Source organism: Benincasa hispida, chromosome 11, assembly GCF_027475165.1.
Source record: "Benincasa hispida cultivar pf3 chromosome 11, pf3_genome.v1.1, whole genome shotgun sequence".
NCBI lineage: Eukaryota > Viridiplantae > Streptophyta > Magnoliopsida > Cucurbitales > Cucurbitaceae > Benincasa > Benincasa hispida.
This window is the reverse complement of record NC_143488.1, coordinates 76,857,318-76,929,406: the sequence shown is the minus strand read 5'-3', so window position 1 is coordinate 76,929,406 and position 72,089 is coordinate 76,857,318. Positions and strand designations below refer to the sequence as shown.

The 72,089-nt window shown below is 35.5% G+C and overlaps 3 protein-coding genes across 6 annotated transcripts; 2 read left to right on the top strand and 1 right to left on the bottom strand.

The window, feature by feature from the left end:
- The first annotated feature begins 20,472 nt into the window (after nt 1-20,472).
- On the top strand, nt 20,473-41,413 carry PIE1 (SNF2 domain-containing protein / helicase domain-containing protein). 4 transcript variants are annotated; one of them, XM_039048117.2, is made up of 22 exons: nt 20,473-20,856; nt 20,948-21,067; nt 21,707-21,812; nt 22,053-22,133; nt 22,315-22,422; nt 22,785-22,865; nt 22,979-23,067; nt 23,212-23,348; nt 23,441-23,502; nt 24,278-24,413; nt 25,245-25,310; nt 25,391-25,464; nt 25,548-25,679; nt 27,040-27,078; nt 33,642-33,710; nt 33,857-33,919; nt 34,052-37,373; nt 37,826-37,890; nt 38,045-38,115; nt 38,407-39,187; nt 39,443-39,963; nt 40,577-41,413. In XM_039048117.2, the coding sequence occupies exons 3-22, from the start codon at nt 21,753-21,755 to the stop codon at nt 40,989-40,991; spliced, it is 6,372 nt and encodes a 2,123-aa protein (XP_038904045.1). In that variant the 5' UTR covers nt 20,473-20,856; nt 20,948-21,067; nt 21,707-21,752; the 3' UTR covers nt 40,992-41,413. The 4 variants fall into 4 exon arrangements, with proteins under 4 accessions (XP_038904045.1, XP_038904049.1, XP_038904046.1 ...); XM_039048118.2 differs by having other exon boundaries at nt 20,521-20,856; nt 20,934-21,067; XM_039048121.2 differs by lacking the exon at nt 20,948-21,067 and having other exon boundaries at nt 20,504-20,856.
- A 12,497-nt stretch (nt 41,414-53,910) lies between these two features.
- Nucleotides 53,911-57,234, top strand: LOC120092012 (zinc finger CCCH domain-containing protein 14-like). The gene is made up of 3 exons (XM_039050202.2): nt 53,911-54,203; nt 54,942-55,002; nt 56,237-57,234. The coding sequence occupies exons 1-3, from the start codon at nt 54,131-54,133 to the stop codon at nt 56,988-56,990; spliced, it is 888 nt and encodes a 295-aa protein (XP_038906130.1). The 5' UTR covers nt 53,911-54,130; the 3' UTR covers nt 56,991-57,234.
- Nucleotides 57,235-58,693: 1,459 nt separating this feature from the next.
- On the bottom strand, nt 58,694-60,416 carry LOC120091855 (protein LE25-like). Its single transcript, XM_039050004.2, has 2 exons — nt 60,240-60,416; nt 58,694-59,074 (listed from the first exon to the last, which is right to left on the bottom strand). Exons 1-2 carry the CDS (start codon nt 60,345-60,347, stop codon nt 58,844-58,846), a joined length of 339 nt encoding a protein of 112 aa, XP_038905932.2. The 5' UTR covers nt 60,348-60,416; the 3' UTR covers nt 58,694-58,843.
- Between the last annotated feature and the right edge of the window lie 11,673 nt (nt 60,417-72,089).

The window sequence follows — 72,089 nt, the reverse complement described above, 5'->3', positions numbered from 1 at the left end:
AGTATATGAATGAGGTTGGGTGCCTTATTCTGGTAACACTATTGGATGTGGCCCACCCTGTAGTTGTTACAAAGAGTTGTAAAGTGCTACAGACGAAGTGATCCTAATTCGTACATGTTATGATATGAGGAGTGGGGGTGTCTTGTGTAATGAGTTTGTACAAGATCGGACCACGGAATTAGTCATTCTTACTTTATAACATTGTTTACTATTTAAGACTGACTATTTCAAAGCGACGACCTAGGTAACTTAACCTTAATTCTAAGCTAACTATGAACTCATGTTTATTTGGGATTATCCTTAGATTTTCATAGGTGATAGTTGGCTCAACAGCGCCGGCTCAATAGACCTCCATTTCAAGGGTAAGACCGGGTAGATAGCTGAGAACATAGAGTGCAAGATGGAATTCACTCCTACCCGTTTTCAAGGATAGTAGAGAGGTTATTCCCTTAAGTGTTGACTCTGGGTCTTGAACAAGGGGCCCCACCCTCTCATTGGCCCAAGAGAGATTCGGTTTGTTTATTGGATCACAAATCAATTATTCATTAAAGGATTAGTGAGAGTTAAGGAACAAGAGGTAATCTCGGGGGTAAAACAGACATTTGACCCAGCCGTTATTACAAACAACCTGTGAATGGTTAACTTACTAATCATGGTTATATCGAGTGGACATAATATATCTACAGCGAGGGGAGTGCAACTATGGGCTTTAGTGGATTGACCCATTAGTTAACGAATTGGGGTTAATTTGGTGTAAAGAGTTTAGCAAATTAATCTCGGATCGTTGGAGCCCATGATCTGTAAGTCCATAAGGTCCCCTTACTAGCTTATAAATGGATTAGCTTTAGAGTAGCGTGATAAGTTAATTTGAAACTTTCTAATTAGAATTAAGAGAAATAGTAATTATATGAGATATAATTATGCCTTTAATTTTGGAATTAAATGGAATTGGAGAATTAATTAATATTTAAATATTTAGTATTAATTAAATTATTTATTATTAATTTTATTAAAAAATTAATTTATGAAATTAATTCTTTTAAAATTAATAAATTCTAAATTTTGAAAACAAAATTGGTTTTGGAAATCAATTTATAAAAAACAAAATTGGAAAATACAGATTTAAGAAATATTGGATTTCTCCACTCACAACCAAGTAGCTCACTTAACATCCACTTGACTCTAGCTTCAATACTCCAAGCATGAACTGCATCTCGTGCAGCCTTCTTCTTTGCATGAATGTCCTGTAATAAATAGAGAAGATGGAAGTGGAATTGAGGCATGCATTAGTTGAATTTTTATAGAAAAAATTGAGTTGAAGAAGTTGTTCTTCAAATGGATGCAGCAGTGAGTTCTTTTCCAAATTCCCTTCATTCAAGCATATTTTAAGTCCCACAACTCAATCTAAAGCTCCAAGAAAATAGTAGGGAAGGTCTTAAGGTGGTTCACTATAAGTTTTAGAGAATATTTGCAGTTGAATTCGTGATTCAAAGAGGTTCTACAAAGGTATTACTTGAAACCCTCTTATTATTGTATTAGCGTGCTTTATTTATAGCCAAAATTAATGAATTAGAATGCTTATTGATCCTTGTTACTTCCGTCGCATGTTGATATACTTCTATAGATAGAAGTCCCTAAAAAATGAGAAATCGTCCATAAATAATTCAACGGATTTCTTAAGGAAGTCAGAGAAAAATTCCATCATACACCTTTGGAAAGTTCCCAACGCATTACATAGGGCATGCATCAGAATGCAAATGTCCCAAAAGGGCATGTGAAAGTTATTTTCTCCTGGTCTTCTAGAGCGATAAGGATTTGGTTGTCCTAGGTATCCATCTAGGAAACAACAAAATTCTTTGTCAGTCAGTCGATCGAGAATTTAGTCAATAAAAGGAAGAGGAAAATGGTCTTTCTTGGTCACCGTATTAAGTTTTCTATAGTCCATACATATGTGCCATCCTGTGACAGTTCTGGATAGGATGAGTTCATTGTTGCTATTGACTATTACAGTAGTGCCTTCTTTCTTGGGGATGCATTGTATTGGGTTCACCCAGCTACTGCCAGAAATTGTATAAATTACCCCTACATCGAGCCACTTTATAATTTTATCTACAATTTCTTTCATAATAGGATTTAACCTGCATTGAGGCTCGGTTGATCTGGTTTTCCCTTCTTCCAATCGAATCTTGTGCATACAATATGAAGAGCTGATTCCTCGAATATCAGCCACTATCCAGCCAATTGCATGTGTATACTTCTTTACTATCTACAAAAGAGAGAGCTCGTTAGGTTGTGATAGCTCTAAAAAAGAGGTCTATTTTCTTGCTTAATTTGAGCTCATTGTTAGATTTTATGTGTTTATTGTCTTATTTGATAGGTACCAAGCAATCAAGAGGCAAAATTAGTGATTTAGAGCTTTATGGGGTTAATTTGAAGCAATTTGAAGGTGATTTGAGCGTCCGGGCTTCAAAAAAACAGAAATTATGAAAATGCCATTATCACAGAGTTGCAATGCTAGCCTGACGCTTACCTGACACTATAAGACAGAATGTGCAGCGTTGCAACACTCTGAAGTTTGCACAATGCCAGCATTGCAATGCTTTTTCTAGCGTTGCGCTGCTGTGATGATTTCTATAAATACCTCTCTTCATCTTTAGGTCAGAATATGTTAAATTTTGGGGCCAAAGTTAACCTTCATTCTTCTTCTCTCCCTTTAGAATTTAGTGTCTTTAGGTTATTTTTTTTATTTTTTTATAATCGATGAATTGGATGTGTATCTCAAATTTGTCTATGAATTAAGAGGTGACTTCTATCTAATTTTCTTTGAACAAGAGCCCTATATCTAATTTCTTGAGTTTTCTGTAATTAAACTGTGATTTTCTTCAATTTTATGTTTTTCTTTGAATCTCAATGAATTTAGATTTGCATTTGTGTGTTGGACTGACGGACATATCATGATTACATATCTCCGCTAGTTAATTTCAAGCTCACACGTTTCCTTGTAGTTTGTCTATGCTTGATTTTACCCGGTACAATGGTTGAATGTGAAGGAAATCGGATTCACGAGATTTCCATGAGCAGCAGAACAAGATTATTCCAAATCACAATCATAAATGAACATATATTTATAGCCGACTTCAAACAAACGGTTATACAATTAACAGACAAATTACAGCATGAATAAATACAAATGAACAATGAGAAAAACTCTACGCACATAGGCAGAAGCGTCTCCACGCTCTGTTGCGCGACCGCTCGAACAACAGCTACCACGAACGCTCGATCTACACGACCACAACACAGCAATGAACACAGCACGAACACTTCGCGCTCGTCCTCAACGATCGCCTCGGCACGAACTCTTCGCACTCGTCCTCAACGATCGCCTCGGCCACGAACTCCTCAACAACACGAACGACCTCCACAGCACCACAAACGACCTCCAGAAAACCTCAACGATATCGAGTTGACTCTGACACCATCAACAATGCGACCTTGGTATTCTCGGTGTGAAAATCCAAAGGGTGGACTCTGTTCGGACTTGGTATGAGGCAGACGAAGGAGGAAACATTGATCATGTACACGACTAGGCAAGTGGGAGATGGCGAAGACCTATTATATAGGTCAATGCCCAATCATTTAGATAAAACTATGTGATCGTCTAGCAAAAGCTATGCGATCGTTTAGCCTATTGTTTAGCTCTGTCTGTCGCCTACAGACACTACACGATCGTTTACTTTAGGCAAGCAATCGTCTAGCAAAACTATGTGATCATTTAGTAAACACTGCACGATCGTTTAGCTCTACTCTACACGATCGTTTAGTTCACCCAGCCGTCGTTTAGTAAATTCATATTTACTTGACAACTACGTGAGTTTCTTTTTCACGATGGAGAAAAATCAAAACCTTTTTAGCATTTATTAAAACTTCTTCTTAAAATAGGAAAACCATTTTCCTTTTAAATTCACGGTCACCATGATTCAATAACCACCCACTACTTTGGTTATTTAAAAGAAAAAGAATTAATTATCCAATAATTAATTTTATTATAAACATAAATGATAACCAACTTATCATACTATATTTATAACCTATAGTTTTAATATTTCATCTCATGAAACATATAAACCATAGTTCTTTTTCTATTCCGTGGTACTTAATGTAAATTTCATTTACATTAATCCTCCATTAGATATATCTGATACATCATACCAATTATATCATATATAATCAAAATACCTCTTGTCAATTTGAACATTTCAAATCAACACCAAAAACTGATCCTCAACTGAATCCATTGAGCTATCAAGGGGACCTCATGGACCTATAGCTCAAAGCTCCAACGGTACGTGAATAAATGACTAAACTCTTTAGTCACGGGATCTACCATCCGTTAACTACCAGGCACTCTATTAAAGATCGACAGCTGAATTCTCCTTACCACAGATATATTATGTGTCCATCTTAACCAATCAGCAGTGCAACAACCCTTCATAGATCGCTCGTAAGTACAGCTGGGCCAATAACAGTTATGCCCCTGTAGTTACATCTGTCTCCTTAAGTACCACTGATCCCTATAATGAACATAAGTCATAGTTCTACTATGACTGAGTCTTCTCTTCCAAAGAGAAGTTGTGGCCACTATGTTCGAGCCCCGGAATTAGCCCTTAAGGGAGCAATCTCTCTATTTATCCCTACTTCGGGAAATGAGTGAATTCCATGTTGTGGATTGAGTTTCCAGCTCCCAAATCAGATAAGTCCCCAAAAAGGTAGGCATGCTGAGTTGGCAATCTGGCCACTCTCACCCACACTAATCAAAGGACCACCCTCAAAGGTAGAAGTTTCCAAACACTGAGGATTGAGGTCGTGTCATCTATGGTCATTTAGGTGAGATGTAAGTCTCTAGTATCAACGGCGTTATATATAGAGTCTAGTCATCTCGTGGTCCAGGTCTTATACAAACTCTTTGTATAGGACACCCCTGCTCGCACGTCTCCACATGAATGGTTAGGATAAACCATCTGTAGTAGTTTACAACACTTACAAACCTCTACAAAGCGGGTCGTATCCGTAGTGTCACCAGGATCAGGTATCCCACCTTAATCCTTATACTACAGACCTACTAAGGTTATCATTTAAGGCATGATCCACTTGTACATCACATATACATGCTTAAGTTCACATAAGATAACCAAGGAGCTTTGTTTATTGGATATGAGTAAATGCCAGAAGTGAATAACACTTATTTTATTCATTGAACAATGTTTATCTTTACAAAACAACGAGACTTTGGGAGAATTAGGACACCAATCTCAACAGAATGTGTATGCTTAAGATTTATAGGTTGTCCTTGAATTTTGGCATTGCATGTTTAATCCAGATTTGAAGAATAAATTGGTTAATTGAATATGGATTTTCCTAACTTTTAATCAACACGATTGAATCCCTATTCTTAATGCATATGTTTTTCTAATTCTATATGATCATTAAGAACCCAGTAGAATTGAGAGCATATAGTTTAATTAAGGCATGGTCTTTCTGATCTTAATTAATATTAGGACACTTGATTGATTTCGATTTAATTGATTGTCGGCCTTTTAGAGATTAGTTAAGTCGAATCAATTTAGTAGTCGTGCATGTATAGAATGAAACGTTTGTTTAATTATTGATTTCCATGATAGAAATTGCATAAGATTCTCTCTCTTACTCTAGAAATTAGATAAACTCCTATTCTAGATTACATTTACCCTTTTATTTTAACTTCGCACGTTTTATCTCTTCCAACCAAAACCCTATTCGCCACTCTAGCTAGGAAATAAACTTAACGTAACAAATCGCGCTTCCCTGCGGATCGACTCGAACTTATCACTGTTGCTACGCTTCAGTAGTAATAAGAGTAGTTTGGAATATAAAAAAAAATGATTTTGTTTTGTAGTCCTTTTTGGGAATTAAATGACATCGTAAGAGGCTCGAACAGGCTGAGAAAGATTAGCTGAAATAATAACAAGTAAAGTACTATTTGGTCCAAAAAAAGCTTCTTTTAAATACTCAGGGAGAGTTTTTAATTCGACCGTTGGTGGCTCATCCAGGGAAGGGTAGGTCAGTTTCGTCTGCCACTCATCCAGACTTAGCGGCTCAAATCTTCTCATAGTTTTACTCAACGCATGGACCTCACAAACTTAGTCCATTTCTTCTTCTTCAGCCAGTTCGATTGAGTCGATAGATGGACATTGCTCTACATCATCTGGGAATCTTAATGCGTTTACCACATTGAATTTAACTTCCTGGTTGTCCACATGCATGGTCAATTCCCCTTTGTGCACGTCTATCAAAACATTTTTGGTAGCAAGGAATGGGCATCTCCTTTTGGAAGATACAGGATCGAAACAATCAACCTATTGATATTGGAAGAGCCAAAAGATTCTTCCAATGTATCATTTCTGGGTCCAATGAAATTCATAGGTATAGGAAGAAACCCTGTCAAATAGAGATTTTTTCTTTCGACCATCTTTCGATTGTTAATACGATATACCATTCAGCCATGGATGCTTAGCGAGGATCAGAAACATCCCAACTAGCCTCATAGTCTAAGATGATGAAGTTCGTCAGAAATATAAATTTGTCAACCTTTACCAAGACATCTTCAACCTTTCCTTCAGGGTACATGATAGACTTGTCAGCAAGTTGAAGCGTTACAAAAATAGATTGAGCTTTACCAATTCCAAGTTTCTTGAAGACTGAGAAGGGCATCAGATTAATACTTGCTCCAACACAAAATGCATTCCCCACATCTATTCCTCCAATTGAACAAGGAACGGTAAAACTGCCAGGATCCTTCTACTTTTCAGCAATGATGTTGTTGATCAACGCATTACACTCATGTGTTAGCGCTACTGTGTCCAATTTGTTGATCTTCTTTTCTTCATTAAGGCATCCTTCTGGAATTTTACGTAGCTTGGCATTTGTTCTAGCGCTTCTATGAGAGGAATGTTAATATGCAGATGCTCAAGGATTTCAAGGATATGCTTGAATTATTTTTCGTCATTCTTCTTTTGTAGGCATCGAGGGAATGGTGCCCTCAATTGCATCGCAGATGCTCCCACGTCAGACGTTTTCGGTTGTGAATGATTGACAGAGCCAGGTCCTCTTTCATCTTGTTGTCTTTCACATGCCATTGTTTGCATTGTGTTCTCAGCTGCTGAAGGACGATTGTCATTTCTTGGGCTCATATTCTTCTCAACTAAAGGTCTACCACTCCGCAATGTCACCGCATGACATTGTTCATTTCCAGTGTTACTTCCTAGAGCCTCAATGTTGCTAGGTAATACTCTGTGCAGTCAATTCTTCAGCTCGTTTGCAATTTTTCCTACTTGTATCTCCAAGTTTCGAATTGATGACGTCTGACTCTTCAGTTACCCATCAATCTAGGTTATGTATTCTTTCAATAGGTTCTCAAGCGAAGATGTTGAACTCAATGCCTGACCCCCTCTATTAAAGGTCTGATGCTAAGGTTGTTGCAACCGCTGGAATCCAAGTGGCGGCCTCTACCTAGGTAGTTGATGCATCCCAATATGTTGTTGCTCTTGTTAGTGACCTTACCAAGAAAAATTTGGATGGTTCCTCCATCCAGGGTTATATATGTTTGAGAATGGGTTATTTTTTTTATAAAATAGGCTGACTGTGGGTTTTGTGGGCAGTCATTATAGGAGTGTGGTTCTCCACAACCCACACAGCTAGCCATGGGCTACGCGAATGTGTACACCTGGTGCACCTTTTGAGTCTGTGTTCCGCTTCCCATTGATAAATTTTGCAATAGGTTTGTCATTGCAGCCACCTGTGCAGAGAGAGTGGTTATTGCGTTAGGGTCAATTGCATTCGCGTTCTGAGAATGCCTTATACTATTTGTCCTAGAATCATAAGTATCATCAACCTATTCCATATTGTGCTTTGGGATGCTGTCTAAAATTTCCTTAGCCTCATTGTATAATTTGTCCATTATGCCACTAATTGCGGCTGAATCTGCTGCCATTTAGGAAGGTCTATTCAACCCCCTATAAAAAGTTTCCATCTAGACAATCAAGGGTAGGCCATGTTTGGGACAATTCTTGACCAATCTCTTGAATCTTTCCCATGTCGCGCTCAAGGTTTCAAAATCTGCTTGTTCAAAGTTCATAATCTTCTGATGCCTTCTTGCGTTGACAGTGTGAAGAAAGTACTTTTGCATGAACTTTTCCACCAACTTTTCCCTTGTTGTTATCTCACCAGGTTCTAAAGAACTCGCCCACTACTTGGCATCATCATAGAGAGAGTAGGAAAATAAGGATAATCTGATAGTTTCCGGTGTGATTCCAAGAATCACAAACGAGTTGCATGTTTCCAGGAAACATTTCATATGGCCATGTGGATCTTTGCCGCAGGTGCCTCCAAACCGTCCTACTGTTTGCAGCATCTGAAGCATCGCAAACTTCATCTCAAATCTTGTCCTGTCAGACGTTGGATGTATGATCCCTGGCGAAAAGTCATACAATATAGGCAACGCGTACTCTCGCATTTGATGTGTGCTATTATTTGCCTTTAGGATCGGGTTTATGGCAGCATTGGCTAATTGCTGAGCTAAGTTCTGCTTCCTCTGATCATCCGCCATTTGTTGTTGTTGTTGTTGTCTTTGTTGTCTTTGTTGTCTCTATTGTTTCCTTAACCTTCAACGATGATTAGATCAGTTCCTTTGTCTAAAGTCCTTTCAACTTTAGGGTTGTAAATGAGTTTAGAAGCATTCTCCCTTCTTATAAAACGTTTACAAGCTTAGGCTTGACTTGTAATACTCCTTTAGCTGAAAATTCTCTACAAAAGAGACAAGCGAAATTCCGATTAGTTTTGTTGCTAAAATTCCTAGCAATAGCGCCAAAAGCTTATTCACCTCTTAATTTGTATTTAAAAGTGCTTATGAATGAAGATGAAAGATGAAAACTTAGGTGAATGGTGATGACTGACGAATTGCTTCTCTATGTGAGAAGAATAGGTAATGTGTTGAGGTGGTTGTAGTTCACATATAATGTGTACAAGCTTTCCTGAATCAAACCCAAGTATAAATCTAACTCAGGCTTCTTGGTAAGTCCAAGATCGAACACAGGGATTTTTTATAGTCTAACGCAGTCCTTACATTGTTTCAATTGTAGATGGTTCCCAGATTAATGACTCAAGATTATTTATACTAACCTCAAAGCACGCATGCAAGAAAACATAGGAGTTCAAGGGGGAAAAGGAAATCTATGGGTGAATGGTGCTAAGTGTTTAGGGTTATGTGTTAATTCCAAACTAGATGAACAAGTGCATGAAGGCATGAGAGTGGAATGAAGATGATATGGATGCTTGTTAACAAACCAAGTGTATGTGTATGTGTTAGGTCTCTGTTTCTTAAGTCGTGTTGTTTAACATTTCTTAATGCGAATGTCACATGTATTCCTATCTCTAGGGTGCATGCATTAGAGAAAAAGAATGGTAAAAGAAATTGCAAGCATTTTTATCTTTAAACCTACTATGCATTCTGACTCAATGCGCTATTTAGTTAACCTACTCTCTCGAATGGTTTAACTAAGTAGTAACTTCGATCAAGTGATCAAGATGATTAAAGCATGGAACTCAAGTATACAATGACTTAGAAAAATGGCAGTCAGACACAAATTTGAATGTACACAGAGGAATAAGAGTGGATTGATCAACTGTAAAATTGAATTTAAAAATAGCAAATATGTTTACAATAATCTCAACTTAATTGATTGGGCTGGTGAATGAAAGTGAGAAGTAAAAGAATGGAAAGAAGAAAGCTACAGAGTTCAATCTCTTGTCTTCTTTGTCTTGATTTAAATGCTTGTTGCAACCAACTTGGTGAAGGGGTAATGAAGAATTCTCTCTTGAGCTTAGTCTCCGACAACTCTTCTTGATCAACGATGGCAATGGACCTTTTCGTCCTATGTTCTTTTTGCAATGACAGTGTTTCTAACTATCTGAATTCAATAGAGTTTTTAATGAGTCTAACTTTTTTCTCTTGGCAGCAAGCTTCCTATTTATAGGTTTTTCCTTAAGGAAATCAGATTTTGAGATTTCCATGAGCAGCGGAACAAGACTATTCCAAATTACAATCATGAATGAACATATATTTACAGTCTACTTCAAACAAGCGGTTATACAATTCATACAGAAATTACGGCATGAAATAACTACAAATGCTTAAAGGGAAAACAGTACGAACATTTGCAGATGCGTCTCCATGCTCCGTTGCACGAATGCTCGAACAATCAGCAACCTCGAACGCTCGATCTACATGACCGCAACACTACAATGAACACAGCACGAACACATCGTGCTCGTCCTCAACGATCTCCTCGATCATAAACTCCTCCGCAACACGAACGGCCTCTACAGCACCAAGAATAACCTCCAAAAAACCTCGACAGTGTCGAGTTGAGTCTAACACCACCAACAAGGCTACCTTGGTATTCTCGGTGTGAGAATCCAAAGGGTGAGCTCTGTTCGAACTTGGTATGAGGCAGACGAAGGAAGAAACAATGATCGCGTACACGACTGAACAAGTGGGAGATGGCGAAGACCTATCGTATAGGTCGTATAGGTCGATGCCCAATCGTTTAGATAAAGCTATACAATCGTCTAGCAAAAACTATGCGATTGTTTAGCTCGGTCTGTCGCCTAAGGACACTACAAGATCGTTTACCTTGGGTCAGCGATCGTCTAACAAAACTATGCGATCATTTAATAAATATTGCATGATCGTTTAGCTCTATTCTGCACGATCGTTTAGCTCACCCAGCCGTCGTTTATTAAATTCGAATTTACTCGACGACTTCATGAGTTTCTTTTGCGTGGAGAGAAAACTCAAAACTTTTTCAATCTTTTGTAAAAAAAAAAACTCTTTCAAAATATGAAGACCATTTTCCTTTTAAACTCACGATTACCATGATTCAATAACCACCTACTACTTTGGTTATTTAAAAGAAAAAGAATTAATTATCCAATAATTAATATTATAAACATAAATGATAACCAACTTATCATACTATATTTATAACCTATAGTTTTAATATTTCATCTCATGAAACATATAAACCATAGTTCTTTTTCTATTCCGTGGTGCTTAATGTAAATCTCATTTACATCAATCCTCCACTAGATATATCTGATACATCATACCGATTATATCATATATAATCAAAATACTTCTTGTCAATTTGAACATTTCAAATCAACACCAAGAACTGATCCTTAACTGAATCCATTGAGCTACCAAGGGGACCTTATGGACCTATAGCTCGAAGCTCCAACGGTACGTGAATAACTGACTAAACTCTTTAGTCACGGGATCTACCATCCGTTAATTACCAGGCACTCCATTAAAGACCGACAGCTGAATTCTCCTTACCACAGATATATTATATGTCCATCTTAACCAATCAGCAGTGCGACAACCCTTCACAGATCGCTCGTAAGTACAGCTAGGCCAATAACCGTTATGCCACTGTAGTTACATTTGTCTCCTTAAGTACCACTAATTCCTCTAATGAACATAAGTCATAGTCCTACTATGACTGAGTCTTCTCTTCCAAAGAGAAGCTTTAACCACTATGTTCAAGCCCCAGAATTAGCCCTTAAGGGAGTAATCTCTCTACTTATCCCTGCTTCAGGAAAGGAGTGAATTCCATCTTGTGGATTGAGTTCCTAGCTCCCAGATCAGATAAGTTCCCAAAAAGGTAGGCATGTTGAGTTGGCAATCTGGCCACTTTCACCCATACTAATTAAAGGATCGCCCTCAAAGGTAGGAGTTCCCAAAACACTCAGGATTGAGGTCGTGTCACCTATGGTCGTTTAGATGAGATGTAAGTCTCTAGTATCAACGGCGTTATATACATAGTCTAATCATCTTGTGGTCTAGGTCTTATACAAACTCTTTGTATAGGACACCCCCATTCCACGTCTCCACGTGAATGGTCAGGATCTACCATCTGTGGTAGTTTACAACACTTGCAAACCTCTACAAAGCGGGCCGTATCCGTAGTGTCACCAGGATCAGGTATCCCACCTTAATCCTTATACTACAGACCTACTAAGGTTATCACTTAAGGCATGATCCACTTGTACATCACATATACATGCTTAAGTTTACATAAGATAACCAAGGAGCTTTGTTTATTGGATATGAATAAATGCCAGAATTGAATAACACTTATTTTATTCATTGAACAATGTTTATCTTTACAAAACAACGAGACTCCGGGAGAATTAGGACACCAATCCCAACAATCTCCCACTTGTCCTAATGACTCGGGAGACTAATGTACAATATACAATAAACTAGGGCATACCCCAATATCATCTCCCACTTGCCTTAAACAAGATGTCGCATGTCCCGCAGACCCAGACTTTCCAGGTGACCCTCGAACACTTTAGCCGAGAGGATCTTTGTAAAAGGATGAACAACGTTGTATTCTGTAAGGGTCAGATCCTTAGCTCCATACACAAGCACGTAAACCCTTGTTCTCCAAAGATACTGGAGGATCGTCTTGACCGCCGTCCAGTGATCAAATCCTAGATTGGACTGATACCAATTGACGATCCCTACTGCATAGCAAATGTCGGGTCGAGTACACAACATTGCATACATTAAGCTTCCTATAGCAGAAGCATAGGGAATCCGTCTCATTTTCTCAACTTCTTGAGGTGTCTTAGGATATTGATCCTTAGACAGAACGATTCCATTCCTGAAGGGTAACAAAACCCCTCTTGGAATCCTGCATCCTGTACTTGATCAACATTTGATCAATATATGATGCCTGAGACAGGGTTAACCATTTGTTCTTCCGATCCCAAGTAATCTGGATCCCGAGAACATACTATGCCTCACCCAAATCTTTCATTTGGAACTGGGCAGCTAGCCAACTCTTAATGTCAGTCAGATACCCTACATCATTCCCAATGAGTAGGATATCATCCACATACAGTATCAGGAAAGCTACTAAGCTGTTGATGATCTTCTTATAAACACAAGGCTCATCAACGTTCTGGTCAAAGCCAAACGACTTGACACCAGTGTCAAATATGATGTTCCAAGATCTAGATGCTTGTTTCAGCCCATAAATGGACCTATTAAGCTTGCAAACTTTTTGCTTTTGATCTGGAACTATGAACCCCTCTGGTTGAGTCATATAGATGGTCTCCTCAAGATTACCACTAAGAAAGGCAATTTTGATATCCATTTGTCATATTTCATAATCATAAAATGTGGCTATGGACAGGAGAATCCCGATAGACTTCAGCATGACAACAAGTGAGAAAGTTTCCTCATAGCTAACTCCCTCAACCTGGGTATAACCTTTTGCCACGAGTCTAGCCTTAAAGGTTTGCACCTTTCCATCTATACCTCTTTTTCGCTTAAAGATCCACTTACACCCAATAGGTCTTACCCCATCAAGTGGATCAACAAGCTCCCAGACGTTATTGAAGTACATAGACTCCATTTCCTGGTTCATGGCCTTAACCCATTCATCTTTGTCAACATCCTCCATTGTTTTCTTAAAAGATAACGAATCCTCGACTCCATCATTCGTAATGATGTTTTGGGCTTCAGTAAAACCATTTAACGATCCGGTAGGCCCATAACCCACAGGTCCTAGGATCAAAACCTAGCTTTGATACCAATTGAAGGAAATCAGAACTGAGATTTCCATAAGCAGCGGAACAAGATTATTCCAAATTACAATCATGAATTAACACAACATTTACAGTCAACTTCAAACAAGCGGTTATACAATTCAAATGCAGAAATTACAGCATGAATAACTACAAATGCAGTAAAGGAAAACTATACACATATTTGCAGATGCGTCTCCACGCTCCGTTGCGCACGAACGCTCGAACAACAGGAACCTCGAATGCTCGATCTACATGACCACAACACCGCATGAACACAGTACGAACACTTTACGCTCGTCCTCAACGATCTCCTCGGTCAAGAACTCTTCTGCAACACAAACGGCCTCTAGAAAACCTTGATGATGTCGAGTTGAGTCTGACACCACCAACAAGGCGACCTTAGTATTCTCAGTGTGAGAATCCAGAGGGTGGGCTCTATTCGGACTTGGTATGAGGCAGACGAAGGAGGAAACAACGATCGCGTACATGACTGGGTAAGTGGGAGATGGCGGAGACCTATTATATAATTTGATGCCCAATCATTTAGATAAAGCTAAGTGATCGTCTAGTTAAAACTATGCGATCGTTTAGTCTATCGCTTAGCTCGGTCTGTCGTCTATAGACTCTACATGATCATTTACCTTGGGCCAGCGATCATCTAGCAAAACTATGCGATCGTCTAGTAAATATTGCACGATCATTTAGCTCGCCCAGCCGTCGTTTAGTAAATTCGAATTTACTTGAAAACTTTGTGAGTTTCTTTTTCGTGGAGAGAAAACTCAAAGAAAACTTTTTAGCGTTTTTAAAACCTTTTTTCAAAATAGGAAAACCAATTTTCCTTTTATACTCACGGTTACCATGATCCAATAACCACCCACTACTTTGGTTATTTAAAAGAAAAAGAATTAATTATCCAATAATAATATTATTATAAACATAAATGATAACCAACTTATCATATATTTCATCTCATGAAACATATAAACCATAGTTCTTTTTCTATTCCATGGTATTTAATGTAAATCTCATTTACATCAATCCTCCATTAGATGTATCCGATACATCATACCGATTATACCATATATAATCAAAATACCTCTTGTCAATTTGAACATTTCAAATCAACACCAAGAACCGATCCTCAACTGAAATCATTGAACTATCAAGGGGACCTCATGGACCTGTAGCTCGAAGCTCTAACAGTATGTGAATAACTGACTAAACTTTTTAGTCACGAGATCCACCCTTCGTTAACTACCAGGCACTCCACTAAAGACCGACAGTTGAACTCTCCTTACCACATATATATTATGTGTCCATCTTAATCAATCAGCAGTGCGACAACCCTTCACAGATTGCTCATAAGTACAGCTGGGCCAATAACTGTTATGCCCCTGTAGTTACATCTGTCTCCTTAAGTACCACTGATTCTTATAATGAACATAAGTTATAGTTCTACTATGACTGAGTCTTCTCTTCCAAAGAGAAGTTGTGGCCACTATGTTCGAGCCCCAGAATTAGCCTTTAAGGGAGCAATCTCTCTATTTATCCCTACTTCGGGAAATGAGTGAATTCTATGTTGTGGATTGAGTTTCCAGCTCCCAAATCAGATAAGTCCCCAAAAAGGTAGGCATGCTGAGTTGGCAATCTGGCCACTCTCACCCATACTAATCAAAGGACTACCCTCAAAGGTAGGAGTTTCCAAACACTCAGGATTGAGGTCGTGTCATCTATGGTCATTTAGGTGAGATGTAAGTCTCTAGTATCAACGGTGTTATATATAGAGTCTAGTCATCTCGTGGTCCAGGTCTTATACAAACTCTTTGTATAGGACACCCTCGCTTCACGTCTCCACATGAATGGTCAGGATCTATCATCTGTAGTAGTTTACAACACTTTCATACCTCTACAAAGCGGGCCGTATCCGTAGTATCACCAAGATTAGGTATCCCACCTTAATTCTTATACTACAAACCTATTTAGGTTATCACTTAAGGCATAATCTACTTGTATATCACATATACATGCTTAAGTTCACATAAGATAACCAAGGAGCTTTGTTTATTGGATATGAGTAAATGTCAGAATTAAATAACACTTATTTTATTCATTGAACAATGTGTATCTTTACAAAACAATGAGATTCCAAGAGAATTAGGATACCAATCCCAACAGTTTCTTTGAAAATTTTGGTTTCTGAATTAACTAGAGGTTTGAAGAATGCTTGGCCTCAAATTGGACAACTTGCTTCTTCTGAGTTAAGTGTTAAATATGTTGTGTTGTTTCGCATTGGGATTGCCAATTAGTGCCCTTCTTCTCACCACTTTGGTCTTTCGATTGCTCTGACTACTTTGTTATATCAAATTGGAAAATGTGCTGTTTTTACTATGGGGCTTTTGTCATCGGTCAACTTCGACGGTACATTGGTTTTTAGGCTTTGTGTTTACCTATTCCCTATCCATGCCAAATTTGTGGAATTCTGTTGTCTCAGAAGCCTAATTTACTCTCAGTGAGTAGTTTATTGGTGCCATTCTAGGTCTGCTAAATTTTAACTATAAGCTATTTTAAGGCCATCACATTCCAGATATTGCTCAGCCTTCTCCCAAGCTCAAAGTGTTGAGTTTGTCAAGTTCTCCTTTGGCCTCCATCTTATGCACTCTCTGGCTGAGGAGCTTAAGATGCTTAATGTTGTCATTGATCGTGCCTCAGACTGGAAGCATGAGCTTACTACATTGATGGCTTTGATGAGACAGATTGTTAATGATCCAGATCAGGCTGGGCTTTCTTCTTGATATTTTCTTTAAGCCAAAAGCGGAGTTTTGTTGTTATTGTTGATTGTTTTCTTCTTGTTACTCTATTAAGTGGTTGGTTGGATGAAAACAGCTGTGAACGTTGGTTTGGTGTTTGGGTTGTTGTTGTTTCTGCTTAATGTTTGTCTTGTTGATGGGTTGTTTTGTTATTTGGTTGGTAACTGCTTCATTTAGGTTTCAATCTTGTTCTTATGAACATTTATTTTCTTTTATGGATGCTCTATTTATGCCTTTTATACCTTCCCTTGTGAATGATTGTGTTAATTATGTCCTGTCTTAAAAAATATATATATCTCAGACAAATGGGGAGTTTGTTATAAATAATGATATTGGCTAAATATATTTGTTTAAGATTTCTGGCATTATCTTTTTAGGCTTTCTAGAGTTGTCTATGCTTTTGTCTCTATGGATCTTGTTCAAAGATTGCTTTTCCTGTTGCCAAATCTCTAGAATATTTCCTTCCTTATTTATCATATTATGCATAATATTTTATTTAGAATTTTTCGTTTTTGGTGAACTGATGATTTTATGTGGAAATATTTTTCATATTTTCGTTGTGCTTTTTAAGCTAAAGAAGTTCTTCTGTTAGAGTTGCTGCTTCGATTATTGTGTGAGCTTTACGGACTTTTTACAAGATCTACATTGTTTCTCAAGAAGAAGTTCTTTGTGCTATTTGTGGCATTGTGTTCATTGCTTGTTCTTATTACAATTCATGAAGGTTGATTTGTCTTAGAGGGAACCGAAAACTTTGTTAATCGATAAGGATTTCTCTTACCTTAAGAGGAGCCTAAGACCTTATTCTTTGAGAAGAGAGTTCTCAAGACTTAGGGGAAACCTAAATTCTCATTTGAAGGAAGTTCACAAGTAGAAGGAAAGATATCATCAAGTGTGAAGGGAGTCTCACACTCTTAGAGGGAGCCTAAGTGTTTCAACACTAATATACACACACTTAAAGGGAGCCTAAGTTCAAGAGAGAGGGAGTCTCACATCTAGGGGAGAGCCTATGTGTTCAAAAAAGCTGGGTTGTACGAGTGTCATTGTAATCATTTTTATTTTATAGATAAGTACACCGTTGTAATCGGTTGACTTTTACATATTAGTAGATTATCTTTCACGGGCACTCTACCCCCCAAACGTAGGTGGTTTATCACCGAACTAGGTAACCAATATTGGTGTGTTTATCTTGGTTTTACTTCTTTTTGTTTTACTGTTGTCTCTGAATGTTTTAGGACGTTGTGTGAGACAATCATATAGATTGCGAATAACCACTTTCCAAAATTTCAAATGATGAAGGTAAAGTTACTTCCTTACATTGAAAAAAAAAACATTTTTAATAATATTTTGATTACTCAATGGAAGTTCTCTTAGTCCGTTTGATTCTTTTTTTTTTTCTTTTATAGTTGATGTTGTTTTACATATTCTTATATTGCGTATAGATTTGATCATGCGAAAGTTTTTCTACAATGTCCTAAATGTTTACAAGAAATGGGAAAAGAAAATGAGTACTCTACTTCTACTTCAAAGGTTTGCGTCAACGTGACCTGAACTCCTTTTACAATTTCCCCGTCTTTATTGATGCATGGTAGAAAGTCCTCCATGTGATGGAACAAAACAAGTGCTCGACGGACTAAAAATTGCAAAGGTTAGTCCACCAATTTCTCACATATTGTTTGTTGTTGACAAAATGTTATTTTTTGATGCAATAAAAAGGGAATTTCAAAATGATAGTGTTACTTATTTTTATTGATGAGCTAAGTGGAAATTTTCTATACATCAATCGATTGCTTTGGTCGTAATACAGTGAATAATGGAGAGGGGTGATAATGTGATTTTCCAAGTACAAGATTCATAACCTAATGACCCTGACATTCCCCTAAGATTTGATCATGCTACTTAATTGTATTGAATTGCGTATAAAGGCGACAACTATCCTCGTAGACTGACAAATGTCATTTCGGCATACTCTGTTTCATTCACATACTTCTTCAGAAAAATCTTAGGAGGTCATTCAACATATAATTTGCTCAAAGTCAAACACATTTTAAAACTTAAAAAGTTCTGATGATAAAGCCATAAGAAATGAATTTGTATATTGTTTGTATAGGTAGTGTAATGATAAATTCTTTCAAGAATTTTCTCAGTAATGTACCCTTTCATCTACTCAATGCCACATGTCCCTCAGCTTATAATTTGGTTTATCTTTGAGACACATCCTGTTTAGGGAGTCCACTTTGATACACACTCATAAGGTATCAATTAATCCCAGTATTTGAATAAGAATTCAGAATCTGAATTCAACACCTAAAAACTTTGATATTTCATTGCATGCATTGGAATCTGGACATGTTACTTACTCATCTTTTAAATTGTCCTATGAGATATTATTTATTTAGTTAGACGTGTTACTTGCCATGAAAAAAACTTTGGACCCTTTCTTGCTACAAGACTGTTCTATTTGCTTACATAAGAGATCAAAGTATAGAAATACCTTTCAAGCATGGTACGAGGGTTCTTTTCCACATGCGATCATGCCCAATATGGTAATCATGTGAGGTTGTAGTTAAGTCATTTCTACCAATTCAATGCACAATTTGGGATTCAGACTGGTAAGATATATCTCAACAACAAAGAAATGCTTTTTGGAATGCTATGAAATTGTACAAAGTAAATTTAACTAAGTAAACAACGATAGAAGAATAATACATTTCATTATGATCGCTATAATGAAATAAAGCCACATCCTTATTATTTTTCTTGTTCTCTTCGAGTGAAACCATAAAACATAACTTTGATTATTATATCTATCAAATTGTTTTTTATTTGTTATATTTAGAGTTTGTAAACTAAAATAATTCATGGAACAAAGGATTACAAAGATGTTCATCATTCTATATTTACCAACTCGAACATAACTAAATGGTTGAGATTAGAGATGGGCGAGGCGGGGCCAGGGATGCCATTCCCCATCCCCGTGAAATTCTCTGCGGGAATTCGCGGGGATCGGGTTCCCCGGGAATTTTTACCCGTTACCTATTTTTTAAAATTTAAATCACTAATGTGAGCAAATTTTAATTAAATAATTAACTTGATCACTAAATTGTTTATTATGGTAGTTTTATATGACAATTTGAATTTAAAAATAAATTACTCAAATTTTGGCCTAAAAAGACTAATTAATTTTTTTAGCAGAAAGAAATAAATATAAATCAAATTATTCACATATATAATCTAAATTTAAACATTCAATTTAAACATATTCATTATCTTTCCCAATAAATAATCAAATTTGAAATTTAAATGTAATATTTATATAATAATAATAATACCATAACATTAGATAACTATACTAAATAGATATGTAAAAACTAATCGGGGCGGGGTCGGGGTCGAGGGTAGGAACGGGGAATGCATTCCCCGTCCCCGTCCCCGTTTAGCTCACGGGGATTTTTTTCCCCACTCCCTCCTCCATTCCCCATCTAATCGGGGAATCCCCACCTCATTCGGGACGGGCCCCGTCCCCGTGGGGAAATTGGATATCTCTAGTTGAGATACTATTCATCTTAAATGTCAAATCTAAAAATACTTTTGCATAATTTTTTTTGGGGCTAAAATATTCACGCGCCAATTGAGAGCTATGTTCACTTTTGGCTATAAAGATAACTTTTAAATATAAAAATAAGAAGTGAAAAAAATCATTTTTTCTTTTCAACTGAAAAAATATATTTTTAATGACAAAATTGCTGATAATATTTATAAATAGCCAAATATCACAGTCTATATGTGATAGACTACTATTTGTATCTATTATGATACAAATGGACACAAATAATAGTCTATTATAAATAGACAGTAAAATTTTATTATTTCTCGTTCATTTCTCTATATTTAAAAAAAGTTTCATTATGTATTTAAAAGAAAGAAAATCCTATATATAAAATATATAGTTATGTTATACAATACTATACATAGGGAAAAGGATAAAAGCGTTGGTCGGTCTTTATTATATTATTTGGGGGGTTAAAAATTTATGGTTTCTATACTGAAGAAAACAAAAAATTTCAGAATTCCGAATTCTGCCTCTCACATGTTCCTCTCACTTTCCTGCCGTCGGATTATACTTCGGTAGATCACTGACCGTTGATCGAGGGTTTTATCCACAACTACCGCCGTCGCCGCCGGCGGAGACGATTTAAGTGGAGTCGCCGAACAAGGAACAATTTGTGATCCTCTGAACTCTGGAGAGAATTCACTCATTTGGATCTGGGAGTCACGTTCATCGGATCTTCGTTACGTTGATTGTTGTCTGCAACAACCCTACTCTTCCCGTCGAAAACGACCGCGTCAGGTCCCTCCATCTTCTACTTCGTTATTTACTCTGGAACTTGCATTTTCTTGTTCTTGGTGTCTGATTTTCGTTTGTAGTTTCGGACATTTAGTACATTCTCGGTGAAGAAGCAGGTTCTACGGACATGGTAGATTCTTTGTTTTGGTTTTCATGTGATTGGAGCTTTGTCTGGTTGCGAAGAAATAGTGGGAGTAGAGCTAAAGAAATGAACGTACGCAATTCTGGTCCTTTTTCTTTTTCTTTTTCTTTTTCTTCTTTTTGATTTGAACGTGGAGGAAAAAAAAGATTCTTTAGCTTGAGCTGAAAAATTCTTTTTCTCTGTTTTTTTTATCTTTTGGGAACAAAATGAAGTGGGTTTTAGAGACAAACGAACTTACAGTTATCCACTATGGCGGGTAGAGAGGTGCAGAGAAAATCGTTAGGTTTGGAACTATTTTGGTTGCTTCCCTATATGGAACATGCTAAGTCTTTTAGTCATCTAGACTCGAAGTGATATCAGAGCATGTCGTCACTTCTCATTAACATGCACTAGAACAATTGATGAGTTGATAATATTGAGCCCGAGGTTCAAGCAATATTTAAGATTCATCCCATATGATTTTAAAATATCAATGCTGCCATAATGGGTCGAATCATAACCAGTGCATTGTTCAGCATTGGATTTTTTTTGTTCCCTTCAGGAAAGATTTATTGAAATGTGTATATATCTGTTTTGTGCTCTGAGGTTTTTGGATTGGATGAATTATTTTGCTAAGCAATTGAAGAACTAAATCTTTTCATCTTTTTGGCTACAATAAATAATTTCAGCCAATTTTGAATTGATATTCACATGTTGTCATATAATTTGCAGGGTTCTTTAGTTGTGTAGCCAGCATATTATAAATATAGAAAAAGCCATGGCATCTAAAGGTCCCAGGTCTAAACTTGACCATGAGACAAGAGCTAAGCGCCAAAAGGTATTATACCTCTTTGAGGAAAGAGCATTGAGATTACTTATGGAAGCTGCTTGGTTTGCATCTTTTCCCTTCAATCCATCCATCTAACTACCTTTTTCACACACTCGCATGGATATTCATGCTTACACACGATGGATGGTGGGCGGCTAGGTTTTGAAGCGGAGTTCTCCAAGACTCTTAAGCAATTCTTGCAGTTTCTTTGTCTACTTCTGATGTTATGATGTTTCTATGGTATTTCAGGCACTTGAAGCTTCAAGAGAACCTAACCGACCTAAAACACATTGGGATCATGTCTTAGAAGAGATGGTTTGGCTATCGAAGGTGAATGGCTAAGTCGTCAATCTAAAATTTAGCTCCTTTCTGGTTTGAATAATTTTAACTACATGCATTTCACTCCATCACTTTTGAATTTTTTATATAAGGATGGCTAGTGATTCAAAGTTTGAATTTTTGGATAAATTTTCTATTCTTCCATTCATACAAGTAAGTTGATTATTTGCAGGATTTTGAGTCTGAGCGGAAATGGAAATTAGCTCAGGCGAAAAGGGTTGCTCTAAGAGCTAGCAAAGGCATGATAGACCAAGCCACAAGGGAAGAAAGGAAGTTGAAGGTTCCGAATAACCTCTAATAGAAAGCATGGAAATCTTTTTGTTGGTTTTCAAACAAAATAACAATGGCCTGGGAATGAACAAAAAAAATCTAGGAGTTTCTTGGTGTATCTCTTGATTTATTTTTTAAAAGCTGTTTTCTATTACTTTTAAAATTGAATAATTGTTCATAAAATTATTTGTTAGTCTTGTCCTTGGCGACAGATATCCATCATGCTAAACAATTTTTCTTTATTAAGAATAATCTGTTTTTTAATTTCTAAACACAGAAAATTATATTTGAACACTACTTTCAAACAGTCCCTAGTGTTAATGTTATTCTTGGGATCATAATCCTTAATGTACGGTTTTCTATTTTGCACAGGAAGAGGAGCAACGGTTAAGAAAACTTGCTCTCAATATTTCAAAGGATGTAAAGAAGTTCTGGATGAAAATAGAAAAGCTGGCAAGTTCATTGATATAATGCTATTTTCTCATATCCCATGTTTTCCTTTGGATGAGATGATAAATTTTTTTTATTTTCTTCAGAATTGGAAATGATCAATTTTTTTATTTCAGGTGCTTTACAAGCATCAAATGGAGCTTGACGAGAAAAAGAAAAAGGCACTTGACAAACATCTCGAGTTTCTTTTAGGGCAAACTGAAAGGTGCCTGATTTGATTTGACTGCTAGGCTTGGGCTTTGATGTTGGGAGAGGGGATGATTTTGGATGCATTATGTACACAATCTTTTTAATCCTTAACCTCGTGCATTGCAACATAATGAGGTGAAATATGATCTTGCAACTTTAGGTACTCAACGATGCTGGCAGAAAATCTTGTGGAAACTTATAAACCATCTCAGGTGAATTCTACACATGAGCCACACAATGTTCACTCCCAAGAGATTGATGAAAGTGAAGCTGTTGAACCTACAGAGTTAAATGTTGGTATGCTGAAAATTGTGATATTCTATGTTTGAGATTACCTCATAACAATGGTATAGTTTTTAAGTTGAAATAATTGAGAATATATTTCACAGAACATGAGTCAGATTCTGTGGACTTTGATGAAGAATTCGATGTACGATCAGAAGATGAATCAGTAAGTCCATTTTCCCTTTCTCCATGGTATTAATATTTAATATTAACTTTGTTGTATCAGAGATTTGTTGTCAGATGCACTATTTTCAATTGTCACATGATTTTTGGTATGAAGAGTGTTTTTCATAAAGATATCAGAGCTATGATCAAGGAGTTCCTCCTCAATCCGCCTTTTGGAGAAAAAGAACGATTTCTTTGGCTTGATTCAAAATCCATATAAAGTTTCTTGCTCAACAATTGGGTGGGGCATAATTTTCCCCCCTAGTTCTTAAAATTTTGGACCTAACACCACTAGATTCATCCCTGGCAACAACATAATTTCTTTTTATTTAACTCCTACATTTGAGTGTTTTGCATGCCTTAATTTCAATTTGTTTGGATAATATTTCTTGATATTCATTGTACGTTATAGTATTCTGGCTTGGAGATCTGTTGGAGGTTTCATTAGTAATCTCTGATGTCAATAGTGTTTGACACCTGTTGCACACACAAGTGAAGAAAAATACCTCAAAACTTATTCAATTGTCTCAAATGATACAAAGCAGCCCTTTATATAGGGTGGCAGCCGGTTACAATACACTAAAGGTGATTAGTTTAGTAGGTAACTGGTTATACAATCAAACTTAAAAGGAAAATACAGCTAAACTTAAATAACTAACAAAAGATTATGTTCCTACATCAACACCTTTTGCTTTACATACTATGAGCTCTTTTATTTTTTGCTACTTTCAATCTCAATTTTCTTCAAGTAATATGTTTTCTCACAAATGTTTTAGGAAGATAATGAGCAGACAATAGATGAAGATGAAGCTCTAATAACTGAAGAAGAAAGGCAAGAAGAATTGGAAGCTTTGCAAAATGAAGTGGATCTTCCTCTTGAAGAGCTTCTAAAAAGATATAGAGGAGAGAAAGGTGCATGGCCAACCATTATCTTCTTCTTCTCTTTTAATCATACATTTGACAGGCCAGGTTGGTTTCTGATTAGTGGGTTAATAAGTTTGGGGCTGATTTAGTTTGGGGCTGATTTGTTTTTGCAGATTCCTGGGCAGGTAATTTATTATTATTATTTTATAACAAAAAAAGAATCACATTAATATAATTATAATGAAAAAGGAATACATGTTGAAAAAAGGGAAAAAAAAAGGTTGGGAGATTCCTCTGCTTCCCATTTCTTTTTGTTGGAAATAAGGGGCTTTGTTGATAGTTTATAGCCCCAAGGGCATTTTAGTATTTTATTTTACCCTAGGTTTATTTCCTTTTTTATTTTAGGGCTTGCTAGAGCCTATAAATATGACTTCCATTGTAACTTTAATTGTCTGTTAAAAATAATAAAAGAGACTCTCTATCGTGGTTTTTTCTCCCTATTTTAGGGTTTTCCACGTAAACCTAGTGTTCTCTATTTTTTATCTTTTAACACTTTTTATAGACCCCCTGTGTATTTAATGCCATTGTTTCTTTCATTGAGAACAATTATGGGCTATATCAAGTCTCATACACTCTCTTATGCCTTCTTACCTCTTTAGTAATCAAGGTCATAAAGGCTTTATAAATGGATATCCTTGGTTGTTTGTTTATTGAGAATTCTTTATCTATGTGTGTAGTCATTATTTCTTAATGCACTGTCATTCTTAATATACCCTCCTTATATGTATGTTAGTAAGTGGTAGACATTGTAGAGCTGGCCAACTTATAGAGTCTAGTTTGTGCAAATTATTAGCTTAAGAAAATGTCTAATTGATTCAGATGATTTAGAAGTTAGCCCTGAAGCAAGTACTGGAGGAGCGGAAGAGACAGAATTAGAAGATCATGGTAAGGACAAGATGCCACTAATTTCATCCATGTTAATTTGTGGAATATGTTAGACTGAATTGTTGAGATATATGCTCCAGGAAAAGGGAATGAGTGTTCTATGTCACATAAGGTTCATGAAATTGGCTCACTTAGTTTCGCCGGTCGTCGTTGTGTAAGTTGTATGTGTATCTGATTTGCGTTCAAAGCTCAGAGTAATTTAAATCCTTCACGCTAATATGTATTCTATCATTTCAGAATGAAAGCAATGGGGAATCATCAAGTGTAAAAGACCATACAAAAAGAGAGACTCGTGAAACAAAAAATTTGTCTATGCTACCCATGGAGTTTCCCAAGGACGATGCATTTTATGATTTCAGTGAAGAACATGTAAGACAATTGTTTTGTTTTGTTTTTTGTTTCGTTCTGTTTTTCGTTCTGTTTTTACTTTTTCGTTCTGTTTTTACTTTTTCTTTTCCTTTTTAGAAAATAAAAGTAGATTCTTTCTTGTTGTGCATATGCATTCGTTATTTAAATGATGGGTTCAATCTCTGAAAATCTTTTTTTTTAGTAGATTGTATTGGATCATTTGGTTGGATTTGTCTTCTTGTATGCCGTTTATATACTTTTGTGTTCTCGATGAAAGCTCTCTTTCAAAAAGAATAAGAAGGTTAATGCTCATGTTGTTATTATGATATGGTTGCTATAACTATTTGTCTGGAGCTTGCAAAACTTCAGCATGCAGCTACTGTATTGTAGGTCTAATACGTGCAAATTCCAGGCTTCAATTGTAGCAGGTTTTAGTTTTTGGTCCAATGAGGGTTCTTTTTTAATATTACTTATCTACTGACTGTATATGCAAATTCTTAGTAATTTTAGCACCTGGAGTCTTGTTATTAGTTCTACAACTAAAGAAGCAAACTAAAAAACTGATGGGAATGCTAGTAGGGTTCCTCGAAGTGATTTCAAAGCTAAGAAACCTTGGATAATTATTTTCTGTACATTATTTCCTTTCTTTTTCTGCTGCTCCATGTTTGATATAAAAATTCAACTTCTCAACGGTTGGAATTAGTTTCTAGAAGCTCTTTAACAGCGATCATAGTGACCATTTAAGATCAAAATTTATTGTTCCTTGATGCTTAGATTGTGGATTGGCAGAAGGTATAGTTTTAAACTTGATAAAACCATTTACTTCTTGCACGCCCAACTAGGGGGAAGGAGCTTAATCCTTTTGATGTCTGGTCACTCACTAGATTACATGTTTCTCTGTGGGCTACAGTTACAAAGCTTTCCTGTAATTATGCTCATAGCTATATCTTACTTGATTTAGAGGTCTTGTATAGCTGGAGCCCCTTTCTCTAGTTAGACTTATTTTTTTGTATATCCTTGTATTCTTTTATTTTGCTCAATGAAAATTATTATTATTAATAAGAAAAAAAAAAGAGGCCTTACTAGGCTGCCCTTTTTTGGGCATAACCGTGTATTCTTTCATTTTTACTCGACGAAAGTTTGGTATATATTGGTTATTTTATCCTTTCCAGAAAAAAAAAAAAAAAAGAAGAAGATAGTTTGGTTAGTTGTTATTAAAAAAAAGAAGAAGAAGAAAGAAAGACTGCACTACCTATTAATTTTATGTGAATATGTTCTCTTTCCATGGGTATACTAATTTGTGAATGGGTTAGTATTGGTGTTGATGGGCTCATGGAAACTTGGTTTGTTTACTTATTTTTGCACCATTGTCTCTATGTAGGAAGATGGTGACTATGATTTTGCTGGTGGAGAAGAAAAGGTATGAATCGTTTGATATATGGATTCAAACTACTTGATATAACAGCGTCAAAGTTTACCTTTTGCCATGCTATCTTCAATTTTGTTTCTTCATTTAAGAAAGATGCCTCTCTTGCATGGCTAATAAATGCACATAAATTTGTTGAATCTTGTAACCTGACCTTACGTTTGTTGAAGGAGTAATTTGGTGTCTCATAAGAGTTTTGCGTGAAGTTCTTTCTAATTTTATTCACCCTTCAATCAAATGATTTAATTTATGTAGGAAGGGTTGACGACCATTTGGTTGGTTATAAACCAATATTTAGTCTCGTTTGCAAAGAGGGATCAAATTTGGCAATTTGGAAAATAAGAATTTAGAACCTTATCCTTTTAGAGTAATGGTTATGGTGATTTTTTCTACAGAGATTTCCTTTGTAGCATTAGGTGAACGTGAGTAGGTGGGCATTGTCGTTATTAAGAGTGAAAAAAATTGAACTAATCAACGAATCATATTGAACTAAACCAACCTGCACTTAGTAGGCTTTGTTCAGTTAAGCATATTGGTTTGGTTCTAACTGAACTTAGCCATCTTCAACCTACTATACGGTATTTAGGATTGAGTTATTTGGGGAGATATGACAGGTGGTTGGTCCAAGGGTTACATCAGATCACTCGCCTATCATTCTTTCCTCGGGTTTTCAGAAGTGGGGGCGTAGTCCTCCTGGTGGAACTCTCCCGTTCGGGGGAAGTGGGAAGGGTTCAGATTTGGAAGTAGGTTGAAGGTGTTAAAAAAGGGGAACTAAAGGTTTGGAACAGAGAAGTGTTTGGAGACAATAGGGTGAAGAAAAGAGAACTGTTGGCTAGAATAAAAGAGGTTGACGAGTTGGAGATGGATGGTCTATTGGAGGAAGCCTTGAAGGTAGAAAGAGAGTCCTGCAAATGTCAATTTGCCGAGGTGTTTAGAAAGGAGTCCAGTTCTTGGAGGCAAAAGATGAAAGTGGCTTGGGCTTAAAATGGCGATTGTAACACTGCTTTCTTCCACATGATAGCTAGTGGTAGGAAGAGTAGGAATATTATCGGTAGGAATGTTATCGGTTCCTTGGTTAAGGATTTTGGTGAGACTATCAGGGAGGACTTAGATGTCGAGGAGGAGGTTATATCTTTCTTTGCGAGTATCTATGGGTCGGAGGTTACTCCTAAACCGTTCATTGGGGATTGATTGGAATTCAATCTCTCCTAGGAAAAGGGAGGGGTTGACAGTTCCCTTCTCTATGGAAGAAATCAAGTAGGGTGTTTTTACTAGCGATAGATCTAAAGACCCTAGGGCCCGATGGATTTTCTTTAGCTTTCTATCAAGAAAACTAGGATCTGGTCAAAGCGGATCTGTTCAAGGTCTTGAATTCTTTTTCAGTCACATTTGTCTCATTCCTAAATGGGATAACGTGGCTAGGGTAAAGGGTTTTAGACCGATCAACTTATTTACAAGTGTGTATAAGATTATTGCAAAAGTGTTGGCTAATTACTTGAGAAGGGTGCTTCCGTTGACAATCTCTGAAACGCAAGGTGCTTTTATAGTTGAGAGGCAGATTTTGGATCAAGTTTTGTGGCTAACAAAGCTATAGAGGAGTATAGGCAAAAAAAGAAAGAGGGAGTGTTATTTAAGATTGACTTCGAGAAAGCCTATGATCATGTAGATTGAGACTTCCTAGACAAAGTGTTGGAAAAGAAGGGCTTCGATTATAAATGGAGAATGTGGATGTGGGGTTGCCTGGGAAATGTGACTTTCTCTTTTCTTATAAATGCTAGTCCTAGAGGTAAAGTGGTGGCCAATCTCTGAAACGCAAGGTGCTTTTATAGTTGAGAGGCAGATTTTGGATCAAGTTTTGTGGCTAACAAAGCTATAGAGGAGTATAGGCAAAAAAAGAAAGAGGGAGTGTTATTTAAGATTGACTTCGAGAAAGCCTACGATCATGTGGATTGAGACTTCCAAAGTGTTGGAAAAGAAGGGCTTCGATTATAAATGGAGAATGTGGATGTGGGGCTGCCTGGGAAATGTGACTTTCTCTTTTCTTATAAATGCTAGTCCTAGAGGTAAAGTGGTGGCCACGAGAGGCCTTAGGCAAGGAGACCCTCTATCTCATTTCCTTTTCTTGCTTGTGGTGGATGTTATGAGTAGTTTGGTGAGGAAGTGTGTTGAGGTGGGGGAGGAAAGAGTGATTCTTTCGCACCTACAATTTGCAGATGACACGCTTTGGGTTTGAAAATCAATAGGGAGAAGTGTAGCATTATGGGGATCAATTGTGAGGAGGAGAAACTTAAGAGATGGTCAGAGTTGGTAAGGTGTGAGGTTGGGATGCTTCCCTCTTCCTATCTTGGCCTTCCTCTTAGGAGTAATCCCAGGGCAATTGTTCTTTCGGATCTGGTGGTGGATAAGGTTAGGAAGAGATTAGTGTCTTGGAAAAAAGGGTACTTTTCTAAGAAGAAATATTTCATTGAATAAATGAAATTAAAGGAAGATAGAGGGTCTATTAACCCTTGGCAACCAAAATTGGGGTCCTACACCTTTCAGATTTGAAAATATGTGGTTAAATCACAAAGACTTCCTCCCTTCTGTTGACTCATGGTGGAACAGCCACCCATTAATTGGGCATCCTGGCCATGGCTTTAACCAAAAGCTAAAGAATCTTAAGTTGGCGATCAAAGCATGGAATATATCCACTTTTGGCATCATTGAAAGACAGAAAGCTTCTCTACTAAAGGAATTGGCCTCCATTGACTAGAAATCAGAAACTGGTCCCATAACATGTGATCTTGCTGATAGAAGACTTTGGATTAGAAATCAGTTCCTCTCCCTTAACGCAAATGAGGAATTAAAGTGGAGGCGAAAGTGCAAAACAAATTGGCTGATCAATGGAGATGAAAACACATCCTTTTATCATAAACTTGCTGCCACAAAAAAGAGGAAAAACTGTATCACAAACATACTCAATGGCCAGAACTTATGTTTGGTTAAGGACACCGATATAGAGGCTGAATTCATCTCTTTTTACAGAAATCTCTTCACCAGAAAACCAGGTAATCGAATTATTGCTTATCCTTTGGAATGGGATCCTATCAGCCAGGAACAAGCAAATTTCTTGGAGGCCCCCTTTACAGAACTTGAGATCTGGACAGCAATCAAGGCTCTAGGCACTAACAGAACTCTGGGGCCCGATGGTTACACATCAGAATTCTTTAAAAAATCGTGGAACACTCTAAAAACTGATTTAATTAGAGTGTTCCAAGATTTTTTTGAGAATGGAATCATCAATGCCAACGTGAATGAAACTTATATTTGCCTTATCCCTAAGAAAGTTGATGCCAAGAAGGTGGGAGATTATCGACCTATCAGCCTCACTATGGGCCTATACAAGATTATTGCTCAGGTTTCTATTAAATCGCCTAAAAAAAGCCTTCTATCTACTATCATGATCCACCAATCAGCCTTTGTGGAAGGTAGGCAAATTCTAGATGCATTGATTGCTAACGAAATCATCGAAGAATGGCATGCAAAGGAAATAAAAGGGGTGGCCATCAAGCTCGACATTGAGAAAGCTTTTGACAAGGTGGATTGGGATTTCCTTGATGAATTGTTAATTGCAAATGGTTTTACAATGGATCAAAGGTTGCATATCTACCACAAACTTCTCCATCATTATAAATGGCAAACCTAGGGGGAAATTCAAAGCAACTAGGGGCCTTAGACTAGGTGACCCATTATCCCCCTTTTTGTTCATTATCATCATGGATAGTCTTAGCAAAATCCTGACTTTGGTGGATACAAAAGGTTTTATTAGCAGACACACTATCCCAAACTTGCGTCACAACATCAATCACCTCCTTTTTGCTGATGACACTCTACCTTTCTCCATCAGCAATGAGAGGATTATCCAAAACCCCTTCAATTTAATCATTCTTTTTGAATATGCTTCTGGTTTCAACATCAATAGGCAAAAATTTGAATTTCTGGGCATCAATTGCGAGGATGATTGAGTGGTCTCTATTGCCAATAAATTTGATTGTAAGATTGGGATATGGCCTACCACATATTTAGGTCTGCCCCTTTATGGAAAACCAACAACAGTTACCTTTTGGCAGCCAATTTTAGACAAAATTGACAAGAGACTTCATTCTTGGCAACACAATTTCCTTTCAAAAGGAGGCAGACTGACCCTTCTGAAAGCAACCCTATCTAATCTACCTGTCTACTACTTATCCCTCTACCGTGCCCCTGTGAAAATCATTGATGCCATTGACAAATGTTTTAGAAACTTTCTTTGGTCGGGTCACAAGGATAGCAAATTATCTCATTTATTAAAATGGGACAAACTGAAGAAATCACTGGATGAAGGGGGATTGGGGATCACTGATATTAAACAACAAAACAAAGCGCTCCTTGGCAAATGGATCTGGCGTTTTCATATGGAAAAAGAGACCCTTTGGAGGATGCTTATCAAAGCCAAATATATATCACACCATTTTGATCTCAAGGCTGCAGAACACAAAAGAATATCAACCTAAAGCCCTTGGAAATACATCCTACAACAAACGGACCTCATCTATGGAAATATACAGTGTGAGATTGGCGATGGTTCCTCCACTGCATTTTGGACAGACTATTGGCTTGCTGGTTCAGCCCTCAATCAGACCTTTCCTAGGCATTCTATGTAAGTCCATCCTTTCTCATTTCCCTAATTATATGTCAATTTTCTTGATGCCGGAAAAGGTAGCCCTAATTGTGGAACGGCTATTAAGGAATTTCTTTTGGGAAGGACATAAAGGGGGCAAACTAAATCACTTAGTCAAATGGGATTATGTCTCTAGATCTCAAACGGATGGTGGCCTTGGTCTTGGTGGCCTAAAAATAAAAAATTTAGCCCTGTTAGTTAAATGGGGATGGAGATTTTTGTTTGAAGAAAATGCGCTATGGAACCAAGTTGTGAAAAGTGTACATGGAAGAAGCTTGTTTGGGTGGCACACCAATGTCAAATTGCAGTCTCATAGTCCTTGGATTAGCATTTCAAACACTTGGTTAAAAGTCGATTCTTTGGCTTCTTACAAATTAGGAAACGGAAGAAGAATAGCATTTTGGCACAACCCTTGGGCGGATATTATTACCCCTAAAGGATCTCTTTCCAAGACTTTATAGAATATCCCTGAATCCTAATGGTGCTGTATTCGAATTTTGGGACTCCTCAATAGCTTCTTGGTCCATCAATTTCAGAAGGTTGTTAAAAGAGGAAGAGTGTGAAGATTTTCAAACTCTCATTGGCATTGTTTCAGCAAAAACAATTACACAAATTGCTGATAAACGAAGTCGGGAGCTAGAAAATAATGGAATTTTCACGGTCAGATCCCTTGTAAATCATCTCTCCAAAGCTTCCCCTATTGTCAAAAGTTTGGAAACTGCACTATGGAAAACTAAAAGTCCCAGGAGGATTAATATCACAATTTGGATAAGGCTTAATGGTCTTCTCAATTGTGCAGCTGTAATGCAATTGAAGCTTCCCACTCACAGCCTTTCTCCACAGGTTTGTCCCCTTTCCTTGGCAGATTCGGAGGACCTACTGCATTTGTTCTTCAATTGCAGCTATGTTGAAAACTGTTGGCATCTCTTATTTGAATGTTTCAATATTAGTTGGAGTTCTGGTAATATATTCAAGGATAATGTAGAGCAGCTGCTTATTGGTCCCACGTTTAAAGAAAAACCAAGGTTGATTTGGACCAATGCAGTGAAAGCTTTGCTAGCAGAACTGTGGTTTGAAAGAAATCAATGTGTATTACATGATAAAGCTTCACCTTGGATGATCCGCTTCGAGATTGCTCGGCTCGACGCTTCTTCATGGTGCTCCCTTGCCAAAGCTTTCGAAAACTTCTCCATCCAAGACATTAGTCTCAATTGGAAGGCCTTCATCTTCTCTCCTCTATAGTATATTATGTTAGAATTGTCTTTTAATGCAGGTACTTTGTTGTAGTCGTCTAGTTTTAGTTTATGAGCTTTGTACTGTTTCGTTTCTGATCTTATATTGCTTGTATCAGATCCTATTTATTCCTGAAACCTAGTTTTTGGATTGTCTTGATTGTATTGGAAATGATGAGAGTGCTAAGGAGGTGTCAACCTAGTTGAGATGTCCTTGTGCACTTGTTGATCCTTAGGCTTTAGTTTTGTCTCTTCATTGTATTGTTACTCTTAGTTTGTATTGTCTCATTTCATTATCTTAATGAAGAGGCTCGTTTCCATTTTTTATTTTTATTTTTAAAAAAAAGTTCTTACTTGAAGACTTGTGGGACTTCATTAGACTCTTCGCCTCCATCAGTTGTTTGTTTTGTTTTGTCTTGTCTTGGCTTTTCTATAACATTGGAAGCGTAGTATGATGTAGTCTTGGGTCTAATATCTCATAAACTTGGAAAAGGAAGATCTTTTGAAATTTCAAGATGTTTAGGTACAGGTGATGCAGACCAAGTGGTTGTATGTGTTATCATTCTTGATTGATGTAAAATTCTAATTTTCCATTGAAATTTTTGTTTCACTCGATCTGTATCTAGGATGATGAAACGACTTTATCGGAGGAGGAGAAACTGGACAAAGTGGATTCAAACAATGCCAAGGATGAGGTAATGAGCAACTTATGTCTTCTCGAGACATTTGAGAGTTTTTCATTCTAACGAGATGTCGTTATGGTTGCAATTCCTTTTGCTTTTCATATCTTCTGTATCTATTTCTTTTTCTTTTCCCTTTATGTGTGTGCGTGTGTGTGCAGATTTTAATGCTGCAAAATGAGAGTGAAATACCTATAGAAGAACTACTTGCAAGGTATGGAAAGGTAGGTTTTGGAACTTAATTTGTTTCTAAATTATTTCTTACTTGTGTCTCTCTCTTTTTTTTTTCTTCCTCTTTTTCTTCCCTGGTAGGAGCAATAAACATGTGTCTGTTGTAATCTCAATCTTATTTGCAGGATCACTATAATGATTACGATTCAGATTATGAAGCTGAAGATACCTCCGCTTGTTCAGACGATTTTATGGATTCTCCATCTCATGAAGAAATTGAGCCAATGGGCCTTGATGTCTGTGTGCATGAAAATATTGACCCCGGTAAATCTCATTCATCTGGAAGTTCACCTCCAGAGAGGAAAGGATCCTTGGAAAATTCTGAAGAAAGGGAGAGTGGGGATGGAATTTTAGATGCTGCAGCAAGATCTGCTCAACCACCTGGGAACACGCTCTCCACAACTAAAGTGCGTACAAAATCCCCTTGCCTTATGGATTCTCCATCTCATGAAGGAATTGAGCCAATGCAGCTTGATTTCTGTGTGGACGATAATATTGACCCCAGTAAATCTCACTCTGCAAGCTCACCTCCAGAGAGGAAAGGACCCTTAGATAATTCTGAAGAAAGAGAGAGCGAGGACATAATTTTCGATGCTGCAGCTGCAGCAAGATCTGCCCAACCAACTGGGAACACATTCTCCACAACTAAAGTGCGTACAAAATTCCCTTTCCTTCTTAAGCATTCCTTACGCGAATATCAACATATTGGCTTGGATTGGCTTGTGACTATGTATGAGAAAAGACTGAATGGGATTCTTGCTGATGAGATGGGGCTTGGGAAGACAATCATGACCATTGCTTTGCTTGCTCATCTTGCTTGTGAAAAGGGAATATGGGGTCCCCATCTTATTGTGGTCCCAACAAGTGTCATGCTTAATTGGGAGACTGAATTTCTAAAGTGGTGTCCTGCTTTCAAAATTTTAACTTACTTTGGAAGTGCGAAAGAGCGCAAGGTTAAGAGGCAAGGGTGGATGAAGCCAAACTCATTTCATATATGTATAACGACTTACAGGTTGGTTATCCAAGATTCTAAAGTTTTCAAACGCAAAAAGTGGAAGTATCTAATACTAGATGAAGCTCATCTAATTAAAAATTGGAAGTCACAAAGATGGCAAACTCTCCTGAACTTCAATTCCAAAAGACGAATTTTATTAACTGGTACCCCCCTCCAAAATGATCTGATGGAGCTCTGGTCCTTGATGCACTTTTTGATGCCCCACATTTTTCAGTCTCATCAAGAATTCAAGGATTGGTTTTGCAATCCAATTTCTGGAATGGTAGAGGGGCAAGAAAAAGTGAATAAGGAAGTTCTTGATCGTCTGCACAATGTTCTGCGCCCCTTTATACTCCGTCGGCTGAAAAGAGATGTAGAGAAGCAGCTGCCAAAGAAACATGAGCATGTCATAAACTGTAGATTGTCAAGAAGGCAGCGTCAATTATATGAAGACTATATTGCTAGTTCAGAAACACAAGCTACTCTTGCCAGTGGCAATTTCTTTAGTATGATTAATGTTATTATGCAACTTAGAAAAGTTTGTAATCATCCTGATTTGTTTGAGGGTCGTCCGATCATCAGTTCTTTTGATATGGTGGGTATAGTCATGCAGTTGAGTTCATCTGTATGTTCTGCGTTATCACCTGGCCTGTTTTCTAGAGTTGACCTTAAGGGTTTAGGATTTTTATTCACTCATCTAGACTTTAGCATGACTTCATGGGAGAGAGATGAAGTGAGAGCTATTGCTACTCCATCAAGTTTAATTAAGGGTTCTACCAATGTGAATAAATCTGAGGAAATTGGATCTGGATTTAGATATCGGAAGAGATTGCATGGATCAAGTATTTTTGCAGACATTCAAAATGCAATCATGGAGGAAAGAGTAAGGCAGGCAATGGAGAGAGCAGAAGCTATAGCCTGGTGGAATTCCTTGAGATGTGACAAAAAGCCAATTTATTCCACGTCCCTTAGGGATTTAGTGACAATTAGGCATCCTGTTTATGACATATGCCATGAGAAGTCGAATCCCTCATCCTATTGTTATTCCTCAAAAATTGCCGACATTGTCCTTTCACCAGTGGAACGTTTCCAGATGATGATGGGCCTAGTTGAAAGTTTCACCTTTGCAATTCCAGCAGCAAGGGCCCCATTTCCCCTGTGCTGGTCCAGTAAAAGCCATTCTGACGTGTTTCTGCATCCATCTTATGAGCAAAACTGCTCCCGATTCCTGTTTCCCCTTTTAACTCCAATCAGGTCTGCAATTATTCGGAGGCAAGTGTATTTCCCAGACAGAAGGCTAATACAATTTGACTGTGGCAAATTGCAGGAACTTGCTATTCTACTCAGGAAACTAAAATCTGAAGGTCACCGAGCATTAATATTCACTCAAATGACAAAGATGCTTGATATTTTGGAGGCTTTCATCAATCTGTATGGTTACACTTACATGCGTCTGGATGGATCCACTCAGCCTGAAGAGAGACAGACATTAATGCAACGATTTAACACCAATCCTAAAATTTTTCTTTTCATTTTATCAACTCGAAGTGGGGGTGTGGGTATCAATCTTGTTGGTGCAGATACTGTTATTTTTTACGACAGTGATTGGAACCCTGCTATGGATCAACAAGCTCAAGATCGCTGTCACCGCATAGGACAGACGCGTGAAGTTCATATATATCGTTTGATTAGTGAAAGCACCATCGAAGAGAATATTTTAAGGAAGGCAAATCAGAAGCGTGCTCTTGACAATCTTGTTATTCAAAGTGGTAGTTACAACACTGAATTCTTCCAGAAGCTTGATCCTATGGAGTTGTTCTCCGGTCACAGGTCTCTTGCCATTAAAAATATGCAAAAGGAAAAAAATCATTGCACCGATACAAATGAGGTTTCTGTATCTAATGCAGATGTGGAGGCTGCTTTAAAGATTGTAGAAGATGAAGCTGATTATATGGCTTTGAAGAAAGTTGAAGAAGAAGAAGCTGTGGATAATCAGGAATTTACCGAAGAAGTGATTGGAAGGATGGAAGATGATGAGTTTATGAATGACGATGAAATGAAGCTTGATGAAGGTGGGGATCAAACCAGCGGCATGATTATGTCAAACAGAGATAATGAGACAATGATACATGGAGCTGATGATCTCAATGAAGAGAGAGCTGTAATTGTAGCTAGCAAAGAAGACGATGTTGACATGCTGGCAGATGTCAAGCAAATGGCGGCTGCAGCTGCTGCAACTGGACAAACCATTTCGTCCATTGATGACCAACTGCGACCAATTGATCGGTATGCAATACGTTTTCTGGAACTGTGGGACCCTATACATGACAAAGCGGCTGTGGAGTCTGATGTTCAGTTTGAGGAGACAGAATGGGAACTGGATCGTCTTGAGAAGTATAAAGAGGAGATGGAAGCTGAGATTGATGAAGACGAGGAACCTCTTTTATATGAAAGTATGTACATTGTTGCCATGTTGTCTTGTGATGATAATAGTAATTTTGCTGTATTTTCTCTCTTAAATAATTTTTTCTGGTCACCATGTTTTGAACGTTAAGCATCATCATCATGTGAATGGTCAGTTATGGGGGAGGATGTTGGCCTCCATTTGAACCAAGAAAGTTTGGAGGATATAATTGTAATTCAGTTAATTGCAAAATTCTTCTTTTCACCGTTATAAAGATTTTTTTTAATAGAATAATTTATATGCATTTTACATATAGACTCAGTAGAAAATATGAGATACCAATCCATCCTTCTTTTGTTAAAACTGTTGTATATTTGAATACGTCTTTGTACATTTTAAAATTTTGGCCTTTATATCTCATGTAATACTCATATATGATTACTTTTGGTTTCTTTTAAAAATGATTAATGCTGTATCTCCATGAATTTCTGTGTTCAACAGGTTGGGATGCTGAATTTGCAACTGAAGCATATAGACAGCAAGTTGAGGCCTTGGCACAACATCAGGTTCGAAGCAAATATTCTGCCCGTTGAAATGATGTCCCTATCTTTTTGCATAATTTCATCATGAGAATCAATTTAATTTTTCTCAACCAAAAGAAAAAAAGTAGTGTTTCATCTCATATACTTAGTACCTTTATTTTTAACTTTTATTACACAGTTGATGGAGGATTTGGAATTTGAAGCTAAGCGGAAAGAAGCAGAGGAGGCTGAAAATTGTGATCTTACAAGGTGAAACAATTTTTTGAATGTTAAATTACTACCAAATCCAGAAGCATTTAAGTTGATTAGTTATGCTAAATTTAATTTTATATCAATATTTTACCATATACACTCATTGTTTTTCCATGCGGATAAAAATATGACTATGGAACAACAGAATCTTACAGGGAGATATGGTCACAAGGACCAGAGTTTGGGGATCAATAGCCTTGACGATGTGGATTTTGTATCACATGGTTTGTGCTTTTTATTTTTTAAATTTAGAGTTCTTAATCAGTTCAACTCCTGTTTTCCTTGCAGGAATACAACACATAGTGAACTAAAACCGAAGGCTAAAAAGAAATCAAAGAAAGCCAAGTTCAAATCTCTGAAAAAGGCCTCTCTTTCTTCTGAGCTGAAAGCAGTGAAAAAAGAAGCATCGGTGGACTTCTTGTCTTCAGATGATGAAGATATATGTAGTGAAGATGTTCTTGAACCTTTATCAGCTCAGTCAAACTTACAGAAAAAACGTAAAAGGGCTGAAGTTAGTCTGGACAGCGAGTCAGGAAAGTCTCTGAAGAAAAAATCTAAGAAGTTGAAGAAAAATATTGTAGATAATTTCCCACTAGATCAACATCCCAATGTGTCAGGTGTGCAATATGATGAAGCTACAGAAGTAAAACCACGGGAGAATGGTGTTGATCTTGAATATAAATTAGTTAGCCGTAGTAGAATGGGAGGGAAAATATCTATTACTTCCATGCCAGTTAAGCGAGTTCTGATGATAAAACCAGAGAAACTAAAAAAGGGGAATATTTGGTCAAGGGATTGTGTTCCTTCCCCTGACTTTTGGTTGCCACAAGAGGATGCAATACTGTGTGCGATGGTACACGAATATGGTACACATTGGAGCATGATTAGTTCAACCTTGTACAGTATGACTGCTGGTGGGTTTTATAGAGGGAGATACCGTCATCCTGTTCATTGTTGTGAGAGGTATAGGGAACTCATACAAAGGTATGTTATATCTGCTCCAGATAATCCAAATAGTGAGAAGATCACAAATGCTAGCTCTGGAAAAGCTCTTCTCAAAGTCACGGAGGTTAGCTAATGATTTGATGGATGCTTTGAATTAATATGCAAAATTTTGATAGTTATGGTTGTGCCTGCAATTATTTGTTCTCTTCTTTGGGTTCATCAAGTTTGAGTATGTAGCCGACTTATTCTTGCAGTTCTTTAGGATTAGTATTTTGTGTTACTCTTGCGTGTCATATTTCTTAAGAATATTTGTGTGCGCTCTGAGCTTTTTGATATTTGTGATAAAAGAATTCTCAGTGATCAGTATCTTTTATTTCAGGAAAATATTCGAGTACTGTTAGATTTAGCTGCTGAGCAGCCTGACCGAGAGTACCTACTTCAGAAGCACTTCACTGCCCTGCTCTCATCTGTGTGGAAGGCTAGAATACGTGGAAATCGTTTAGATTCTTCACTTTCTTGGAATGGTTTCTATTCTGGTGCAAGGTATTTTACAACTGGTAACCACATTACTCGGTATTTTGGGAGGGAAACAACAGGTAAGTTGAAATTTGGCAACACAGGACACAACTTCAAGTTACTAGCTGCTGCACTTAATGATGCTTGTTCTACGGGGACGGATGATAAAAAGTCCCAATCCTATCATGGGGAACGTGCATCAGTCACTACAGAGCAGTTGGAGTTAACACTTGAGTTTCAGGGAGAGGATGATCTTAACGTGCCATTTCCATCTTCGGTTGACTTAATAGTATCTGATTCAGTTTACTTGCCCTTGGTCAACCTGGATACATGTGAATCTTCTGGTGCCCGAAAGCGAACAAAAGTTGCAGAAACACGTTTCAGGTATGATCCTCTCTCTTTCCAAGTCTTTCAGCATATATTGTGAAGTTATGACATGTATATGCCTGATTCCTCCTTTGGGGTGTTGTATTGCAATGATGTCAGAGATTGGTTAATACACTTGTACTTTGAAGATTGTCTCTTCTACCACATGTAGAATTACTAATTAATTAGGACTATAAGATCTGATGTCACCCCCATTTCTATGTTTTTTTAAAGTTCACTCCAATCCATCTTTCTGGCTAACTAGGAATTAGGATCACTTCAGGTATCCAGTTACGCTCATAACTTGATCTTCAACTGGAAAGGTCCAGTCTTGTACTGGATTATTCACATATTTTCCTTTTTTTTGTAAACAAAAAATTTGATAGTACGTCAAGTATATTTTTTAGGTGGCATATCTTGGGTTCATTTTTCTCTCCACCTTGGACCTGATTTTTCTTTTCAAGTCTGTTATGGACTGCACCCTATAAAGACTTGAAAAGAATCAAGAGATGACATGGGATGGATTATTCCTAGAAGCGTCAATGAAATCTCATATTAAAACAATGTCAAAAGCAAGCTTATGAATAGGCTTGAAATCCCTGACAAAGAATTTGTGTTCTCAATTTCTCAGGGATGCTGCCAGAGCTTGTAAGGATGATTTCCACGGATGGGCATCATCTGTATTCCCAATAAACGATCTCAAGTCTCGCTCTGTTTCAAAATCACAGTCGCTTGGAAAGCATAAGCTGGGAGTCACCGACTCTTCTAAATCTGCAAAATCCAAGCATAGGAAAACAGGACCGGACCATGGAGAAAGTTCCCACCACTTGATTGCTGACCATCAGATGCGATCACTTGTCCAGGAGGATATCCATAACTTATATTCCCTCAGCTCACCAATTCTTACAGATTATTCATTTCCATATGACATGGATGAGTATCCATTCCCACAAGAACCAGGGAGTCTAGAGATGATCCCCGATAATTATATCCCAGGATTGATTTCAGGTCTCGACATAAACCCTGACTTTACGGATATTGGCTAGGCTTCTCCGTTTATCGACCCCAGCCATTCATTTGAACTAAAGCTATCATGATTACCAGAGAATCCAGATCGTCAAGGCTACTCCCCAGTTAGCCAAAATATTTTGATCAAGCTCCATCCTTCAAATTTCTATATTGCCAACATGAATCTGATCTACTTCTTTCTGGGGATTTCAGAGGGTTTTGGCCAATAATGACTCCGTTCGCCAACAGTTGGGTGCACAGTCTTCTTGTTGGAGAATTGAAGCAGGGGGGTCTTGAGGATGGAAAAACCAAAAGTGATTCGAGATTCTGTGTCCTTATTGGGAGAACTGTTGTAGTTATATTTGAGGATTTTAGTCTCTCTATTGCATGTTTTCCCACATAGGAGTAGGGCTGGAAAATTATAATATTGAAATTTCAAAAAGAAAATGATGTTACCCAATTTTTGTCTTTCATCTCATTCGCCTTTCAATTTTTAAATCGTTGAAATCGAATATCTAAAAAACTAACAACATTCAAACAGTTTTCTTGCATTTTGAAATCGAACATGTTTCGATGAATTTTTAAGCATTTTACTTATTTAACAGTTATTTCTGATGGATAATGATATTGCAAATAAGTTGTTTCATTTTATTTGATTTGAAAATACCCAATAAAAATCGTATCTACGATTTTTCAAAAGAGAGAGACTTTTTTTTTTTTTTACAGCAAGAGAAATATACATGAATATGGGGTGAAATTTCTTTGAATCCCCGCTTATCATAATGAGTGAATGTGGAGATGGGGGTATTCGGGGCAATGAGTTAGTTATTATAGTCCTAGATTATTATAGTTTAGTTTGGGTTATAATAGCATAAGTGGTTGAAGTGTAAACTATTTTAGTTTGAGAAGAAAATAGTAAACAATGTAGTAAATAATATGAATGTAAAATAATAAAATTGTACTAAATAATAAATACTGTAACAAATGATGAAATTTTTACGGTAGTCAGAGGTGGTTATTATATTTTGATGATAATTTTTGTCCCAAATGCCCCCTTAAAGTTTACTCTTTGGATTATATTCATATTGGTCTATAAATTATGTTTTACTTGTTTCTAAGAGTTCGTTTGGATTCACTTGAAAAAAATATTTTTTAAAAAAAATTATTTTTATTTACACATTTTTTATTAAAATATATTTAAAAGCTATTTTGAGTGGTAGTCAAACACTCTAATTTCTTTCAAAATGACTTACTTTTTAAATTAAACACTTGAAAATGTATTTCAAGTACACCTAAATTCGGTTTCGCATCTGATGCCACGAGATGTTTAATCATGGTTTCAAAGGAATGTTTAAAAGTGCAACTTTGTTTTTAAAAATACATCAAAATATGTTTAAATGAGTTTAGTTCAACGATAATTGATATGGTCTTTTTTTTAGAGGTCAAGGATCGAGTTATTGTACTGCAAAAATAATACTTGAGTATGTATTTTATGCAAATGTATATATGTACATGATTTAATTCGGTAATTGAGATATATCTCCATCTTCTCAAAAGTTGTAAGTTGGAATTTTTACAACACAATAATGAAATATTTCTGAAAATGTTATTTGTGATTTTTACTAATTCATGTCTATTGATAGTAATCTTAATATTGATCGACTATGGTCATAAAAATCATAATTGCCGAATATCTTGATTCAATGTATTAATTATAGATTTAATGTTAAATTACAAATTTGGTCTATATGATGTGAAAAAGCTAGAATGTATTCCTTATGATTTATAATTAGGATTTAGTTCTTATCATTTGGTAAAAGTTTCATAAATAATTCTTATATTTAGAATGATTATTTATGAGAATTTTATCAAACCGTAGGAACTATTTACGAGGTTTTATCATATCACAATAACCAAATTTATAATTTAACCCAAATTTAAATATATTCTCATATTTACGTTATCTTATATTTCAATTTCTATATTTGTAATATTTCATCTAAACTATACTAGGCACCCGAATAAATCAAATTTAGATTAAGAAAAAATAGGGTAATTGTCATAAATAGCTTTTTCTAAGTTTCACTTTTCAAAACTAGCACGTTTTTTGAAAACTCGTTAAACTAATTTTTCTCAGTTTATTTTGATCGAGCTCGACTATCGAGATTTACATAAAAATTTAACTTTTTCTATCTTATCGATTGTTTTGGGCTTTCTTGATGAAATTCATGCAATATTAATATTGAGATTTTGCTGATTTTTTCAAGTATTATATAATCTTCTTATATCTTTGCAATTTTTTTTTTTAAATTTGATTATTTTTACCAAATTTTATATCAAAACTTTATCCTAATTTTTGTTTCCACAATTATATGAATATTCAAATTTTCAAATGAATTTACCAATTATGATTTTTCATACTAAGTGTACTATGATTTTTAAAGATTGTAAAGATCAAATTTTGCACCCAAAAAAAAAAAAAAGAGAACAAAATATAAAGAATCTTTGTGTTAATCTACCTGAGATTTCACAGAGAAAGCCCAAATATATAGAATGTAAATGTTAATTGAGATAATACCGAGATTCTTTATAGAGGTTTCTACACATAAGGTCTAAAGAAAACCCTATATTTCAAAAATGTCTTCAAATTTGAATTTTTTCAAAGTTGACTTTTAAGGTTAATTTTGGACAATTATACCATTTTTCATCTATTATATCCAATTTTTATATATTTTTTCTTATTTTCGACCTACTTTAATGTTGGGTAGAGAAAATACATTTATTATAGAGAGAGAAAATGCATTTAATATAGTTTTTCTCATTTATCAATTAGGAGAGAAAATACATTTATTGTAATTTTTTTCTATTTTCAATTTGGAAAAAAATGTATTTAATGGTTTTTTTTTCTATTTACGTTGGTTTTCACGTATCAATGTATTGGCTTTTTTGAGTTATTTTAAATATACCTTAGAAATTTTTTTACAGATTCATGTTTATTTTAAATATATCTTAAATATTTTGTTATGTATTTAAAAATATTCTAACCAATATGAAATATACTATAATTTATAAATTAGAGATTGACTCAATATTTGACATAAATCACAATATAAACCAATATATGAAATATACAACAATATATAAATCTTTATAAATTTCATTTACACCACAGTATATATATCACAATACATGAAGTCTAAATAAAAAAAAAAAATACTTTTGTTTATATCAAATAAAAGAATACATATACTACAATACATATCAAACTTCCAATATAAGCGAAAAAGAAAAGTACGTATATATCAAAATATATATATATAATTGGAAAAAATAAAACTAAAAGTTGAATCGGGTCTACCATTCGTTTGCTCTGAGTCCGCTGTCATCGTTCATTTACTCTGAGTTCCTCGTTGCCGTTCATTTGCTCTGAGTCCGCCGTCGCCATTCATTTACTCAGAATCCGCCATTGCGTTCATTTGCTCTAAATCCGTCATCGTCATTTGTTCGCTCTGAGTTTGCCATCGCCTTCCTACCATCTCGTGCTCGCCCCGTCACCGGATCGTCCCACACCATCCGTCTCCCACCTGTAACTCACACTGCCGGAAGGAAAAAAAAGAGAGGAGGAAGAAATGGCCTTGAAGCATGGGGGAGAGAGAATATGCATGTGCATGACGGAGAGAGAATAATATATATATAACATAGGTGAGAGCTTAATTGTAAATAGTCACTGATATTAGTGAAAATAGGGAGATCAATAGTTTTTTTTTTTTTTTTTGTATAAAATGAAATGTTCAAGACTTTAACGTAATATGAGTCTTTTTATGTAGAAATCCCTTCTTTATATCTCCAAAATCTTACAAAATTTGGCAAAATTTAATCTTTGGACTGAAAGATTTGGAAAATTATGTAAATTTTGATATAAAATTTGGAAATATTACATGATATTCGAAAAATTGATAAAATCTAGTTGTTAACTAAGATTTCACGGAGAAAACCTAAAGCAATCTATAAGCTAGAAAAAGTTAAATTTTTATGTAAATCTCGGTGGTGTTGGGTTGTATGTTCTAAAACTTGCCGTTTGTAAAGTTAAACATTTTCTATTATCAATAAAGATGTTATTCAACATTTCTTCAATAAAGTTGTTATTGAATTTTATAAAATTGCATTCGTAAAAATTAAACCCCATAAACTTAGATCCATGGCTATTATATGAATACTTGAATTTTATGTGGAGACATAAAGATGGATCAAGTTTGAGTAAATAGCCAAAATGATCTATAGTATATGAATAAGGTTATGTGCCTTATTCTGGTAACACTATCGGATGTGACCCACTCTGTAGTTGTTACAATTTGTTGTAAGGTGCTACAAACGAAGTGATCTTGATTCGTTCATGCATTGATATGAGGAGTGGGGGCATCCTATGCAATGAGTTTGCATAAGATCGGACCAAGAAATAAGTCACTCTTACTTTATAACGTTGTTTACTGTTTAAGACTGACTATTTCGCTTAGATGGCCTAGGTAACTTGATCTTAATCCTGAGCTAACTATGAACTTCTTTTTATTCGGGGTTATCCTTAGATTTGCATGGGTGAGGATTGACTCAACAACACCGGCTCAATAAGTCTCCATTTCAAGGGTAAGACCGGGTAGATAGTTGGGGACATAGGATGCAAGATGGAATTCACGCCTACTTGATTTAGGGATAGGAGGAAAGTTGTTCTCTTAAGTCTTGAATCCAAGTCTTGAACAAATGGCCCCACTCTCTAATTGGCTCGAGAGGGATCCAGTTTAGTGATTGGATCACAAACCAATTATTCATTAGAGGATCAATGGAACTTAAGGAGCAAGGTATAATTTCAAGGGTATAACAGCATTTTGACCCAACCATTATTACGAACAACCTATGAAGGGTCGACTTACTGATTATGGATTAATCAAGTGGACACAAATATATCTACAGTGAGGAGAGTGCAACTATCGAGCTATAGTGGTGTGACTCGATAGTTAACGAATATTGATTAATTCGGTCTAAAGAGTTTTAACCAATTAATTTGAAATCGTTAGAGTTCATGATCTGTAGGTCCATAAAGTTCCTCTACTAACTCGTAAAACATGAACACCTCGGATTAGTAAATTGAGTGATTTTGAAACGATTTCAATTTGAAGTGTTCAAATTGAATTTAGGATTTCAATTTGAAGTGTTTGAATTGTAAATTAGGGTTTGAATTTGAATTGTTCAATTTAAAATTAGGGTTTGTATAATTATATTTGATATAATTAACGTTTAATTTATTGAAATTAAACGAAATTTGAGAGTTTATAATATTTAAATATCGATTTAAATATTAATTACATGATTAAGATTTATGTATAAATTATGTGTTAAATTAATTTAATATTTGATATTAAATTATTATTTAATTAATTAAAATCAAATTAATTTTCATTCAAAATTCAAAAATTGATTTTTTGCATTTATGAATTTAATTAATTTTGAATTAATTAAAATAAAAATTAATTTTTTAGTGGAGATTTCCCATTTTTGGAAATCTTGAAGTGTTGTCTTTTTAATGCAACATCTAGACCACTTCAAAAGTAAAATTGATGTCTTTCAGCATGTGATCTGAGGGATTGCATGTATGAGATGGATAAAACACCTCAATTTTGATTTAAAGTTCAGTGTTTTTTCTTTTTCTTTTGTTTTGTTTTTTTTTTTTTTTTTTTTGCTGAAAATTGAGAATTTGCTATAGAAATTTTGTCCTGTCTCAAACCCTCACAAGTTTCCTTCACAATTTCATTTAATTTTGAGTTCCACAACTCAAATTCAAGGCTAAGAATAGTAGAGAATGTCTCTTGGTGGTTCACGAGGTGTTAAAGCTGAGAATTTAGGAGGAACATCTCGGATTTGGTAGAATTCAACAAAGGTATGTTGTTTTTGAAACCCTCTTCTAGAAAATATGGTTTTGCATGCTTTTAGAACTCAAATTAAAAGTAATTAGAGTGTTTATTGATTTTCTATTGCTTCCGTTGCATGATTCTTCATCCTATCAATTGATATCAGAGCATGATTTAAGCACTCAATTAACGTTAATTTGAGTTTGGTGGGTGAATTTCTATGATTACATGTTTGGGGACTGATATGGTGCTTTAATCAATTTTGGCTTTAGATTTCTCTTTGATTCCTAAGTTAAATTTGTAATTGGCTCTTGGTTGATGGGCTTATATGTGTGCTCTAGAGTCTATAATTTATTTGGAGTCATTAGAGTTGAAATTAGGTTATAATTTTAAGTTTGAAGCGAGCAAGATCAACAGCAAATTTTGGAGAAAAAGACTGCCCTGCATATATGCAGCTGGAGGCATCACAACGCTGGGATGAGCGTTGCAACGCTGCTCATTCCAGCCCAGCAATGCACGCGTTAGAGCCAGTTCGCACGGGAGGTCCGATTCGACCGATTTTCAACCATTCCGGTCTGGTTCAGGATCGTTCAGCATCTTCTGAAGGTTTGGAGGTCCGGTTTGGGCAGATCGAGTTCGATTTAGGGTGGTTCGTGTGGTCCAGAACAGGTTTGAAGCTTCTTTTGACCTATTTTATAATAATTTAGTTATTATTGCTTACTTAGGATGCCAGAGTTGAACCATATCAGTGTTTATTTAAATATTTATGCATGTGATGTATGTTATATTTAAATGAAAACATGTTTGTGCATATTGTATGCCATGTAGATTTAAAATCCCACCATAAGAAACATGTTATACGCATTGGATATATGTTATAAAGAGTTATAATATATAGTATGCATGTTTAGGGTTTCTTTTGTTTAATATAAGTGTTATATTAAATATTGAGTGCCTTTGTTGAATGTTATGGATGCAAAGCATGTCTAATTTTATAAGTTGTTATAAAATAGAACTAGACAATAAAATTCATAACAAAGATAAGTTGCATGCTTACGTAGGTTAAACACTTGTTTTAATAGTTAAAATATGTCGTTATCTTATAAATCATAGTTACAAACTCAATTGGTATATAATTTTGTTTAAGACTGGAGGTTTTTAAGTTGATGGCCTATGGAACACCTCCTACCTGAGGATTATGGCCAAATAATGAGCGTTATTAATCGGTTTTATAAGCGTACGTGAGTGGTATGAGGTAATAAAATGATATATCATCTAGACATCGTAGGTTGAAATCCATTTATAAGCGTTATACTTGGATAAACCACATAGGCTTAGGGTTGTTTAATTAGCCGAAATAAATTTGAGTATAAATATACCCAACAAAAAGTAGAACACTTCAGTGGAAGTTTAATAACCCGCAACTTCCACCTTGACAGGGCGATGCACTAACCGTAATCGATCAATCTGCCTTTCCATCGAACATTTATTTTGGATTTCAATAATTTTCGAAATGTTTTTGACATATTTCATTTTAATAATAAATCCTACGACTTTTGGTGAGCAAGGAATGTCCGTCTTTTTGCTAAATAGGATGTATTGAACTCATAATTCATTAGATACTTTTTATGAATGTCAACTAAGTATCATAATAAACTACTCTCGATTGTTCAATCATTTGATAACAAAAGTTATTCTTTGATAAATGATCACTATGAGTTAGACTCAATAGAATTTTATTAATCCTTTTTTTTTTTGTCGTTAAGGTGGAGAACTGAATCAAGAATTCTCTTTCTTTATCATCAATTGAATCACTTTTTCGAGAAATACGAGACATCTAAGTCATACAAGTAAAGAGATATATTCATTGATACGAAAAAGAAAAAAGGTGAACAGTGATTTGATTGATGATAATAACATATATAATATATTGTTAGAACGTTTCAATGAGAATTTAATAACGTATATGATATATTGTTAGAACGCTTCAGTGGGAGATTAATTGTCACACCCCGCTCCAGATTACCCTCATAACCTGGATGGAATGGTGACTGCAGCAATTACCAACCCTTTTGCTGGCACTTACTGCCTATCTAACCTGTTAAATTTTGCTCAAACCTTGAATACATACATATTAACTCAGAACTTAACACATTTTCATTACAGGGTTTCGCAGCATTGTTTATACATAGATATTACAACTTAGTGAGCCCCATCTAGAATACTAGTCACTAGACAGACACATGTGTACTGACTAATACAGGTCTTCAAATACGCTTCTTTCAACCTGTTCCTTTGAGTGGCAGAGCAGCAGCAGAAAAGTCTTTTGGGAACTGACTGTTACCTGAAAGGAAAACATTTGAAAACATGAGCTAGAAGCCTAGTGAGTGACTTAATAAAACATAAATCTCATGCTTAAACTGAAAGTTCGAAAACATAATACTAGAACTAAAATATACCAAGCAACCGTGTACATAAAACCTTTAAAACTATTGTATCTGAAACTTGAATCTTAGCTGAGAAAGAACATTCATCGCTCCAATTCCCAGTGCCAAGCCATGGTCAAATGAGACCTCTACTTCGATCTCTTCACACTGAACTATGGCTAGGAGAGATCCCTACGTCGATTTCTTTAAATATACCAATGGGCATCTCAAGCAACTTCCTCTAAACATTAACATTGATAGCTACTCTTAAACACCATTAAACATCATTATTCCCTAGTTGAGAACGAGCATACATCACTCTAGCTCCCAACGTCTGTTATCGACCACGAGACCCATGCTTCGGCCTCTCTTTGCTGGTTTATGGCCTAAGAGACCCATACTTCGGCCTCTCCTTCAGAACTACCTACGTGCACGTGGAGGTTTCTATGTACCGTTAACACCTTAGGTACATTTATTCAGATGCCTTTCTTACCTTAAGTATTCCTTTTCATTGTGTTTAGGAATACCAATGCATGTACTTTGGCAATCTTAGGTATTTAAACATAGTACATAAAGCTTCACTCAACCTTAGTTTTAACTTTAACGCATGCTTCATACTTTGTAAGATAAGTTGGCTTAAATCGTGTTGAACTAGCTTGTAAAAACCATTAGCATGCGTTAGACATGGAATACATACTTGGAAAACTCGTACATTAGTAACATCATGCATTGATCATGCTTCAAATTATAGACATAAGTTGCTTGGAATCACATAAAATTTAGCATGAGAATAACCTTGCTCAATCCCTCGACGCTGTATTACTTACGTGCACGTGCTCGTAACTGAGTACCGTCAGGATACTTTCTCATTGTCCTTCAGTATCTTTAGATACTTATCTAGGATACTTTCTCATTGTTCTTCAGTATCTTTAGATACTTATCTAGGATACTTTCTCATTGTCCTTCAGTATCCGTCGTATAACTAGTTATAAACATTTAGCTGAAAACTAAGGCTTAGTGCTCAAATCATCATACTAGTTCATCCATCATACTAGTTCAAATGGAGTTACTAAAATATGCTGAAAGTATTTGGACAAGATAATATATTTAAATCATGTCAATTTCCATGGAAAACATGCTTTACTTAGCATGAGAAATAGCTTCAAAGAAATCATAGTTTCTAAATCATTAAAACATTAAATCATCATATAGTCACTCACAGCTTGTCGGGATTCTTAACAGTTTATACACCTCTCCTAGCTCTTCTTGGCCTGAAAGGACATAATTCCCGGTTAAACTACTTAGAATTCTTAACAAAATATCTCAAATAGTTCATTTCCTAATGGAACTTTCATCAACAAAGACATCATTACTAGCGAGATAACCATCATGAGTGAATTCATCCTCATGAGCGAGATCAAGTTTTTCCTAGCAAAACTTTCATCCTAACGATACTCACCTCCTCTAACAAGCTTTGCTTCCTCACCAGCGAGATTCAGCCCACATTTCTAGCGAGATTTTCTTCTTGAGTGAGATCCTCATCATAGCGATATTATCATCCTGAGCGAGATTCTCATCCTTCTCATCTCACTCTTGCTCTCCATGGTGAGCTGTTTGCTTGTTCTTCCCAAGCAGTTGTCTGCTTCTGCACAGATTTTCTGTTTCAATTTCAAGAATTCATAACTCAAAATCTTGAACTCTTTTCAAGAAACTTCCTTCTACAAACTTGTTTAAAATTGAGTTTTTCTTACCTTAAAATTTCAGCCGAAAATTTCTTGTGATTTGGCCTGGAGCTTCCAATATTCACCTCAGGCTCTGATTAATCTGAGATTCTACCTCTTCTAAAAATTCTTCACTTTTTGTTCTTCTTCTGTTACAATATTTCTTCGGCAAGACAACCTCGAAAACTAGATTCTCCCAGCTTTCAAATGGCACTGATTTCACTAAATTTGCTCATGTAGATTTCCAAAACCAAGCTTTTGAAATTCCTCTTCCTTTTAATCTTCCTGCCGCCTCCCGAGTTCAAGGATTAACCGCCAAGTCACCCCATATTTAGTGCCTCCAGCCAAAATCAATAAGTGAGCTTCCCTATTTAATATGTTTTTCTTTTTCTTTCTCCACAAATCCTATAAATAGCATGGATGTTCACTTATTAGATATTTAATATATCATTCCTTTGGCTAAACATACTTGTCTAGGAAATTTAGAATTCGGGGTTTACATTAATAACATATACGATATGTTGTTTTTAGCTCTCACGTCCCTAAGAGTTCACATCGAGATTCATGCTTCGCTTTGTGTCGATTATACCTCGATTGTTCCATTCGGAAAGTATTTGCATGAATCAAGATCTAGGTGAGGAGGAAGTTATTCACAGTAAAATGAAATATACAATGTTTTGATTTTAATTCTCACGTCTCTAAAGAGTTCACACCGTGAGGTTTATGCGACACTTCGTGTCACCCTAGGAGTGACCTCCATTTGGAAATTGTTCGTATGAGTCAATATCAAGGTGAATAAGGGGAAATTGTTCATTGTAAAATCAAATATGTGATATATTGATTTTAGGTGGTCGATCTCTAGCGAGATGGACCGAGAAAAATTATTTTTTGTAAATCTCGATGGTCGATCTCAGACAAGTATAGTATATGGAAGCGTTAGTGACCAATAATGAGAAATTTGAATATTTTTTATTTTTAATAATATGTTGAGTGGGGATTGAACCTCTGATCTTGAGGTTATTAATACATATTTGATGTCAATTCAACAATGTCCTTTTTGACAGAAATTCGAATGTTTAGTCTTAACCTGATTTTATGTATGTTTGGATATACTATGAAATACTTAAAATCATTTTTATCAGATTTAAAATCACTCTGAAACAAACTTTTAATTATTCAAAATTAATTATATATTTAATTTTACACTTTTAAAGAATATTTTTGGTTGAATTAAAATTGATTTTGAATGATTAAAAATATTTTATAAGTAATTTTGAAAATGAAAAAAAAAAGTAATTTTAATCAGAATCCCTTCTAAAAATGTCATTTATCTGAATCCGAATTCATCCACTAATGGTATTGAAATTTTTTACATTAATTGAAATATGAGTTATACAAAGAACAACAATCTTTAGTTTTACCTATGTCTAAAGCAAATATAAAATAGGGAGGCAAGCAATGAGAATTACAAAAAGTTAAAAGAAAAAAAAAAAAAAAATTAGAGATGTTCATGGTCCTAAGTGGTAGTAGGGATAACTTTCCTATCCCTGTCTCCGCTCTTCATTACATTTTCATCTTTACAAATTTTTCTATTTAATATTATAACGATGTTTTGTAAAAGAAAAAAAATATATAAGTCAATTAACTTAAATAATTATTATTGAAATTTTTTAATTAAATAAATAATTCTTTATTAAAAAATTCCATCGAAAACATTAGTTTCACATATAAATTAGGATTTAATGTAAAAATTACTCAAATGTATTTATAGAACGAAGTAATTACCTATCAAATTATTCTTATGTATATATAATCCAAATTTAATGTTCAATTTAAATATATACATTATCTTCACCACTAAACAATAAAATTTGATATTTATAATATTTTTATAATAATAATAGTAACATAAACAATTAATTAAAAAAGAAGCAAGTGAGGAGAAGACGAAGAAGGGGCAAGAGTGCGGAATATATTGAGGCGAGAAATAGAATTTATTTTTTTTAAAAAATGATGTAATGAAAATATAAGGAAGAAAACATAATTCTAATTTCCTCCACAAAACATGTTAGGATATAGTCATATTTTCTGAAAACAAACATGGAAATTAGGGGTGTTCAAAAAATCTGATGATCCGAAAAAATCGATCAACCCAATCCAGCCTATACGGTTTGGGTTGGGTTATCAACTCATTTGGGTTGGGTTGGGTTGGGTTCAAATAAATGAAAATTTTATGGGTTGGGTTGGTTCATGTGTTCACCTAATATAACCCAAACCAACTCGAACCAACCCGAATCCATTATTAACTTTAAAATATATTTTTCTATTATCGATAACACAACTATTTATACATATATTGATTTTAATTTTATTTAATTCCAATTTTTTTTGAATAATTTATTTTTCAGCTATTCTTAAAAGTAGTTTCTTTGCACTTTAGAAAGAAAAATTTCACTATATAAATTAAAATTGAATTGTTAATCTTAATTCAATATATGAAAATAATTAAATTAAAATTTTTTCATATTTATGTTTTGCTTTTTTTAGAATAGAATTTTAAATAAATGACTCGATAAACCCGAACCAACCCAACCTAAATATTTCATGATTTGGTTGGGTTGGATTGGGTTCATCTTTTAATAAGGATTATTTGGGTTGAAGAAATTTATAATCCGAACAATTGGGTTGGGTTTAAAAAGTCTTTCGACTTAATCCAACCCAACCCAATTCATGAATATATACATAAAATATAGTTATGTAAAATCCTTATTTTTCACTTTTATATAATTCCCATTAAAATATACATGTACACATAAAAATTTCTTTAAATAAAATTATTGAGGGTAAAAGTAGAAAATTACAATAAATCTACAATTAAATAATAATAAGAAATCGAGTGACATAAATTTCAATATCAACTTTGCTGTCTAATGAGCTTTCAGCTTCTCACTGACTTTATATTTGCAAAACCCATCCCTCTCTGTTAGGGTTGGAGTTAGGGTTTTCGACCCCTTGTATCTTTTTCTTGTATTTTTCTCTTTGTAGCCTTTCGGTTTTTAATCTTATATTCTTTGGACTTTCTTTTCGAGTTCGTTGGTTTGTTGTGGATCTCGATCTGTGTCTGTTACTAATGGATACGCGCAAGAGAGGAAGGTCAGAAATTGGATTAAATGCTAATGGCGGCTTGAAGAAGTCCAAGCAAGGTCTGTTCCTCCTTTCCTTGCCCCTTTACTTCTTAATTCAACTACGTTTTTAAGTTCTTTTTTCTTTTTTGGGCTCTACCGTATTATGTTGTATTGTTTATGTGGAAATTTTTGGAGATGGCAGTCTGTTGAACTGTAGGTTCGAAGTTGAGTGCTAAGAAATTGATGGTGGACAGTTCAATTTCGCTTATTTTGTTATTTTTGGTGGTGGGGTTTTTTTTTTTTTTTTTTTTTGGGGGGGGGGGGGGGGTGGTGGGGTTGAGTTTGATGGAACTATGCTTGTGAACTCCTTAAGTGGGAAAGATTCAGGAAGCTAAAAGGGGTATAAACTGTCTAGTGATGCCAGCTGAAGAATGGAACCTTCGTGAAAGGTCAAAGATAATGTTCTAACAAATAGGATAATTTGTTAAAGAAACTAATGAGAATTGATCGGTCATAATATTAGCATTTACTATGGAGTACTTGTTTTTGAACAATGAAAAACTTTTAGATGCATAAATTTTTGGTTTGTCCATAAATTTGTTAACTGCGGGAGGTTTTATAACTGTGGAGGCCACCCACCTAATAGAGGTCAACTTAATATGTCTATATGGAGACATCAAAATCCCATACGGGCATATTAAATCTTAAGAAGTTATTTGTTGATTAACAGTTCATAAACTTTCAGACATTTTAGGGCAATTACATTAAACTCTAGGAGAAGTGACTGAGAAAACAATAATAAATTTTTTGTAACAGAAATGGAGAATTTATCAACTGGTGTACCAAGCAAATCGAAGCCATGCACCAAATTTTACAGGTTCAAATCTTCACTTATCTAAATAAATACTTAGAAACTTATCTTATCCTTTTCTGAATCTTTATAATTTATTGTAAGAATCTAATTTTCATTCGAGAAGACCCAGTTCTATAATCTTGCTCATGAAACAGACAAATTGCATACATGTAAAATCTATTTTCCTGTCCAACTATATGACACATTATCTCTTTAAGTATCAAAGACTTAACCATTGTCTAGAGTATGACTCTATGGAGACCAACAGTGATACTTATTCCTATGAAGAGGATAATTGAACTGTGAAGGGATGATATTTTCTCCAGCTTATGCTGGATTAGTACAATTTTTCTTCAACATCTTTTTGGTAAGTCTATGTCTTGTCAATTGATGTCACAAACTTGGTTAGCAGGATTTTGCTCGTGATGTTTTATGTTGAGAGTGTTCTGGCTAGTGCTTTGAGAGTGGTGTTAATTACTAAAACATTTTCTTTAGTGCCACTGTACAGAGGATGTCGTTTAACTGTACCTTCTGAAAGTGCTTTAAGATGTTTTTGTTTGTGTGTGAATCTTCTCAAATTTATTGGAAGCAGTTTTTTCAAACTGTGTGAGACATAGAATGGATATTCTTCTCTCTTATCTAAATTATTCTTGATGAACCCTTCTTCTGATATTTCAGAATATCTGTTTGCAAATTCTGTTATGCTGCTCATAAGGTTGAAAATTAGTAGCTTCATTACGGCCTTACTTGAAAAGGATCTGTTGAATAGGTTGTATAATTGTCCTTTGGGTTCTAAAAATTAGCAGCTTCATTGAATTAAGCTGCTGCAATTTCAGAATCTCCATATATGACTTTCCTTCCTGTTCATGTTATCTTCCCCTAATGAATGGAGGAATAATAAAATGTTAATACTTCTTTTCTGTTGCTTATGATTTTTAATATCATTTGTGTTTCTTTCTTTAGCGTCTTGGATTTAGTGTGGTCTGTGGATGGACTTACAGAACTTGCTATCTTGTTTTGACCGAGTATGATTATTATAAATCTGAAGCTCAACTTTGGAAGTGTGCTTAGTAGACTTCTGATTTGCATTATTTTGTGCAATTGATGTCAAAAGCTATCAATTTGTAAAGCATGAAATCGGTTCTGACATCTTAAATGTATAGGGAACATCTGTGACTGATACCTTATATATGTTGAAAACATCAATGTTTTCAATGTAAATGCCGTCCATTCTAATAGTCTCTCATTATGGTGGCAGCACTACTGGCTGCCCATTTGGTGAAGGATGCCACTTCCTGCATTATGTTCCTGGTGGTTACAACGCTGTTGCACAAATGATGAACCTACCACCTGCTCCTCCAGCACCCAGAAGTATGGGAGCACCACCTCCAATGTCCAATGGTTCAGCCACGCAGGTTGTTAAAAGTCGTATGTGCAACAAGTATAACTCTGCTGAAGGCTGCAAATTTGGTGACAAGTGCCATTTTGCTCACGGAGATTGGGAACTTGGAAAGCCCACAGCTCCATCTCATGATGATCCTCGGGCCATGGGACATATTCCAAACCGTTTATCCAGTAGGATGGATGCAACCCCACCAGGCCCCGCGGCTAGCTTTGGTGCCTCTGCCACTGCAAAGATTAGCGTAGACGCTTCCCTGGCTGGAGCCATTATAGGGAAGGGTGGTGTTAATTCCAAGCAGATTTGTCGTCGAACAGGAGCCAAACTTTCCATTAGGGACCATGAATCAGATCCCAACCTCAGAAATATTGAACTTGAGGGGTCATTTGATCAGATCAAGGAAGCAAGCGCAATGGTGAGGGAGCTCATTGTGACAGTTTCGATGGCAGGGCCTCCAAAATCAGCTACCGGGGCAACAGGCGGTACGGCTGCTCCTGCAGGTAGCAATTTTAAGACGAAGCTTTGTGATAATTTTGCGAAAGGGTCGTGCACCTTTGGAGAGAGATGCCACTTTGCACACGGTGCTGCCGAATTGCGCAAATGTGGTGGATGAAAAAAATCCATTTTTCTATTTTTTTTTTTTTTTTCTCCCTTCAAGTTTAGAATTCTAGTGTAAGCCTTTGGTTTAATCATTTGTATTAGATAAAGCTCTCTATCTTGAATTATCCATCAACAGGGCAATGCAACTCAGTAGAAATTGACAATTTTTATGGTTTAGAGCTGTGAAACACATATATACTTCATGTGAGGCAAAGAATCCGTATCAGATATATGTGGGATATCGATATTTTCAGATATTTTTTAGATATGTATTTAATAAGTGATTTGACGTATTTATTTTTATACTCATCTTTTTTTAAAAGATGAATAATTCATCTAATCTTTTTTAATTAAAATTAGACAATTTATTTCAAAAGTTCACTACTTAAATCCAAAACTAGAAGGAAAAAAAAAAATCAAATGTTAGAATCATCTAATTTTTATTTTCATATTTGAATTCTCACAAAATCCACTAACATATAATCAACTTGAATATCTTCAACAATTCAATGAAGAAGTTTATCTTCTTATTTCTTCCTCTAATCTTCTTCTTCTCTAATCAATAACTTTTCTATTGCATTTTATTGGCTATTTTACTTCAACATGTTGCTTTTTGTATTATTTTTTTTCAGTGTATTTTGTACTAACATTAATTTATATATTAAATTTATGATTTTTTAAGAAAAAGAAAATATATCTTAAATTACCATATTGTCGTTTTTTATCGTAATAGTATCTCGTATCTATATCCATATTTGTACTTTATAAGTTTAGAGTAGTTAAATTACAATTACAATTGTAGACTTCATCCATTATGAGAGTATCATACTTTTGTTGTTCAGAGTATAAATTTGTCATCTAAATACTCCTGATCTATTAATACCTTACTTTCATGCTTTTATTTTGCCATTTGGTTTAGTCATTAATTTTCTTTGTGCAAAACCATTACTAAAATGGGAGATCATTATTGGCAACTCACAAAGAGCCTTGATCTTTGATAGGTTCATGTGAATATTTGCCTTTACTGTACTTTTATCATTATTATCATTTATTATATAACAAACTTAGCAAAGAATAACGGTAATTGTCCATGTGAATACTTGTCTCATTGTACTTCTCTCTCTCTCTCTCTCTCTCTCTCTCTAGCTGAAACCACTAATTTTGATGTCTAAACCATACCTAAATTTGAATAATTCGACTCACAATAATATTAATAAATTTTCAAAAAGAGACACTTCAATGTCGACTAAAATAATAAAAAAAGATTTAAGATAATTAAGGACAACTTTGAAAATTTTAAATCTAGTTTAAGCGTTAGAAGTTGATTAGTACTTCAATTTTTGCATCTAGAAAATGTTTTATTTGAACTAACTATTAAGTCAAATGATTATTCAATGCGGAAAATACAAAATTTCCACATTTTAAATAGCTACCACCACTAAACAATAGTGCAAAATTGTACTCGATATCACATTCCTTTATAATGAAATTGAAATAAAAAAAACAAAAAACTATTTTTGATAAAGACGCTTTCTTTTCAAGTTCGTGAAAATAAATATGAAGCACAAAATAATGGATATATTTTATGTAATTTTATTTTATTAATCTCCATACTTTTTAGTTGAGAAATTTAAATTTCATCATAAAGTTTGAAGATTTTCATTTTTTTAATAAAATTATGATAGAAGATTATCAAGTCAAATTAAAAACAAGAACTAAAATTTAACCATAATTTTATTTGATAAAATACACATACACAGAGAACCCATAATCAACAACGATATTAATTATTAAAATAAAGAAGAAAACCAAAGCAAAGCCACATTCATATAGCTAGTGACCACATCAGACGAAGGGCCACGCGCCTTATCTTCCCACGGTCGGGTCATAGGTGTGGGTTCCGGTTCCCGTTCCGGTTCCGGTTCCGGTTCCGGTTCCCAACCCGACACGGGTTCCGGGTCCTGTACCGGTCTGCCTGTCTGCTGCGTGTTCTGCACGCGCCTGCTGCTTGTCCAGCTCAGCCTCCTGAATCCTCTCTTCTTTCCTTTCTCTCGCCATGTCTTTCTCAATTGGATCGTGGGCCCGCATTTTGTCCACCTGGCATTTGTACACGTGGAAATGTAATTATATGCTATGTTTTTATTATCAAATTCTTGTCGATTCATAAATATATTAAATGACGAATTAAAAGCTAGTGCTACTCGGTAGGTGGTTTAGTTTACACTACACCACCGACCTCCTTCCCTTTTTCGTCCCGTCTTTTTTATTAAATAATTATGAATTTACCGAAATAGGTTCCTTAAGACAGAATTACTTCTACCAAGAAAAAGAAATGGGAGATCAAATCTAACCTGCAATGTCATTTTCTTGTTCCATGTCTAATTTAAAAAGATAATATCAATGTTTTTATTAGAGTTTAAAAAAAAGTCTCTTTCGATAATTACCTTTAAAGTAAAATATTTTGATGTTTTTATTAGAGTTTAAAAAAAGTCTCCTTCGATAATTACCTTTAAAGTAAAATATTAAAAAAATCCAATTTGATAAACCTTTAGATTTTTATCGAGTTTCGGTAAAAAAAAAAGTGTTATAAACGTAATTTTATAGAAAAATTTGACGATAGAAATAGTATCTTTATAATTTTTAAGCATATAAATAAAAGACATTTAAAGTAAAAATAGTATCTATAAGATATAAAAAACATAGTTTATAAATAATAAAATAATTATCAAACAAAATAATTACCAAACAAAACCTACAATATAACACCTTCCCTGTCCATGCCTAATTTAAAAAGATAATATTCATGTTTTTTTTTTAAAAAAAAAGGCACAACTATTACTTCCCTTTTTCGGATTGTTAAGTCCATAAATAAAATAATTTTATCCCAATTAAAAAATAATAATAATTTCTCTAGACTTCTAAATACTATAGTTTCAAAACCAAGTAACTCTTTTTTGTGAAGTAAAAATTTCAACCGTCTAAGTTCCAACAAATAAAAGAGAAGTATGTCAAGATTATAGACAATATTTAAAAAAAAAATCATTTAAAAGACGAAATTAACTAATTTAAAATAAATTTAACCAGCTATAATATGTTAATTATAAAATTAAAATTATTATAACTATAAACAATAGGTTAAATACAGTTATATATAAAATTTATAATATCTGAACTTAAACTTGCAAATTATAATATCTCAAATTAAACTTGCAATTTTTTTCTAATTAATAAATAGAAGAAAAAAGAAAAAAAAATGATTAACCTTTTCTTGAGCAGACGCTTTGGCTTTTTCCATGCCAGCTTTGGCAGAGGCCCCCACGTTGGCGGCCGATTCTTTCGCAGCCTCCGCCGCGTTTCTTCCCGATTGCATTTTTCCTTTTTATTTTTTATATATTTTTTTCCTTCAAAATTATTTCGTGTAATAGAAAACGCCGCTTATAGAAACGGGATTAACGGCGACTCTTTAAATAGCCATCAGGACGATTATATTTAGCGGACACGTGTCGATATTGCAACGCCACGTGGCGAGAGATGGAGAGTCCTGCTTCGTCATCCTATTTTATTATGACGTGGCGAATTTGAGAGACGTGTGGCAATACGGAGCAGGAAAATCTTCACGCGCTTCTACACGTAATAATGTCGCCATTTTAAAAGCCTTGTCTACGTCGAAAAATTATGAAATTAAGGTATTTGATACCACTCCTATAAATTAAGTAATTAAGGTTTATTTAGTAAATAATTCCAATTCTGTTAATGTTTTCAAATTTACTGGGAGTTCACTTAACTAAAAAGAAAAATATTATTGAGTTCAATCATGTATTTGACAGATAACTTAACTTTCTTTTTTGAAAATTGTTTTCACATTTTTTCTGTTATATTCAGATTTTAAATTTTAAATTTTGAAATAAGGAATTATATTAAATAAAGATAAAATATCTAAAAATATAAGATTATAAATTAAATTCATTTTTGTATATAAATTATATAATAATACATCATAATAATTATATTTTTTTTAACATAAATCATATTCATAATTAAATTAATAATATTTTATTGTCAACTAAATATTAGTGGCTCTCTACAACTAATTTTATGATTTATAAATATAATATTAAACTCATTACAATATTTTACCTTACCAAACATATATTTGAAAACATGAAATATAATTTTATTTTCATTGAATCTCTTTTTTTCAAATTCATGTTTACATATTTTGTCATGTCAATTTGAATTTATAGATGCCGCTTCCATTAATTGGTTGTTATTAGAGATGTCCGCGTGGGGGATGACTTCCCCATCTCTGTCTCCACTACCCCATTTCATTCCCATCCCTGCGAAATTTTTCACAGAGATCCGGGTGAGGATAATTTTATAACTTGACATTCATCTATAACATGCATCATACATTTCATAATTAAATATAATAACTTATATTAAAACTCATGAAATTCTAAGTATGTAAATTATATTATGACACTTATAACATACAACATACATTTCATATATTAATATAACAACTAATATTAATACTCATGAAATTCTAAGCATGTAAATTATATTATAACACTTATAACATACTTTTTAATGCATACAACATGTTATCCTATGATGGGGTTTTAAATCTACATGACATATTTTATGCACAATCAAGATTAATATAATTAATACATACATTCATAATGCATAATTAATAAAACACTAAAGTTGACCGATTTTGGCATATTTGGCAAACAAACAACTCTTATTACAATAAGAATTCAAAAACAGCTCCGAACTACTCTCGAACATTTCGAACTGACCCGAACCAGCTTAAAAAATCTTTAACCAAACCTCTAAGCATGCAAATTATATTATAACACTTATAACATACTTTTTAATGCATACAACATGTTATCCTATGATGGGGTTTTAAATCTACATGACATATTTTATGCACAATCAAGATTAATATAATTAATACATACATTCATAATGCATAATTAATAAAACACTAAAGTTGACCGATTTTGGCATATTTGGCAAACAAACAACTCTTATTACAATAAGAATTCAAAAACAGCTCCGAACTACTCTCGAACATTTCGAACTGACCCGAACCAGCTTAAAAAATCTTTAACCAAACCTCCAAAGCTTGAAAACGGGCTGAACCGATTGGAAAAACCGAATCGGTCCAAATCGGTCTGCACACTTCAAAAAACTGTTTCAAAACAACTTGCATCTTGCTCTAATTTCTTCAAATTATAGTCTAATATCAACTCTAATGACTCGAGAAAGTTACAGACTCTTCTTCACACATTAAAACCCATAAACAACTGGACAATTATAATAATTACTGTTAGGGTAGGTGCCCTAAATCTCGTAGGGTCCTATAGTTTGTATTTGTAATGTACAAACATCTTATTTATTTAATAAAATATATGATGTTTTATTTTAATTTGAGTTGCATTAACCACAAGCCAATAAGCTAACATCCAAGGTTATCTTGTAACTTAAACATGTATGTAGAGACATATGGGTGGATCATGTTTAAGTGATAACCTAAATGATCTGTAGTAGATTGATAAGGCTAAATACCTTATCCTGGTGATAGTACGAGTATGAACTGCTTTGTAGATGTTACAATTGTTGTAAAGTGCTAGAAACGATCTGATCCTGATCATTCATGTGAGGACATATGAGCAGGGATATTCTATACAAAGGAGTTTGTATAAGACTGGACCACGAAATGTTTAGTCACATTATAAAATGTCCTTCATAATAGAGACTTACATTTCACCAAGATGACCATAGGTAACATGACCTGAATCTTGAATGAGTTGTGAACTTTTGCCTATGAAGGCGATCCTTTGATTTTTATGGGTAAGAGTGGCCAGATTGTTGACTCAATAAACCTATCATTTTGAGGATTCGTCTGATTAGGGAGTTAGAAACACAGCTACACAAGAAAGAATTCACTCATTCCCTAACGTCGGGGTTGATGGAACGAACACATGCACAGTAGAAGAAAACGCGGATCTAAAGTACTATAAATAGGTTAATCACAAAGGATAAGCAAGCAAAAGATAAAATAAAAGGGGAAGAAGAAATACAATATTTGTAGACTTTGAATCTTCTTCAAATTAGCTTTAATCTCTCAGGATTAGTTCGTAGACCACCACGAGAGTCTTCCCGACTATTCTCCAACCTTAGAACGGGATGGTGGAATCTGGTAAGTGACTAATTTGGAGGGGAAAAGGTTTTGTCTTTGAGAGAAAATTGTTATGAGATTATCACATAATCTCATCAATTTCCACTACGGCCAAGAGTTCTAAACAATCATAAACTCTTCCATTTCAAGACCATTACATGCAAAACATGCAACTTTGAGCTTGATGAGAATTTAACACTAAAAAATCTACTAACTTAAAGTGAGATTTAGTGGGGCAAATGTCTTCAAATGAAGACAACACTTAGCAATGCAAAAGTTGACATTTCCCATTCACAATTTGTTGGATCTTTCCACTAACTTGGTCAATGGTCAAAGTTTGACTCTCAAAATCCAAAGTTAACAAATTTGACTTTTTGATTTTCAAAGTCAAAAGTCAATAATTTGACTTTCATTGCATTTTTTACATAGTCAATAATTTGACTTTTAATGCAATTTTGACCAATTTCATTTAATTTCAAAATTAATTATAATAATCAATTTTAAAAGTAAATTAATATTAAATAATTTAATTAATTTAAGTTAATATTAAATCCAACAATAATCCCAATGAATATGAATCCCTATTCATAATCTTGATATTTAAATCTTATTTAAATATCTCCTATTTTCTTTCTCTTTATGTTTAGTTTACAATTAAACATTAGATTAAATATATTGTATATATTTACCACTTTGCTCCAAAAATCGAATTTGAACACTTTAAATTCATTTGTCATGTTGTTCTAAAGTTTAGTCCGATATGAGCTAATAGGGGGACCTCATGGACCTACAGATCATAGGCTCCAACGATCTGCGATTAACTGGCTAAACTCTTTAACCTAATTAACCACCATTCATTAACTACCGGTCACTCCACTAAAGCCCAACAGTTGCACTCCCTTCACTGTAGATATATTATGTCCACTCGATATAACCATGATTAATAAGTTAACTTTTCATAGGTTGTTCATAATAACAGTTGGGTCAAAAGTTGTTTTACCCCCGAGATTACATCTTGCTCCTTAAGTCCTACTGATCCTCTAATGAACAATTGGTTTGTGATCCAATCACTAAACCGAGTCCCTTTCGGGCCAATGAGAGGGTGAGGCCCCTTGTTCAAGATCCAGAGTCAGCACTTAAGGGAACAGCCTCTCTACTATCCCTAAAAGCGGGTAGGAGTGAATTCCGTCTTGCACCCTTTGTCCCTAGCTATCTACCCATTCTTACCCTTGAAATGGGAGGTTTATTGAGCTAGCACTGTTGAGCCAACCTTCACCCATGCAAATCTAAGGATAATCCCGAATAAACAGGAGTTCATAGTTTGCTTAGGATCAAGGTCAAGTTACCTAGGTCATCGCTTTGAAATAGTCAGTTTTAAACAGTAAACAACGTTATAAAGTAAGAGTAACTTATTTGTTGGTCCGATCTTATGCAAACTCATTGCATAGGATGCCCCCACTCCTCATGTCAATACATGAATGAATTAGGATCACTTTGTTTGTAGCACTTTAAAATAAATTGTAACAATTACAGAGTGAGTCGCATCCAATAGTGTTACCAGAATAAGGTACCCAACCTTATTCGTATACTATAGACCATTTTGGCTATTTACTCAACTTGATCCACTCTTATGTCTCCACATAAAGTTCATGTATTCATATAATAGCCATGGATCTTTAGTTTATTGGATTTCGACTTTACAAGTGCAATTAACATATTCAATAACAGTTTTATTTAATAAACGTCAATAACATCTTTATTGATAATAGAATATGTTTAACATTACAAACTGCAAGTTTTAGGATATACAACCTAACAGGGATAAGTAGATAAATTGCTCCCTTAAGGGTTGATTCCGAGGTTTGAACAATGTAGTGCCACACCCTCTCCTGGCCCGAGAAGGTTTTAGTCATAGTTATGAAGGAACTCTTATTCAAGAGTACCTACGAGCATAAGCGAATCTTTCTAATTTATTGTGACAGAATTACCGCATATACATTAAAAACATACTAATATGCATTCATCATGCTAAAAAGATCAAGAAATCATACCAGATGAGGATTTCTCCTTCACAACGAGTCTAAAACCCAACCGTCTACCTCGAACAATCACCACTCGGACAGAAGGAAACGGAGAAGACAACACCACCCAGAGCCCTCAGTATTATTGGAGTGAGAATCCAAAGTGTGGGCTTTGTTCGAATTTGGTAGAGGGAAGGATGAAGAGAGACCATACACAACGATCAAGCAAGTGGGAGATGCGGTCGTCTATCACATAGACAAGATGCTTGATCGTTTAGGTGAAGTATATGATCGTGTAGGAAAAGTAAACAATCGTCTAAACGATCGTGTAAGAAAAGGTAAACGATTGTCTAAGCGATTGTGTAGGAAAAGGGTGAGCGATCGTCTAAACGATCGCGTAGAAAAAAAACTAAGCGATCGTCTATACGATCATTTAGTAAATACCGGAAGCTAAACCATTGCTTAGGAAAAAGGTAAATGATCGTTTAGATAATAACGCGCGACGGTGTAATCGGTATGCGATCGCTTAGCAATATCGTATATGTAAGCGATCGTGCAGTCACTATCATATAGGCGCTGATTTTCTAAACACTGACACTATCTTTTCACAATGTCTGCACACTCCGAGATCAACATACCGTCTGCTATTTATAATGCACTCATCCGTTATTTAGAACAGAAAAGGCGCCTTCCCATTTCCTTTATAACCGTTCAATAAATATGATCTTATCATATTCATAATATTTAAATTAATATCATATAATAATTATAATATTATCCTCTACTAGATATAAATCATATTTATATCCAATTTCCTCCAAATTAATGTATCTCATATATAAAGATAATTATATCATATTTAATTAACTCATTCAATTAAATCATATAAAATCGAACTCCATCTTGTCAATTTGAACATTTCAAATTGACCCAAAAACTGACTCTCAACTTGTATCCAAGCTACCAAGGGGATCTTATGAACTTATGGCTTGAAGCTCCAACGGTATGTAAATAGCTGACTAAACTCTTTAGTCACGATATCCACCATCCGTTAACTGCCAGGCACTTCACTAAAGATCGACAGTTGAACTCTTCTTGCCATAGATATATTTCTATGTCCATTGGATATAACCAATCATCAGTACGATGACCCTTCACAGATACTCGTAATTACAGCAGGCCAATTTATCGTTTTGCCCCTATAATTACATCTTCCTTCTTAAGTACCATTGATCCCTTTAATGAACAATACAACATAGTCCTACTATGTGTAAACACCTCTCGGGCCATGAGAAGGTGCGTGGCGCCACATCGTTCAGGCCCCAGGATCAACCCTTAAGAGAGCAATCTATCTTCTTACCCCTACTTTAGGGAAGAAGTGAACTTCATCTTATGAAGCTGAATTCTCAATTCCCAAATCAGACGAATTCCCAAAATAGTAGGTTTGAGTCGGCATTCTGGCCACTCGCATCCATGCAAATCAAAGGACCGCCCTCAATGGCAGGAGTTCCCAACTCACTCAGGATTGAAGTCATGTTACTTATGGTTATCCTAGTGAAGTGAAGTCTCAGTCATGAACGGTGTTATATAACGAAACGTTAACACTTCGTGGTGAGGTCTTATATAAACTCTTTGTATAGGACGCCCCCGCTCGCATGTCCACTACATGAATGATCAGGATCAGACCATTTGTGGCAAGTCACAACACTTGTGACCATTTCACAAAGCGGGCTGCATTCGTAGCATTACCAGGATAAGGTTTCCCTCCTATATCCATATACTACAGACCATTTTGGTTATCACTCAGACATGATTCACTTGTATGTCATCACATGCATGCTTAAGTTACATACAGATAACTAGAGATATTAAGTTTATTGGTTTGTGGTAAAATAAAAAACATCTAAATGTGCAAAGTCAAATAGTGAAGTAAATATCATTTATATTATATCACAAGTGTTCGTACAAAGTTGTGTACAAACTATAGAACACGAGACTTTAGGGCACAAACCTCAACAATCTCCCACTTGTCCTAAAGTGAAGTGGGAAGTACAAGTAAACAGACACAAAACAATAAACTAGGGCATAAAAACCCAGTGCATACAAAATCTCCCACTTGTCCTAGTCCAACCGCGGGCGGTCCCGTAGACCCATCCTCTGAAAGTGACCCTCAAACACTGTAGTCGTGAGAGCCTTTGTAAACGAATCAGCAACGTTTTGCTTCGAGGCGATCTTCGTGACGATCACGTCTCCTCGATGCACTATCATGTGGATCGACTTTAACATGGCAACAAGTGAGAAAATCTCCTCATAGTCGACTCCCTCCACCTGAGTATAACCCTTTGCCACAAGTCAAGCCTCGAAGGTTTGCACTTTCCCATCAGCACCCCTTTTGCGCTTGTAGATCCATTGACAACTTATAGGTCTTACCCCATCGGCTGATCTACAAGATCCCATACCGAGTTGAAGTACATCGACTGCATCTCATGATTCATGGCTTTGACCCATTCATCCCGGTCAACATCGTCCATTTCCTTTTAATAGGACAACGAATCCTCAACGTCGCCATCTGTCACCATAGCTAAGATTTCTGTGAAACCCAAATAGCGATCAGGCAGGTTCGTAACCCTTCTACTGCATCGAGGTTCCTTCAACTCTTGAGGTGGAACCGACATACCAGATGAACTATCATCAACAATTCTAGTTGATGAAGCAGGTCCTTCAACAACTCTTGTTGAAGTTTCAGTAGTTTCTTTGGAAAACTCACTTAACACGACTTTACTACGTGAACTGTGCTCTCTGATATGATCCTCCTCTAGGAAAGTAGCATTCGTGGAAACAAACACCTTGTTTTTGGACGGATCATACAAGTAACCTCCTCATGTACATTTGGAGTAGCCTACAAAGAGGCACAATCTTGATAGTGATTCCAACTTCTTGGGATTTGCCTCAAGCACATGTGCTGGGCAATCCCATATGCGCAAGTGACGAAAAGTAGCTTTACACCCATTCCACAACTCCAGAGGTGTTCTTGCAATACTTTTAGAAGGAACACAGTTGAGAATGTATACCTCAGTTTCTACTGCGAAACCCCAAAGCGAGTCCGGTAAGAAAACATAACTCATCATTGAACGAACCATGTCCAATAAGGTTCTGTATCTTCTTTCTGTTACACCATTTTGCTGAGGTGTACCCAGTGCCGAGAGTTCGAAAATGATTCCATGTTCTAATAAATAGTCCTGAAACTCAGAATCCAAAAACTCTCCACCTTGATCTGATCGAAGTGTTCTTATTCGTCTATCCAAAGCATTCTCAACTCCGGCCTTAAATAATTTGAACTTTTCAAAAGATTCAGACTTTTGTTGCATCAGATAGACATACCCATATCTCGAGTAATCATCAGTAAAACTGATAAAGTACTCATAGCCTCCTCGAGCTCGCACATTCATAGGACCACAAAGATCAGAATGTACTAATTCAAGAGGTTCTTTGGCTCGATAACCTTTTCCAATAAAAGGACGTTTAGTCATCTTAACTTCAAGGAAAGATTCGCACACTGGTAAAGAATTTTCCTCTAACTCGCTTAAAAGGCCATTCTTCACCAATCTCTCAACCCTACTGAGATTGATGTGCCCTAATCGAAGGTGCCAAAGTTGGGTATTTTCTTTTGGAAAAACTCATTGGCGTTTAGATTGAATTACGACAGATTTAAACATCTCTATGTTATGGAGGGAACTTAAGGCTAAAGGTCTTAGCACATACAAGTTATTTTCCAATTTAGCTGTAAAAATTTCAACACCATCCTTACAGATAAATGCTTTATTCAATTTAAAAGAAATAGTGTAATTGTAATATAACATACACTTTACAGAAATAAGGTTCCTTTTTAGTTCAGGAACTACAAAGACATCTTTTAATATAAGAAACTTATTCTGTAAAGTAAACTGGATGTCTCCCACTGCCACAACTAAGACGATGTGCCCGGTGCCTACTAGCAACGTCATCTCACTAGCCTCAAATTGCCGCTAGGATCTAATCCCCTGAAAAGAAGAACATACATGATTAGTGGTGCCCAAATCTAATATCCAAGCAGAATCATCATTCTCTACTAAACAAGTTTCTAATACAAGCAAATCATATTTACCTTTGTTTACCTTGGCATTAGCCTTGGCAGCCTTCTTTTTCTTCAGATAACGAGGAAAATTCCTCTTCTAGTGTTCGTCCTGATTACAGTGGAAACATTTTCCTTTTTCAACCGGCGGTGGACTCTTCTTCTGGGCGACAGGTGGCGGGTTAGCAGGCACATTCCCTTTCCCTTTACCACCCTTCTTCTTCTTCCCCTTTCCAGAGTTAGAAGTTGAAGGTGCAAACTTTGTTCCTGAGGTTGAAACTCAATAGAACTTTTTAGAGGACAAGACAACATTTTCCTTACCTCCCCTTTTCCTCTTACTTTTCAGCAAAGATTGGCAAGTCTGGAACTCGTTGAGGAGAGTGGTAAAGAAGTATTTCACTTTTTTAAGAATCATATTGCTAACAAAACGGAGGAAGCTCTCCGGCAATGAATGCAGGATAATGCTAACCTAACTGCCCCCATCGATTTTAGACCCATTCATCTCCGCCACGTTAAAGTGGACCATCATAATCAGCACATGTTCATAAACAGAGGTGCCTTCCTCAATTTTGGAGCTGAAGATGTGTTTCAGAGCCTCATGCTTGAGCTGTCCAGATGGTTATCCGAACATTCCCCGCAGGGACTCCATGATCTCACGAGCTGAGACCATGGACTCGTGTTTCTTGGCCAACATATCACTAAGACTGGCCAGAATATAGGCTCGGGCCTTCTCGTTTTCCTGTGTCCAATGCTCGTACACCGCCCGAACATTTCGAGTAGTGTTCTGAGGTTGAATAGGAGGACATTCCTTCGTAAGGATACACTTCAAATCCTTGATGATGAGTATCGTCGTGAGCATATGTTTCCAACTTGAATAGTTTTGGCCATTCAGTTTTTCGACGCTAAGCAAATTGATAGTGGTTGATGCCATTAAAAATCGTTACTGAAAAAAACGAATAACCTTTTATAAGACTTTGCAAAAACCACATTTTTAATTAACCAATTAATTTTTAGCAAAACAGATCCCAAGTACCCTAAGTGAAAAGACTTCTATTTTGCAATGATGCCTCAGTGAGGCAGGATAAACGTCACCGGTGGGGTGAACGGATGTCCCTTCACTGGGATGAGAACTTCTCAACCATTAGGCAGAACCAACTCTTGGAACTAAACCTAATAGCCACCATTTGTTTGGTCTAGAATAGTTAACCCTTAACAATCTTGTGTAAGTGTAACCCCTCGTTTTCGGCCCCAGAGTCCCGCCCTAATACGCTCACCGTAGGGAAAAGACAGATTAGGACAAGAGACTAAGTAACCTTATCCTCTTATAGGAGATCAAAGAAAGAAACGTGCAAAACAACCATCCTATAGGGGGACACACCCAGGGTGCCACGAGGTGATGCGCAGAAACTTTATTCAATCCATTGAAGGAGACCGAGGAATATGTTGTCGCACTTCCCACTCCCACTTACTATGAACACTCTCTCCATCCACCTTGATATTGACCTACTCAAACACTATCCATTAGGGGACCACGCCAAAGGTTCCTCGAGGCCGATGGTAGATCTTACGGTGTAGACTATGAGGGAGAAACGCGAGAGGTGAAAATGAAGCATCAAATGCCCCAAGAACCTCCCACTGAATGTTCTACATAGGGGTTTATTAACCTAGACAATCTGGCTACTGATGGTGATCTAAGTGATTTATAAAGTTTGCTAAAATATAACTTTTGTTTTTGAAATTAAAAAAAAAAACAAATCCAAGTAGTCACATTAAACTCTTTAATGGACTGGCTTTAATTTGCATGCATGCATCAAATCTATCTAAATTATCTTTCCTAGTAGGTTCCCAGGTAGGGGTGTTCCGTTGTCGTCATCTTAAATACCCCAGCCTAGACAGAACCTGCCTTCGACAAAAGGCTTATTATAGATAGAATTGCTACATATTAATCTTTTACTAATTATTTTAGTTCTAATTTCATTTTATAACCATTTATAAAATAAACAACTAAAACACTCATCCCACATAACGAAGTATTTATAACGCTTATAAATATAAACATTGAAAAAAAAAAATAAAGCATACATAAATATAACCCTTATATTATATGATGCATGAGCATGCACTTCAGTAAGTTAAAACATGCTTCTCTAAATTATAACAATTACAATAAAGAGATGATGCATGACCAATGCATAACCTAAGGTGGGATTTACTATATGTGCATACCATGTGACATATTAAGAAAAAAACATACATTGCACATAATAAATAAAGGATTAATGGACCGGGATGATCCTTTACAAAAATCGGAATGAAATAACCCTATCTATTACATTTTTCATCGAGCAAACCGGTTCACAGGCCGGGTCTTGAACTGCCAGGAGGACTCCATCGTGTGGTAAATGCCGTAGGTAGACAATCGTCTAACGTGTACTAGATGATAGAAGCATAATTAAACGATCGCGTAGACGACAACGAGGTTGCGAAGCCTGATCGTATATGTGATCGCTTAACGCGGCGACAGGTAAACGAGTTATCTTGCGTTACTAAGCGATCGTTTAGTCAATTACTAAGTGATGAAGCTTGCTGACCAAAACAATCGTCTATGCGATCACTTAACGCGGCGACAGGTAAACAATTTACCTTGCGTGACTAAGCGATCGTTTAGTTAGTTACTAAGTGATGAAGCTTGTTGACCTAAACGATCGTCTATGCAATCACTTAACATGGCGACAGGTAAACGATTTACCTTGCGTTATTAAGCAATCGTTTAGTCAGTTACTAAAT

What these genes read in the sequence shown, in the direction of transcription:
- LOC120091855 (XM_039050004.2), bottom strand. Translation starts at nt 60,347, where the DNA reads ATGCAATCGGGAAGAAACGCGGCGGAGGCTGCGAAAGAATCGGCCGCC. An exon ending in AAGCGTCTGCTCAAGAAAAG is followed by an intron (nt 59,075 to 60,239) that starts GTTAATCATTTT and finishes TACAAATGCCAG; the next exon opens with GTGGACAAAATGCGGGCCCA.
- LOC120092012 (XM_039050202.2), top strand. Translation starts at nt 54,131, where the DNA reads ATGGATACGCGCAAGAGAGGAAGGTCAGAAATTGGATTAAATGCTAAT. An exon ending in CTTGAAGAAGTCCAAGCAAG is followed by an intron (nt 54,204 to 54,941) that starts GTCTGTTCCTCC and finishes TTTTTGTAACAG; the next exon opens with AAATGGAGAATTTATCAACT. An exon ending in CCATGCACCAAATTTTACAG is followed by an intron (nt 55,003 to 56,236) that starts GTTCAAATCTTC and finishes TTATGGTGGCAG; the next exon opens with CACTACTGGCTGCCCATTTG.
- PIE1 (XM_039048117.2), top strand. Translation starts at nt 21,753, where the DNA reads ATGGCATCTAAAGGTCCCAGGTCTAAACTTGACCATGAGACAAGAGCT. An exon ending in TACTTGCAAGGTATGGAAAG is followed by an intron (nt 33,920 to 34,051) that starts GTAGGTTTTGGA and finishes TCTTATTTGCAG; the next exon opens with GATCACTATAATGATTACGA. An exon ending in GAAAATTGTGATCTTACAAG is followed by an intron (nt 38,116 to 38,406) that starts GTGAAACAATTT and finishes TTTTCCTTGCAG; the next exon opens with GAATACAACACATAGTGAAC.